Source organism: Amblyomma americanum, chromosome 5 (assembly GCF_052857255.1).
Source record: "Amblyomma americanum isolate KBUSLIRL-KWMA chromosome 5, ASM5285725v1, whole genome shotgun sequence".
Classification (NCBI taxonomy): Eukaryota; Metazoa; Arthropoda; class Arachnida; order Ixodida; family Ixodidae; genus Amblyomma; species Amblyomma americanum.
The window spans coordinates 121,304,992-121,377,080 of NC_135501.1; the positions used below are offsets into that span (position 1 = coordinate 121,304,992).

At 44.6% G+C, this 72,089-nt stretch overlaps 1 protein-coding gene across 2 annotated transcripts; it reads right to left on the reverse strand.

The window, feature by feature from the left end:
• Positions 1-16,342: 16,342 nt before the first annotated feature.
• On the reverse strand, positions 16,343-33,900 carry LOC144134987 (lysosomal aspartic protease-like). 2 transcript variants are annotated; one of them, XM_077667771.1, is made up of 8 exons: positions 33,720-33,895; positions 31,934-32,027; positions 30,718-30,838; positions 26,546-26,706; positions 24,606-24,868; positions 22,619-22,763; positions 20,653-20,751; positions 16,349-16,569 (listed from the first exon to the last, which is right to left on the reverse strand). In XM_077667771.1, exons 1-8 carry the CDS (start codon positions 33,788-33,790, stop codon positions 16,396-16,398), a joined length of 1,128 nt encoding a protein of 375 aa, XP_077523897.1. In that variant the 5' UTR covers positions 33,791-33,895; the 3' UTR covers positions 16,349-16,395. The 2 variants fall into 2 exon arrangements, with proteins under 2 accessions (XP_077523898.1, XP_077523897.1); XM_077667772.1 differs by lacking the exon at positions 26,546-26,706 and having other exon boundaries at positions 16,343-16,569; positions 24,606-24,861; positions 33,720-33,900.
• Between the last annotated feature and the right edge of the window lie 38,189 nt (positions 33,901-72,089).

Here is a 72,089-nt window from a genome sequence, read left to right on the forward strand (position 1 = left end):
CATGAGTGCCAAATCCGGGAAAATCCCCAGGGAAGCCACGTAGGAGGGAGCTGGGCCAGGTTAGTCACATAACCTTGTGGCCTTATCACAACCCAGCCAGCGGATTGTGACAGCTACGCACCACGGCAGGTGGCAGTTAACTGTATTATTCGTCGCAGGAGGTGCGTCGGGAAGAGAAACATAGGTCAGAAATCTCTACTGTGGCAGCACCTGCCTTCGGATGACACTGGCGCATCGCTTAACTGCGGTTCCACTGCGACAGGGGTAGCATAAACACACCCAGTGATCTATGAATTGTAAGCATAGATTGAACAATTCAGCATATTTGGGCGTTATTCCGTTAAGGCTTTCGTGTCATACCCTTAGGCTGCAGGTTGTGTGTCCCCTTCAATTTCTTTTATTTTATGATTGCGTTTTTTTCACGAGAAGCAGCACATCAGCATGCCTTTCACAGATCCCGTGTTTTGGTGCTTCGTAATCATTAGGTAAAAACTGTGAAAACCCTCTACTTGTTTCTATGCTAGCTTTTCATTTTCATGGAAATGCCATACAAGCAGACGCGCACGCTAAATGCATCATGCACATCCTATACAAGCAGATAGTGCAATAGCCAACCTCATCACATGCGTGGCCACCTGCAACTAAGACCCGGTGAGGAGGACACCACCTCAGTGTAAGGCCTCACACTGAAGCAGACAGAACAGGGCAGAATCATCCTACAAAAGGTGGTGAAGATCACCCAACACATTTTCTTGTACTCTAGTACGGACAGGAACTCAAAATTGGGGCACACAACTCTGAGGAATAGTTTTTAGGCGCCAAATGATCAGACCAGCCCAAGGATTTACGTATCGCCCCCGTGACCTCAGACTCCTCTGACGCTGATTTTGGTTTGAAGAACATTTGAACTTGTCAAATCATATCAACAGCACAAAAACAGATTTGCGAGATCCATCACTGTTATTAGAAAGTAAAGAATTATCTCCAAAATTGAAAAAATAACACCAAGAGTATATTCTACCACATTCACCGCTGCAATTATGTTGATGTGTTTGCTGAATGACGAAGAAAACCAATATAGATGAGATTTATTTCATCACCTTCATCAGCCTGACTACACCCACTGCAAGGCAAAGGCCTATTCCATGTTTCTGTAACGCTGTCATTTGCCAGCTGCGACAACCTTATACCTGCAAACCTCTTAATATCATCCGCCCAGCTAACCATCTGCCACCCCTGGCTGCGCTTGCCTTCTCTTGGAATCCGCTGCATTACCCTTAACGACCAGCGCTTATCTTCCCTTACAGGAACCCAAGTTACGCATTATTGATAACGCATCATACACGAGTTATTCCGCTCCGGTCTTAAAGAGGAACAATTTATTTACGATTGGAGACCTCATTAAAAGCAAAAAGCAATTACCATATTACACGGAATCAAGCTTAATGAAAGAAATGTTTTTCGAGGATACCTTCCGAAAGAGAGTGAAAGAGAGAAACTGAAGAACTGAAAGGCAGGGAGGTTAGGCAATGCAGAGTAGGCTGCCTTAGACTTCAAGGCGGGAAAACATGTAAAAAAAGGATAGAAAGCGGCATGCGTCTTTCACTCTCCATCGACCAATATGAGAAGGAGACAGACGGCGCACATTTAAAGCATAAAGTTTATACTAGGGAACTCAGCCCCGAGTCCTGTAAGAATTTCAGGAGCGCTTTCACCGCTGTCCTTCGTGTACAAGTATTTGCCCAAGGTCCCAGTACCTTTGTTGTCTGTAAGAGGACAACAGTCCAAGCGGCAGAGTATAGCAGCGAGGAAGGCACGCTCTCGCTCAAAACGAGGGCAGTCACAGAGCAAGTGCCCGATCGTTTCATCGCAACCACGCAGCTCACTAGCTGGAGAGTCTGCCATTGTGATGAGATGGGAATAGGCGTTTGTGAACGCTACTTTCAGCAACAGGCGGCGTAATATCACACATACACAGACACGCGCACACGCACACACGCACACACGCACGCACACACGCACACGCACACACGCACAACGCACACACACACACATGCAAGCACGCACTCACACACACACGCACACACACACACACACACACACACACACGCAAACACGCACACACGCACACGCACGAACGCACAAGCACGCACACACACACACGCACGAACGCACACGCACACACACACAAACACACGCACGCACGCACACACGATTACACGCACGCATGCACACGCACACACACACCCAAGCACACACGCACACACAAGCACACAGACACGCGCACACACGCACACACACACGCACACACACGCACGCACACACACGCACACACGCACACGCACACACACACACACACGCGCACACGCACACACACACACGGACACACGCACACACGTACACACACACAAACGCACACACACGCGCGCACACACGCACAGTCTACGCAAAAGCGCCTCCCCGGGCAAGATAATGTGCCTCCTATCGGGATGGTGTTTATAAGCCAAGCCAAGTATCAAGCTTGTCGCAGCAGCTCCTGTTTGCTGATGTCACTTAGCGTCGGCTTTTGTTTGTGTGGCGACTTCATTCTCGTTCTGGGCCCGTCACGTGTCCTTCCGTTGTCATAGACTTCTTGGTGACAACGCGTTTTCTCTGGGATTGTCTCTCTCCCGATACTTATAGCCAGTTCAGTCATTACTTTTGATCTTGAAAACATTGATCAGTGTTATCCTGGTACACCTTTTTTAAGCCGAACCACAGTCCACATACCGCTAATGTATTAACTGTTTACCTTTAGTGTATGTTTAATGTAATGTATTTATTGTCTATTTTTAGCATATTTTAAGCGCATTAATGAATATTTTAGTATATTTATAATGTATTATTGTATATTTTAGTCTATTTTATGTATTTAATGTATGTTTACTATATTTTTAATGTGTAATAAATAATCTAAGCGGACAGAAAATGTAATTTTGATGCAATTCTCAGGATGTTCAAGATTCCTAGCATACGTAGAAAGCATTCGTATTGCAATTTAGGCATAGCGACTGAAAATGCAAAATTATTTGGAAATTAATAAGTGCGTTCGAAATGCATTTTTAGCGCAGCCTTTATTTGATATGGGACTATGTGTCATACGATCACTTGATGACGTCTTGTTTTTCTTGATACGCTGGAATTTTTTGTACTATTTGCGAGTACATACACACACGCACGCATGCAAGCACACACACACACACGCACGCACGCAAGCACATACACACACACACACACAAACACACATACACACAAAGCAACGGCTTTTATTTTAATGGAACTGATAATGCGTTTGTTTAAAAGCATTCATTAGCACAACATAATAGCGCAGGCAGTTTTAGTTTTTCACAATTTGCCTTAGCGTGTATAGAGTATGCTTTGTTTCCGATACATGATAAACTGTGAGCTTTCGCCTATATAGATGTTATCCTTGCCATATTCGGATATGTTAATTTCCTCCTATCATTAAGATTTGACGGCAATGAATTAAAAAACCACTCGTGTCAAAATTTGACTATCGCGATCAAAAAAGCGTCGTTATTGAAGCACGAAAAGCAAGTTCAGTTTCTGTTCGCTCAGAATATATGATTGTTATTGCATTTGGGAATCGAATTTCTTTAATTGAGAGTGTTTTTTGCGGTGCGGAACGAACGAACACAACTGGACCTTCAGTAGGACTGAAGAATAGGATGAATGCGCACTTTTTGGCACAGTAGCTTGCAGTAACGACCAAGGCAAGACGACATGCTACTGTTCTTCATCCCTCGTTACTTCGCACTTATTGACCAACGATTCTGACAAGTAGCTGGATGACATGTTTTCCCGTAACGCATGAAAACAGGATATTGTAAGACTGGACACGGCCTTTAGAATCTTCAGAGGCTGGCGCTCAACGAAGAAGACGACGAGAAGCTCCGAACTCTGTGAAGCGCGAGCGCCGAACACACCGAAGCTCGAGCGCCGAGCGCTCGGTCGCTCGTGCGTGCTCTGGACTGAACGCGGTCTCTGATCTGTGCCTGGACGGTTCCGCTGGTTGTTCGTGACGCTGTGCTAATTACTGTGCTGTTCTCTTACTACTGTGGTGTGCTGTGGTGTGCTCTGTGTGCTGTATTAGTAGTGAGCTGGGTTCTTATTACAAGTGGTGGAGGTGCCAACAATCCCTCGCCCTGGAGCTTCGCACCCGCGCACTGACTACCACCTCTGCAATGCCTGAGACCGTCACCCAAACCGTTTCACCGCTTCTGTCGTCCGTCTTCTGTTCCGGCGCCGCGCAGCAGCGTGACCCGACCATCTTGAGCGGCACAGATGACACGGATGTGGAGGATTGGTTGGCCTCCTATCAACGCGTAAGCGCCTACAACAAGTGGGACGATAGCGTCAAGCTTACCAACGTTATCTTTTATCTGAGCGATGTAGCCAATCTCTGGTTTCGAAACCACGAGGCTGACATCTCAAGCTGGGCAGCTCTAAAATCCAGTCTGACAGAAGTCTTTGGCCGTCCCACAGTGCGAAAGCTTCGCGCCGAGCAACGCTTGCGAAGTCGGGCCCAGCAAACCGGTGAAAGCTTAACCAGTTATATAGAAGATGTCGTCGACCTCTGTAATCGTGTCAACCCTTCTATGAGCGAGGCCGACAAGATCATACAATTACGAAAGGCATTGAGGATTATGCCTTCCAGATGCTAGTCGCCAAAGATACCCAGACTGTCTCCGGTGTCATCGGCTACTGCCAAAGCTTCGATGAGCTGCCCAAACAGCGCTTTTCTACTCGGCGCGCAGGCTTTCAGGAGGCCACAATTTGCAGCTTGGCTCTCCCTGGGGACGGTGCTCTGGACCAACAGTCGCTCCTCCAGAGCATCCAGCAGTTTGTACGTGAGGAAGTCGCACGCCAGCTATCTTTGTCTACCTGCCCGCCTACGCCTGCGCCGTCGCTCACTCCCAACCTACAGCGTGTTATTGAGGAGCAGGTCGCTGAAGTCCTGCCACCTCCTTCTCAGCCACCCCTAATCGCAGCTCCTCTGACGTACGCCGATGCCGTGGTGCGGTCGCGGCCCTCACCTGCTGCCCCTGTCTACAGGCCACCTACCCGGCAGTTAGAACCCCAGCGTATTGCAACCCCACCTTACCGTCCGGTTGCCCGCCCCCGATCACAGCCGCAGCCACTCAACCCCTGGCGCACACTAGACAACCGCCGTATTTGCTACGCCTGTGGCGTCGCTGGTCACGTGGCTCGTTTGTGTCGCAGTCGTGACCACCGTTCCTACGATTATAGGCGTGAGCCTACGTACGACCTTCCGCCGTCGTCCTCGCCTGTGTCACACTTGCCGCCTCCTGATTCTTCTTCTCCTAGTTATCACCCCCGCTCCCACCGCTCGCCGTCACCTGGCCGTCGTTCCCGTTCTCTAATGCTCCGTCGCCAACCCGCCAACCACGCGGAAAACTAACCACCACAGTTCCGGAGGCAAGAACTGCGTCACCAGCGGCTCACTCAAGACCTATTTCTGCGCCTGCCAATATTATTACCGTTTTCGTTGAAGGAGTCGCCGTCGAAGCACTTGTTGACACTGGCGCAGCCGTTTCGGTTCTGTCACCCCCTCTGTCGCAGACTCAAAAAAGTGACGACGCCCCTTACTCCCGCTTCTCTCCGGACGGTCAGCGCTCAGGACATTCGACCGTAAGCCGCCTGCACCGCCCGCCTGCTCATCGGGAACGTTCTTTACACAATCGAGTTCATCGTCCTCGCCCGCTCCTCTCACGGCGTTTTCCTTGGCTGGGACTTCCTCTCCTCACATCACGCCGTTATTGACTGCGCCCGTGCTCAGCTTGACTTGTCGCCCCCTGTAGGGACGCCCCCTTGGACGTAACCGTTGCTGCTGCTACTGTGGTCGTCTCAGAGGACACAGACCTTCCACCTTTCTCTTCAGTGCTGGTGCCTCTTTCTTGTGCTGCTCTCTCAGATGCAACAGTGACTTATACCCCCTCTTTACGATGCGCTGACCAGAAGTCTGTTTTGCTGCCTCATGCTGTGCTGACGATTGTTCATGGCTCCAGCGCTATTTATGAGCCCAACCCGTTCTCATGCCGTACCACTTTACTCCGTGGCCAATCGCTTGGTAGCGTTGCCGTTCTCGATCCCGCCTGCGCATACCCCCTCGTCGATAGCGCGGCCTGCCTTCACGTCAGCGCCATTACGCCTGTTCCCATCACGAATCAGTCGTCTGTAGATATTTTTCACCGTTCCGTCGACGCCGCCCTGACTTCTACCCAACGAGACCAGCTTGTAGCCGTTCTGCAGCGTTTTCAAGCTTCTTTTGGCTATCAGCAACCTTCCTTGGGCCGCACCACCACCGTTACCAACTGTATTGACACTGGAACCCATGCCCCTTTGCGCCAACGTCCGTACCGCGTGAAAGCCGCTGAGCGCAGCATTATTGACGCCCAGGTGACCGACATGCTCTAGCGTCACGTGATAGAACCGTCGCACAGCCCGTGGGTATCGCCAGTTGTTCTGGTCAAGAAAAAAGACGGTTCTATCCGTTTCTGCGTGGACTACTGTCGTCTGAATAAGATTACACGTAAGGACGTTTAACCTCTCCCCCGTATCGACGATGCCCTAGACTGCCTGCAGGGCTCTGAGTTGTTTTCTTCATTAGACTTGCGCTCCGGTTACTGGCAGGTGCCGATGGCGGAGGCCGATCGCCCAAAAAATGTATTCGTCACACCCGACGGGCTCTATGAATTTATTGTCATGCCCTTCAGCCTCTGCAATGCACCCGCCACATTCGAGCGCATGATGGATACCATAATCCGAGGGCTCAAATGGCACACATGCCTTTGTTATCTAGACGAAGTTGTAATCTTTTCCCCGGACTTTCCGTCTCAGCTCCAGCGCCTCGAGACTTCTTCGCTGCCTGGCCGCCACTGGCCTCGAACATAATTTGAGAAAGTGCCGCTTCGGAGCTCGGCAGCTCACCATTCTCGGTCATGTCGTGTCGAAGGATGGCGTTCTCCCGGACCCGGCCAAGTAGCGAGCTATGGCCGAATTTCCAAAGCCCACTTCTGTAAAAGATCTCCGCCGCTTCCTCGGCCTCTGCTGCTACTTCCGACACTTTCTCCGCAATTTTGCCACTATCGTCGACCCCCTGAACAAGCTCCTTTTCACCCACGACCTTTCAGCCTGGTCGCCAGCCTATGATGAAGCGTTTACGACACTCCGCCGCCTCCTGACTACTCCACCAATTTTGTATCACTTCGACCCTCGTTCTCCGACGGAATTCCACACCGATGCCAGCGGCGTCGGCCTCGGTGCAGTACTCGCTCAACGCAAGCAAGTCTTTGACGAATACGTTGTCGCTTACGCTAGCCGGACCCTCACAAAAGCTGAAGCCAACTATTCTGTCAGCGAGACGGAGTGTTTAGACATACTTTGGGCGATCGTCAAATTTCGCCCCTACATGTACGGGCGCCCTTTTGACGTTGTCACCGATCACCACGCGCTCTGCAGGCTGTCCTCTTTGAATGATCCCTCTGGTCGACTGGCGCGATGGGCTCTGCGACTCCAAGAGTACGACATTCGCGTTATCTATCGTTCCGGCCGCAAACATGCCGATGCTGTTGCCCTCTCACGTTCCCCTGTACCATCTGAGGCAGCGCCTTGTATATCCGCCCTGCCTTCTTTGAAGTTTGAGTTCGCTGATATGGCTTCCAAGCAACGCAAAGACCCGTGAATCACTTGCCTTTTTGATCTCCTATCTGGCCAATCGTCTCGACCTCCTTCCCGGGCTCTCCGTCGTCAGTCCCACCATTTCGCCATCCGAGACGAGCTCCTTTACCGCCGCAACTATCACCCGGATGATCGTAAGTGGCTTCTCGTCATTCCGACACATCTGCACTCCGTCATTCGCTCATCCTACCATGATGATCCCCAGTGTGCCCATGCCGGATTCTTGAAGACTTTCACCCGTCTACGACAGTGGTAATACTGGCGTGGGATAGCCAGTTACGTCCGCCAGTTCGTTCAGTCCTGCACCGCGTGCCAGCGACGAAAACATCCACCTCACCGTCCCGCCGCTTCTATGCAGCCGCTGCCTTGCCCAGTACAGCCCTTGGAGCGTGTTGGCATCGACCTCTACGGCCCTCTTTCCAGCACATCAACCGGGAACCGCTGGATCATCGTTGCCATCGACCACCTTACACATTATGCTGAAACATCGCCTTTAGCATCCGCTACAGCCCACGACATTGCATCCTTCATTCTCCATAGCATCATTCTTCGCCATGATGCTCCCAAAGAGCTGCTCAGTGACAGAGGTCCGGCCTTCCTCTCAGAAGTTGTAGAAGCTCTCCTTCAGGAATGCAACGTTGTTCACCGCACCAACTCCCCCTACCATCCCCAGACAAATGGCATGGTTGAGCGTTTTAATCGCACCCTCGGCGACATGCTGGCCATGTATGTTGCTTCCGACCATTGGAACTGGGACCGCGTTCTTCCTTTTGTCACATACGCTTATAACTCCGCTGCTCAAGCCACCACCGGATTCTATCCGTACTTTCTCCTGCAGGGCCGTGAGCCTTCTTGCACAATGGACACCATTCTACCTTACCGCCGTGATTCTTTTGAATTTACAACTCTTTCTCAAGCCGCAACTCACGCCGAAGAATGCAGACAGCTTGCCCTGCCCTTCACTTCTCACGCCAAGCAGCAGCAGAAAACACCCGTGATCCCCCTGCACTTCCTCCCGCTTACCTTCCTGACTCTTTGGTCGGGCTCTGGGCAGCCTCCTCAGGTCCCGGCCTTTCCTCCAAAATTTTTAGCAAGTACCAGGGACCCTACCGTATTCTTCAGCAGACATCCCCCGTCAATTACCTCAACGAACCCCTTACGCCATCCCCTGATCATCGCCGCCGAGATCGCGAAATTGTCCACACGATCCGCCTCAAACCTTTCTACGACCCCGCCGTCGTCACATCCCCCTAGTTTGCCAGGATGGCGCCATTTTGCCCGGGGGAATTGTAAGACTGGACACGGGCTTTAGAATCTTCAGAGGCGTGCACTCAACGAAGACGACGAGAAGCGCCGAACTCTGCGAAGCTCGAGCGCCGAACGGTCGGTCGCTCGTGCGTGCTCTGGAGTGAACGCGGTCTCTGATCTGTGCCTGGACGGTTCCGCTGGTTGTTCGTGACGCTGTGCTTATTACTGTGCTGTGCTCTTATTACTGTGCGGTACGGTGGTGTGCTGTGTCTGCTGTATTAGTAGTGCGCTGTGTTCTTATTAAAATAGGTTGTGTTATTTAACTCTACTCGTATTTGTACTGTTCCAACTGATAAAAAATGCACTTTTTTATCAGAAAGCATCTATTATACCTCCATGGCCCTGTGATCAAGCGTTATGCTGATAGTTAAAGTCAGCCCCCCCCCCCCCCCCCCCGCCATTATTAGTACAGGTATTCCGGCCTATGTTACACGAATGTGTGTTTCTACCCATGAAAGATTTATAACCGTGTTCCTTGGACAACCTAAACTGACAGTTGTATTAGTGGTGGTGTATTCGGATGCGTTAGAAAAGCAACAACTTCCTACTGGCTGTTGCACCACTTGCCTAAAGCAATTGGAGTTATGGGAATGGTGGCCTTGATATACGTATACATATGAGCTTTTCTCGGGGTTTCTGTCTCTGCCCTGACTCATTTATCAACAATGGAAGGAGACTGGTACCCTATATATCCTGTTATATTATACAGCCGATTATTCTAAACTATGCCCAGGAGTGCAGCTTTCTGTAGAACTTCGATTTAATTTCCTCGAACTTATTGGACAGCCCTCGACAATTTCACTCTGTAATCTTTTACCGAATACTGCTGCGGTTTCTATCCATGATGCATGTTGCTTTAAATAATGGTGTGTCAGCTGCCGAAGGGTGTCTAGTTGTTGCATGGTTATATTGCATCGTTAGTGCCAGTTTTAATTTTGCACATGCACTGAATGTTGCGCAGTACTGCATTCAATCACTTGATCTTGCCTGGCTGATCTTGCGCGGCGTCGGTCTCCTATGCTCGCTTTCTTGTGGCGGAGCTGTTCAGTTTGCGCTCCCAGCACTTCAATTTATTTTCCAATGTCATTATGTTGGCTTGTAAAGCACTCTAAATGCAAAAATTTATCGACAACACACACTGGCTTCATTCGCTTTGTGATCTGCTCAGTTTTGAGTCCAGAGCATGTTCCATAAGTGGCTTCACGTCTTTAGTTGTCTCGTCGTAGATCTCTTGTGAGAGGACAGCAAACTTGTGCTGCGCTGTTAACGGCATCGTTGAGTTCATTTGCTCTTCCCTTATTAATGAACTTTTGGTTTTTCGTCTGACAAATAAACAAAGTAATGTGAACATTTGACTTGCATTTCCTGCATTTTTATTTCAGCTCACCTTTTCTGGTTATGCAATGTGGGTTGGCTCTATTAGGACCAAACATTTGCAGATATCCCTCTCTGTAGCATCTGTAATAGTACACCGGTCTATGCTTGTATGTCTGGGGCATGCAATGCATCCGTTAAAAAAAATCTTCCTAGAATAGTCTCTGGCCCTTGAAATATAACGAGAAAAGTGTAGTTCCCCATGCGATGTGCGGCCAAGACTGCAGGTTTTGCCGATTATTGATTTCTTTGCCACAGTCACCGGGGAGTCAGTTTGGCCTACGTCGTACAAGATAGACCTCTGAATTTTTTGACCCAATGCAAAGTCACTTTGAACTAGTCAATATTGTTTGGGTGGAAGAGAGATATGTGCTCCCGAGCACATTTTCTGTGCCAGACGCAATGTGTGCAGTGACGCGATCAGATGACCCGTGACTCACGGACTCTCGGTATCCTCTTGTACAGTCTTGGTCAAAAGTCCAAGGCGAAAGGCTCTTCGCTTCAGCGACATAACAGCGCCATTACGGCACTATTGAAGACCGAATGACCTTGAATTGCTAGCAGAAAGCCTCTTATTGCAGAATAGGACCTTCCTGCTTGACGTATGTATTGAAATGATCCGCTGAACGGAGCATTCTAGATTCATTTCGCTGCAGCTGAACGTTTTGGCGTTAAGACATTTGAACAAGATAGTGCCTAGTGGTGTGTCAATTACCCACTGGATGGTTGTTTTGGGTACTTAGGTAATATTGAATAAAACTATTGGCCTGATGTGAACACGAAATGATTGCTTGTGGGGTGGACAAGGCTAGGTGGCAACTAGCATGTCTGGGGAGGGCCTTTCGTTGTTTGCTGTGAACACGAAATCATTGCTTTTGGGATAAAGAAAGCTAGGTGGCAACTAGGCTGTCTGGGGTGGGCCTTTCGTTTTTTGCCGGTGACGCTTCGACTGGAGGCCCTGAAACCTTTACCGGTGTTGGTATCCGCTGTAATGAATTAGCAGCTGCTTTTTGCACCTCCAGAGCCTGCGATGCTCCTGAGGTCACATAGGCAGGCGTTGCACATGTGCGGGCATCGATGTCCCTCTGCGACAAGGTTCTGGCCTTAGGCATTGACTCGTGGCCAGCGCGGATGACCGAAGGACCCAGTTCAGCATTCATCGTGGCCCTCGCAGATGTCGGGCGATGACCCGGGGGTTCATTATCTTGTTTCCACTTGGCTCCTCGTCACCGCAAAGGCCCAGCGCGTCTCCAGCAGGCCTAACAGCCGAGCTACGTCTTTTGGCAGCTCTTTCCCGTTAGCTCAAGTCCTGTGCTGTATTCTTCCATGGACTGCTTGGCTGGTTTTAAGGGTCTTCTTTAGAACCTCTATACCCGTTTACTGGCACGGGCAGCAGTGAAGACTCAAATTCTTGGAGAACCTAGAGGCGCCGTGGCGAATCACGAAATGTCTTCTTCCTTCTCCCTTCCTCATTTCTCCGATTCTTTTATAAATACTCCTACAAATGACGTATCCCGCGACGCCTAATGCTTTAAAGCGCAGAGACATATTGTTACGTGACGGCATGCCGATGAGTGAGATGTGATGACAGGTGGTTACAGGATAATTTATTGGCGGACGGCCTGGCGCGAGCACTTCTTTCCCAGCCACTGCGCAATTCGTCGCCTTCTAGTCCGTCACACTACCAGGGGCCTCCGGGATATCGTCCCGATCGTGAACGAGAGGATAGGAACTGATGATGAAATTCTGTAGATGACGAAGGGCTCTAAAAATGGTGGAATATAGAACGAGGAGAAGGGCTTGCCAACACATTGGATGACCCGATCTTCAAATGACCCCAGTCTATGAAGCATCCGGACCCCAGGGTGCCAGCAACCGACGGCCGAGGTCCTTGGACGCACCGAACGGTAAAGGCAAAGTTCGGTGCCCTCACGTGTGGGCAGCGCCTCGGGTCGATCGGGCCATTCTGCTCGCGGCAACGTCCTCAGTTCCTGGTCTTACGTGGTCTGGGCGGTGGACGGAGCTGGAGTGAGCGGCGAGGTCGGTTGAGATCTGTCAGACTGTGGTACAGCCGGGCGGAGCGGACCAGGTACACATGGCTGATGACCACGGCAGGCGCCGGATCCTACGGCAAGTCACAAGGAAGTTCTTGAGTGTATGCTAAACACTTTGTGAAAAAAGGGCAGCTCCACCATTTCATCCTGCTAGTGGCACTTGGAGGACGGCTCACAATAGATAGCGGTGCGAACGAGCATGCAGTGAAAGAGGGTGATAACGCGGCGATCTGGCGCCAAGAGGAAAAACGCGAAATGCGAGCACTTGAAAAAATGCGACAACAAAGGCTTCAGTAAGGCGAAGAGATAACAGCTGCATTGCTAACTGCACTCTCTATACCTTTGCTGACGTGTGCCTCTTGCTCTTTTTTGCAGAAAAAGTCCTTGTGTAGGAGATTTTCACAATATTTTCCAATCGTTTTGCGTGATAAGAACAAGTTGAAAAAAAAACATGGCACGTGTGTTACTCGGTAGGTCTTTGAAGAAGCGGCACCGAGCGTACGACCTCCGGCTTGGTTGTGGTGCTGATCATTGAGAACAGTCGGAAAGGAAAGCGGAGGCACAAGTCTAGAAATAGTTTTAAAATATGAACAACGACCGAGAACTGCTGTGTTGTACGTCCTGAACTGACCATTGAAACCATTTGTGTTTTTTAGTATGCACGTGAAAGTAAATTTTTATTACCAAAATTTCAATAGAATTGTTTTATGGATTTCTGGCCTTTAACAGACCAACCCATTTCATCAATATCACTGCCAAGGGAAGAACATTCGCCATTTGTGTCGATGTGGTGACCAAGGAAGTGAAAAGAAAGGACAGCGAGCTCACTTTTAGCTTTGCTGATGATGATGCCATCTGTGGAAAGACGGTCAAATGAATGGCGTTGTTGCTGCACGTGCTCTTTGATAGAAATTGTAGCCACAAGAAGATAGTTTACGTTAGCAAATACGAATGACAGATAACGAACGGCGTCGTTGTGAATGATACTTACTGCGCAGCACATCGGAGGCCAAATGGCACCCGCAGGAATTCGAACAGTGCAAAAGGTGTTGCGATGGCTGTTTTCGATATATCTTCCTCTATAATCGGAGTTTGGTGGTATTCGGGCACGGGCCGGTGCTCGAGAAAACTTTGTCGCCATACACTCTGCGGTGAAATCCTGGATATGTGACAGTGCGTAGCGGTCTGGGATAGTGAGGGCTCTCAGAACGCGGTAGTTGCCACATGGCCGCCAGTCACCGGTCTTTTTGGGGACCATATGAAGCGTAGAGTAAACTGCTTGAAGATGTTAGAATAATTCCAAGTTCGAGCATGTGACCAAATTCAGCACGACCAATGTTGAGCTTGTCAGTTGCAAAGTGAAGTGAGTGGAAAAATGCTGGTGGTTTGGTATGGACCAGATGGTGGCGTACCTCATGCCAAGCAGGTACAGCCCAATACGGTGAGGCCCATGAGGGTAGGGCACTCTCATAAGAAAGGGGTGCAAGAAGGGCGGATTGGCAACCGCGGAACATGAAGGCGTCGCCTCTTTAACTGCCTGAGTGGTCTCTTCGAGAAGACGACGACGCTAGAGGTCCACCAGAAGACCTTATTTGGGGACGATGTCGGCCTGAAAATAGACGCGGGGGCATCGGCAACGGCGAAAAGCCGTCCGAAGACTCGACTGAGGCCCATGTACACAGTCCTAGACCGCTACTGGCAGAAAGGAAGGCAGGAAATTTTGCTACATCTTGCTACAATACATGCACTTTAGAAAAGCATGCAGGTGAAGCAACCCCTCCATAGGTATAACTAGTTGAAATAGCCAAAATTTGTCGTGCCACAGCAGCGAGAGCAATGGCATTTTCGAAATTCTAAAAACTGATATGGCTGTTACTAACGGCCGGCTACAATCCTCTAAATGCAATCAGGTACCTATTGTTAACAGTTAAAAGTTAACTGTTAGAGTTTATTTAATCACTTAGCTGGTAATATGATTCGCCTGTTTCTTGACGTCCGCCAACGCTGGCATTGCTATCTCGGAAAAATGTTGTGTTTAGCTCACAAACCTAAATTTTAAACACGAGTGATCACCTTCCCTGAAACACCGGTTGTTTCAGCGAACTCTTTCGAAAATTTACAAAAGTACGCTTTCTGGGGTGAAAAGATGTCTTTTTCGACAAAGTATACCAGGGTTGGCGGACACCAGAAAACCGGTGAATCGTCTTAAGTAGCAAGCTGATTAACTAATATTTAATAGTAACATTCGAACTAATAGAGTTAGGTGCCTAGTTACAATTAGAGATTTGTAGGTAGTCTTAAGTAGTATCCATATCAGTTTTAGAATTAAGAAAACGCGATTACCTTGGCGCTGTGGCTCGACAAAAATTTTCCTTTTTCGACTAGTTAAGCGCACTGGAGGGGATGGCTTGCCTGCATACTTTCGAAAGCGCATGTATTTTCGCACGGCGTAGCAACTGATATCATCGCAATTCAATTTCTCCGCAACAAATTCTTTCCAGAAAAGTCGCAGGGCAGATGGAGTCTCCCCGTTCCTCACCGTCCGGCTATGGGTCGATGTTCTCCCCAATTTTTATATCTTCCACACTCTATAATTAAAATTGCTGTAAGCTAGTTATACGAAAGTGGTGTCAGTAAAGGCACCTATTTTTCTAAGTCTGAAACGCCTCGGTAGTCTGAACCGCTTCGTTGTATTATATAATTATTTTCAAAAAGATAACTGGATACTGACGTAAAGCTTTCAATGTTTCTTTGCTCATTTATGTTTCTTTGTTTATTTTTCAAAGCTGCGGGCACGCGGCTTTATCACTCTGGGATGCAAGACGCGACCAGATTTATTTAGATCAATCGCGCCCATCGGAGCCAAATCTACGTTGCTCCAGACTGTCGAGGTTTTTTTTGCTTGCCGTATCTGGAATGTTTAGTGCCGGTTTTAAATTGAGCGCCGCTGAGTGCGGCAGGCAGTCTGTTCGACGACCGCCGAGCACGCTTGCTGCTACGCAACCGCCGAGTCATTCTTTGCGGGAGAAAATCAGCCCAAATAGAGTTTCTTTTGAAAGCTCTTTTCGCTGTCTTCCTCCTCGCTGGACTGCCGTCACCACTCCTTGACAATATGTTGTGCTTGGCGGATATGTTTCTCCTTATGCGCGGCGAAAGCTGTTAGGGTGCGAAGTCTAAGGAATGTTCTCTTAAATATGACAGTGTATATAGTTCACGCTTGACAGGTATTAGTGGCTTCAGCTTTTTGATCCTGGAGCAAATATTTGAACAGCGGCACAATTCTTATTATAGCTGTCATATCCTGCCTTTTTTTTCAGCGAACTATCCTTGCAAACTTCATTCCACCTAGGTGGACTGGAAGCCTCTTGTCAAGATATTATGGTCGTTAATGGTTGATCTTACAATTTCTGGCCAATAAGTAAAATGCACCATCACGACTCGCAGGTTGTCATGCCAGAACAAGAAAAAGTTCTTTTCTTTGGAATTGATCGACCTCAAGCACAACGGCAATTTACCTCCAATTCATTGAAGAGTGGGGCAAACAAAACGCTTTAAAACGGTCAAAGTAAAGCAAAAGTTTGTTTGTGTGAATTGTTCTAGAAAAGATTTCATTGCATGATTCTTTCTTACGGCGTGCACGTTCTCAAATTTTAAATAAAAAGTGTTTCGGTAAAAAGCTGCATAGTGCCGAAATATGATTGGTAGCTGAAGAAGGCAAAAATATCAGGAGGCAGAAGAAAATTCGCAGCCAATTAATTATGCATCAAAAGAATTTACCGAAAACCGAGAATAAAGGAATGGAGTCTTTAAATTGTCAAGAAAGATTTATTTCAATTGTTTACCGCATACCTCAGTCATTCTTGACTCTGCTCTTCAACGTAGTCCTTCGCGTTTTCTGTCAGCGCGAATAGGCGAAACCAACTCTGCCCAACCCGTCCGACTCACTGGTCGGGGCTACGAGCACAGTGTAGACGTTCCTTAGGAACGGATGTCCCAGATGCCATGTTACGCCTGCCTTCTGGGATGCCTCTGCGAAGCCACTGTAGCAGCGATTGCCGGTGGATGTCTCCACCTTAAAAGGAGAGAAACCCGGTATTTATGAAGCACATTGTGTGGTTTAAGTTCCTCCGAATAAAAGGGGGGACCACAGCACTGCTATTGTATCTCAAGATATGTACCCAATATATAAAACAAGAAGGGTTTGAGGAGCATTTGATATAAATAGTGGTGCCAATTCTTTGCTCTTGAGATATTTATTCCGGAACCTTGAAAAGAAATGGCTTGGGGATAGCAATGATCTCCGTCGCTTTGTAACATGTCTCTGGTTTACTGTTTTACACTGTTTTAACATGTGTAAACGTAGTACTGAGCTTCTTTTATCTGTGGGCCTTTCCACTGAAAAAAAACAGCCGGGCGCATATCGAGCCCACGCTTTTGGCCTTAGTAGTTGTGCCTTCCTGGCTCGTTCACTCAGCCTGCGGAAGTAAGGATCGCGTCGTTGAAATATCGTGCAGTCTGGTGTAACTAGCACACTACCTAAAACATGCAAGGCACTTAAAACGCACTTGTGAAAACAGTTCCAAAGGATCCAAGAGTTGTCTCCATCAGCGAGTGCCCCAACTCTAATTAGAGCGAAATAGTAATCTGGAGGTTCAGAGCCTAGCAAAGTCGTCGCTTTCTTGTACGGTCGGGATCACGAGCCACCTGGCCGCGAAGAACACAGTCTGCCACTTAGAGGTATTGCCTTCCTTCGAGTTTTAGGCCAGATATGCTATCTGCGACTTGGAGCCCCGTAGACTACCTTCTCTGAGAAGGCAAGAAGGCAAGAGCAGCATGGGGCGGCAGAAGGCTGGGTGGGCGAATGACATGGGCGGATAACTCTGCAAAAGCGCATGAATATTCTATTACTAACCAGAGTTGAACTGATCGTACGCAAATACTTTTTTTTCTGCGTTTGGCGCACTACTCGGTTTTAAGGATTACCAGAATGCATTGCAGACGCGTGGTCTGTGCTTGCGGAGCGAAACGTAAACACGATAACGGAAAATATGCAAGCGTTTCTGCCTAGAAAAATTATCTATGAAAATCTTCATAACATACTGACAACGCCTGCGAGACTTCCGAAGAGAACGTCAATAGCAATGCAATTAAGCGTTCTTCAAGCCAAATATTATTGTGTGCTTGCATTTCGTCTCACTCAGATTGCGTTGTTTGCAACTCATAGTAGGGCGGAAGGTTTCTATACCTTTCTGATGTTTTTTACAGAGAGATGTCATCTGTCTCAATCAGGCAAATTTTAAAAATTATCAATCACGCAAGGTAAACGTATGTCGCTCCTGACCAAGGCGAAAGAGAGCTAGTGTTAATTGTTTACAGGACCTAGAACAGAGGTGGATATCCTACTCGACTTACCAGAGAGTTGGAGGTTACATATACAGGGTGCAAGCGCACAGGAGGACGTACGATTAGGTAGCAACCTTTTTGATAAACTTGAGCTGGCTTGCAAAAGAAATGTAGAATATGAAATGTTTACTTCCGCGTTTGCCCCTGGGAAACTGCGTTGGGATGATTTTGTCCAACCGCACAGTTCCCGCTTACCTTCGAAGTGTGTACATTAATCCGTTTAATACGTTTTCGAAGTGTTATACATTTTCCCCTAGGACAAGTTGTGATGTAGGTGAAAACAGGAAATCGATTCTTTCTTCTAGTCATTGGAGCTTTCCTTCGATACAGAAGTGACAGGGCATCGGCACTCATCCGTTGGTCGAATGTACCCACACCCTTGAGGATATGAGGACACCAAAATACTTCAGAGTGATTCAGTCATGCGCTTTTTGGTCTTTTGTATATACTGCATGTCCCAATAATTATTTGTCAGTTTATAGCAAGCACTTGTTCTGTCTTTCTACGTATCCGTCCAAATGTTTTCGGTGCCTCAATAACATGAACCCTTACCTACTCGTCCAGTTTTCTACCCTTTTGTGATTCAGCCAGCAGTCCTGCTCCCTATGCGCGCGAGGCCAGCAGAATTTGTAGCACAATGGTTTAAGATAGATCTCCTTTAGTTGACGTTTGCACGAAGGCAAGCAGATTTCAGAACTGACGTAGCTGGAAGTCACTGTTAAGGTCGTTTGTGCTGCCAATTTTGATAACAATATAAATGATAAATGATAACAATATTTTTGCCTCTTTGAGCTAGAAAGGGCAATGAAAGTGAATGGATCCCATATTTGCGGCGTTCTGTTTCATCCAGAGTGCCTCAAGTTTTTCTGATAGCTTAGCATGCTGGGCTTAGATTGCGATCGAACCTGACCGTGCCTTTTGGCTCTGGACAACACACCTGTTCATATCTGTAGTGGCCGCTCAGGGTTGGAGTAGAGTATATTTTTTCCTCGATAGCACTCCCTGTCACAAAGAAACTACTCTCCCCTGAAGACTTCTTCAACCACTAAAGTTACAATAACTGCAACAGAAAACTAGCGCCCATGGCTCTCGGAGCTCTTTTGTGTCACTGCGGCAGCTGAAGAGCGAACACTGCGTTGTACGACGCTTGAATAGCAGAGTTTTTGTTGCTACATATTTTTCAGGTCCAAAACTTAAGTGTGCTCTTCCGTTGAGCAGTTGGACGAGCAGAAAGTCAACAAGGTGGACCGCAAATTCATGCAGTCTAAGAGGCGCTGCGAGGTGGATTATTTGTGGAAGAGAAAAACGGGTGTGTGTTTCGTCTTGTGTGCGCGCCAATAAGTGCAGTGGAGAATAATATTAACAATATTAGAATTGGTTTTCGGGGAGAGTCAATGGGGCAGTATCTGTCTCATATATCGTTGGACACCTGAACCGCACCGGAAGGGGAAGGTTAAAGGAGGAAGTGAAAGAAGAAAGGACGAGAGTGGTACCGTAGTGGAGGACTCCGGAATTATTTAGACAACATGGGGATCTTTAACGTGCACTTACATCGACGATCATGTTTTTTGTGTTTCAACTTTTAAAAACTTTCTAACCGCTCCACCGAACCGCAAACTTCATTTTATTACGTTTTGAGACATGGAGCGCTTCCAAACTTCGTCGTTCCTTAAAACTGGAATGCGGTAGTAGAGGTACAGCGAAATAATTACATTTAGTTTACTGGGTGTTTAACGTCGCAAAGCGACTAAGGCTATGAGGGACGCTGTAGTGAAGGGCTCCGGATATTTTGACCACCTGGGGTTCTTTAACGTGCGCAGGCATCGCACAGTACATGAGCCTCTAGAATTTTGCCTCGATCGAAAATCGACCGTCGCGTCCAGAATCGAACCCGTGTCTTTCGGGTCAGCAGCCGAGTACCATAAGCACTGAGAGACCGCGACGGCTCACAAGCAAAATAAATAAAATGAATTAATTTTTTTCACGCCTTTTATTTAGAGTATTTATTTATTTCCTTCTGTGTGAATCACCACGGACGAATAAATAGTCGGTGCAAATAGTGCAAAATTTAAAGGATATCCCGCCTCTTGAAGCAGCACTGTGGAGGAATTGAAGATGGCGTTTATACCTTCATTACTCTATTCTAATCGAAAAGTTGCTTTCTTCAGGGGAAAATAGCTCTAGCGTGCTAGAAAATGCGAAAAAATAAAGTTTAGTTATCAGCGGCACTCTGCCTTCAAGGAAAAAAAAACGCACTGACGTCATGCTTAATCTGAGCCCAAAGCGCTGTGCATATTTGGGTGGCTTCTTGGAAGACCTGGTTCCTCCTGACTAAGCCTGTAGCACTAAAAGGATGCGGACAATTTAGAAGTAGTTAACAAGCGCGCTAACCTTCAACTCGTTGCAAGTTAGAGTTCGTGTTACCTCGGCCTCTACGTGTCTTTCGAGCGGAACGAGTTTCGTCGCTGAGGCTAAACCACACTGCCAGCCAGTTCCAGTCCTTGAGAACGGAGTACTTTTCAGCATCAACGTGACAGCTTCAAATAATATCCCCGAAAATATTGTCTTAATGTTTCTTTTTCTCAGCTATAAAGACTTTTTGCGGCTCAAGAATCCGAAAAATCAACTGTCAGCAAACAAAAAATTCAATAAAATTGCTTCCAGTGTCCTACTGAAAGTGGCACTGCCAATCAAGGCTGTTGATCACAGGGAGAAGTATAGAAAAACCATGAAATTTGCATCGCTCACTTACCTCCACTACGTATTCTTTAGAGCGGAGGTTGAACTCTCGTCCAGCGACAGCGAACTTTATGTCGGGAAGGCGGCTGACGTTTCGGCAGTTCACTTCGTACTGAAACAGAGGGACAAAGAACGACACCGTGTTTAGACGCAGCAATATTTGTAGATTTCACAAACGCATTGAACAGTGCATTTCATATGGAACCAATGTAAGGTAATGAGACATTTCAGGCCTTAAGTATAGGTTAATTCTTGAAACAGACCTGTACAGAGCACGCAAGTAAGAGTAGATGCATAGTGATGGTTTTCCGTCCTTTTTGCAGAAGAAAATGAAACTTTTCCTACGCTGCTTGCCAGCAGTGCGGGGTGTGAATCTGAGCCACAGCTGCATCTCGACTCTCAAAGTACTGTCCTCATAAGCGAGGATGTGGGTGAAGCCAGCGGGGATTCACCCCAAAAGGGCATGAAGAATGCAAAGGTGCGTTTGTTGTCAGTAGAGTCAAGGCCACATTTTACCCTGCTGCTGGTTGAATGACAGAGCCGCCGATATAAGTTCCTCGAACAAAGGCTTATAACAGATTTTATTTTCAATTCCAAATTAGTTTATTTATATTTCAAAGGTTCAGGCTTGAAGAAGGAGATGACTCTTTCAATAGCTGCAGTCTAAACAAGTCTGGTGTGGCTCACCATGAAAACGTATCGGTCCTGCCTTTGCATTTTTCTCAGGTAGTCGTCGGCCGGTGAGTTACCTATTGTGACTTAAAGCATTCAGTATTCATTATAAAATTAATTAGCGCATCCTTACCTGCTATCTCTCCAGCATCAGCTCTCACAACCTGCCCTAAGTAGACGTATTCCTTTACCACTGCGAACCCTTTGTTACCAATTGTGATCTGCTGTTCCGTTGCGATGCTGTTAAACATACTTTGGTTTCTGCCTTACAATTTTTAGACCTACAGTTTTGCTCTCTCCCTGTCTAACTCAGTGGCCATGCTTTGCAGTTCATCTCCTATGTAACTTAACAAGGCAATGGCATCACCGAATCGCAGCTAACTTAGGTATGCTCCATTAACTCTTTTGGTCCATTGTTCCCAATACAGGCATCTGCGCACCTCCTGTAAAAAGTCAGTGAAATGCATGGGGGGTAACGTGTTTTCCTTCCTGGCACCCTTTCTTATTGATATTTTATTTACGGCTTTATGGAGCACTGTTGTAGCTGTGCAGTCATTTCATATATCTTGCAGTATTTCCACATCAGACTCTTCTATAATAATAATAGTCGGATTTGGGGGAAAAAAATGGCTCAGTATCTGTCTCACATATCGGCGGACACCTGTACCGTGCCGTAAGGGAATGGGATAAAGGAGGGAGTGAAAGAAGAAAGGAAGAAAGAGATGCCGTAGTGGAGGGCTCCGGAATAATTTCGACCACCTGGGGATCTTTAACGTGCACTGACATCGCACAGCACACGGGCGCCTTAGCGTTTTGCCTCCATAAAAACGCAGCCACCGCGGTCGGGTTCGAACCCGGGAACTCCGGATCAGCAGCCGAGCGCCCTAACCAATGAGCCACCGCGGCGGGTACTCTTCTATGGCAGTCATGCGGGCATTGTGGACTCTTCTATACACTGATTCCACAATGCCCGCATGACTGCTGAGGTTTCCTGTTAGTCATATGCTGTCTTCTAATATATACATATGTTTCTAGATATGTCTATTTAGTTTCGGAATACACACTACTTGGAACTTGCGCTAGATTCGTCGGCTTTCCATCTTTTTGTCTCGGCGGAGAGTAGGGAGAGTAGGGGAACCGCCGCTCTCTGTTGCGTGCTGCTCTCTGACGCAGCTAAAGCCTCCATGCTTTGTGCCAATTCATCTTCAGTACTGCTTGTGGAACTTTCTTTCTGAGCCGAGTATAAGGCGCTCCATGAATGGTATTCCTAGAAGGCCATCATATTCTCCAATGCTGTTAGAACCTACCTCTCCTTGGGCGTTCTTTTGAGCACCCAAAACGCTGTTGATGCGCTCGATTTCACGAGCTGGTCCTCCTATGAACGTGTCCGCAGGAGCAATCCTTGCTGGGCAGCCGCCGAAGCAGAAATGTTCCGTGTCTCCTACCTGGATACTTTCGAATAGTTGGAGGATAAGTGAGGATCAGAAAGTTCATTGAGAAACCTACTTTACACATATTAATTCTGTTGTTCGTCAAATAGTTTTGCCGCCTTGCTGAAAAGCGATAGTTTACAAAGATTTTTTTTAATAGCTTCTGTATAGAAAACTGGCTTAATGACTTAATAGGCATAGTTTTTACAGAGACGGGAATACGTGTATCCTACAAGGTCTTAGCTGTTAATGAAAGGAGCTGTAGCTTCGTACAAGGAAGTAAAGATTTAATTTATTCAGTAGGGGTGAAAGTACTGAAATTTTACGCCGGGTTCGTCGCACGGACGCGTTTTGTTTTAAGATATCGTCTACAGTGGTTATTTTTAAGCAGTTCGTCTCTTTCTTAGGAATTGCTCTAAGCGCATTCTCTGCCCTTAATGGGTCATCTCTCTGGAGTAAGTGTCGGTACCGTTATACTTGTTCGTCCTCCCAAATAGAGCACAGGTGGTCCTGGGGCTGAACGCCTGCATGAGTCATGGACTACGCGCTCGATTATATGTTATAATGCGTTGTAATATGTTAGTGTTGACCCTTGTAGTTTACGCATTCACGATGGCAACGTATAGAGGGAAACTTCATGGAGCGGAGGAAAACTTGATGCTGATGGCCTACACATCCTGGCTGTTATGTGAACATGCACGAGCAGGGCGCCAAGCTTTAGGGCTGGCAGGGTGACCAGCAGGGCTCGAAGGCAGGCACAGGAAAGAACTGAAGAGGCAGCCTCGGGTGACGTCAGTTTGTTCAAAGGAAGTAGAAATTTAACTCATGGAGTCCATGCCGTGGCACGGCCATAAGCACGATGTTGAAACACATTAAACCCACGCTGTTGCATTCTTCACCGAATGAAGGGAGGAAAGTTATTACTTTATTTCGTGACATCCTCAACGCAAGACTCGTAGGAGGTACTTTCTCGACAGGAAAGGACGTTTACTGCGCCATCCGCATAAACACACTATCTATCACCAGAAAAATTTCCTTTCTATGGGAAACAACGACCACCTTTTCGTTGAATCGATGGGTGGTTCCCTCTTCGCACAGGGTTTGGCGGTCAAAACTTTTGAGGCTCGAATGTGCTTAGAGGCGTAAAGGGGATCTGATCGTAGGCGAGAGCGGCAACCTTGAGTCATCACCTGCTAAAACTGCAAACATCATAAACGTGCTTTGCATGGGCGCAAGTACATAAATGTGTGTCGAGCAATCCCTGACTTTTTTACATAACACAGTCCGCATGTTCCTAAGGGACAATATGCAGGCTCTTAGCAGTGATATTCATTTCCTCTTGTTTTGCAACATGATGGGCACCCCAGCGAATTTCATATTGTCCTTATTTTACGAGATAGTAACGGCGACCATGTTTCTCTTGCATTTTCTCTATGTCTCTCTGATTCTTTAAACTGAAATTCTTTCTTTAGAGGGACATATAAAAGCGTCAAGACAGGCGCTAACTCACAGCTTTTGATTAGAAAAGAACACGCACACATATATTCACTCATAAACTCATCCATCATATCAGAATCTTCACAGCATCTCTCTTGCCTCGCTTAGGTGTCGCGCTGAAAAAGAATTTCCCTTGGAACAAACATGAACCAATTAGCCGCCAACCAAACTCTACTGAACTATCACTCTGATAAAGGGCTACCTGTTTTCCTCAATATGTCTGGCTACATTTGTCCTTAATTTAATTTCATACAGCAGGTCACCTTTCACTGCATTCTTACAAGTGTCCATTATGCGCACGTTTGAGGAACCCGCTGCGTTTGCAGATAGGAAATTGTAGTCACCAACTGGTTTGGAAAGAACTCACCCTTGAAGATGAAACTGCCAGTACCTTCCTTCAACCTCCGAGAACACAAGCGACCCTCTGTAGTGCCTCTCGTTGGCACCTCCGAACATCGCCTCACCGTCCTCGCGAGGCTTGCTGCTGAGGTAGAATCCCAGCCATGGTTTGGCAATAAGGCCCTCCTTGATGAAATGGTCGAACAGCGACAGTTCATCGTGATCGAGTCCGAGGACGCCGTCGTATGGCACGCCATGGTAGCCATCTGGCCCATTTCGGAAATCTGTTATCTTAAGGAGCACAAAAAAATTAAAAACATTGGCAGTGAAAATTCAATCTATTTTATCCAGATATCACACATGAAAACGTCACGACTTCCACAAAAATTTTCTTCGAATCAGCATCTGCCTTGCACTGATAAATAGAAATTAATATATCAAGAAGAAGATGTCTGAGAACACATTTTTGTAGTGATAGCTACATTACGGTAGCATTTCGAGCCTTCAGCCTGGCGTCGCCATGGCAAGGGCGGTGCCGCCACGCTGTCACGTGGTTGGTCACGTGGTTCGTCATTTGGTGGGTGACTACGTCACGTGACCAAGTTCCACTCGGCCAGCTGTAGCTATCGCGTCACCCCAGGTTTAACCAGAGCTGAACCACCGCCATTTTTTTTCAAGCTTATAACTGTTTCTATAAAAAATATGTTTAATTAATAAAACCGGCTCGGCACGTATTACGTGTCCTTGTCGCAATAACTGCGAAGCTCGGGGCACATACGGCCTAATCAGCTGCAGCATCTTATGGCGCCTGTGCAAGTTGTCCTAATCAGTATGGACACTGGAAGAATCTAGTAGCAACAATATGCAACACATACGGCCAAGAAAAGTAAGTAGTCGCATACAAGCCCTGCCAAGCAGGTCGGCGTGTCGTCCAGTCACCTGTAAATTGTGCATTTCCTAATTGAAGCACAGGAACTGAATTCAGTGAAACACACAATGTTCTACCGCGGCGCCCGCGTTTTTATGGAGGAAAAACGCTAAGGCGCCCGTGTGATGTGCGATGTCAGTGGACGTTAAAGATCCCCAGGTGGTCCAAAATTATTCCGGAGCCCTCCACTACGGCACCTCATTCTTCCTTTCTTTCACTGCCCCCTTTATGCCTTCCCTTACGGCGCGGTTCAGGTGTCCAACGATATATGAGACAGATACTGCGCCATTTCCTTTCCACAAAAAAACAATTATTATTATTAATCATGCGCGAGGTAAATTTTCTGTATTGGCCATCAGATTTTGGTACATTTATCTCGCCCTGGTTAAGGGCTAGTTTAAGCTTCATTTACTGACGTCTACCGTCTAGTTGGGAATAACGTTTTTTGTACTTACTTTAATAATATTAATAATTGTTTTTTGGGGAAAGGAAATGGCGCAGTATCTGTATCATATATCGCGTGACCCCTGAACCGCACCGTAAGGGAAGGGATAAATGAGGGAGTGAAAGAAGAAAGGAAGGAAGAGGTGCCGTAGTGGAGGGCTCCGGAATAATTTAATCCAGCTGCCTTCTCTAGGCAGCAGCCCTAGAAACATGCATGACGTGTTTGCCAGTCGCGAGGAACCGTTTGCACTACTTGCAGTAGTTGGCGGAATGTCGCGTAGCTTTTACACTTCGCTGTCTTCCAAGCTAGAGCTTCGAAGGGCTAGACATTAGCATGGATCTACCTTTTGGTTGTTTAGAGGCCGTAATTCGCACAATGTAGGTAAGCCGTACCAAACGCCTTAGCGCCAATTCTGTCAGACACGAGGTGCGATGTGATACTTTGATACAAAAATTTATCGCTCCTTTTAACATGCAAAGCAGCAGAATGTACACAGTGTAACATTACTACCACATTTGTTTTCAATATAACATCCACACACTTGCAAACAGAATGCGCTCAAGATTCTTCGTTTTATGCTCGGTTCAGAACGTACATGGCAGATGAGAAATTCCTCTGTGATTGGACCATCTCCTAGCTGCTGCCTGTCGCCACCCATGTAGCCGTAGAGGGTGCTCTCTCCGAACATGGTTTCGACGGCGTAATATATAGTTGTGAAGCTCGAAGACTGGCTCGGGTCATACGTGGCACGTGTTCCTACGTAAAGAAATAACGTTACCATATTCTAGACAAATTATGATGTGAAGAGTGGTCCCAGTTAATGTTTATTTTTTTTAAGGTAAATGAAGAGGCAAACACTGTGCGACTCTCACATCTGTTATTAAGAACGTATTTTAGGTCATCAAAAGATTTATCACCCGCATCCCAACTGTGAATGGGTCGCGTAAGTTCATTTTTTTACTCAAGTTAAAAATGTCAATTCACCAAACCGTGTATGAAATCCACCGCCTTGATTGAACAAATACAAAACCAATACGCAACACAGGCCAAACTTCACTGAAACGCTTCTTCAAAATACAGGCTCTCTTTAGCTAATCAAACTCCTGGTTCTTACATTTTTCACCACGAAATGAAACAATTGCAGCGTATTTGGAACTATTAAAGAACTAGAAAGGACGCAGACACTGTAGAGACGCACAAGATGACGCTTCACTCTCAATTGACTTTGTTTAAGTGCAGACCACTTCACGCGCAATATGGAGTTCTCGCGTTGAGAAAACTTCAGTCCGCGCGCTGCGACGCAACCGCTAGCGAACTCGGGAAAACGCCCTCTTCCCGTGGACGTTGTCTACGCGACAATCCGGTACAGCGAATAACCAGACAAATCGAAAAGCGCAACGACTATCAGTCACCGCACACATTGAGAACATGATCGTGTCTCTGGCAGCGTTGTCCGTCATTCGTGTTAAGTGTGCGGGCGGCTGAATATCCCACGAACGGGCTGCTGTACTAATGCCCGGTTCCGAGAGGATGAAAGATTTCTATCTCCGAGTGAAAGCTTCAATTCTCCTAAGCACTTCAGGAAGGACAAGTGCATACCGCTACTAAAAAACAGTACCATTCTTGGGCGTGTAAAAATTAGGAGCCCGAATGAAGTTTTGCAGGCATACCATTGTCACTTATAATAGGTAGTCTGAAATAAAAGCATGAAAGAAAGAGGTTTCAAGAAGATGAAGAGGAGTGCGATAAGGATTACGTTGATTAACCGAAGACTAAAGAAGATGAAGAAGAAGTATTCAGGGAGGAGGGAAGAGATGATTGGTGCAGAAGAGAAGAAGGAGAAGACGGCGACAATGATTACGTGGACTAACGCCAAGGCTAGAAAAGCTCGAGGGAGAGCGAGGCACGGGGGAAAGAACAGAGAATGGAGGCTGCGGCGGGTCAGGGACGCTTCGGCTGGAAGAGAGCGACGCCAGCTACTGCTCCGGTGAGGTCGCGTTCTACGGCTTCGCATTGTGGATTTTCCTGCCGTTCCTGGGCCCGTTCGCTGGAGTCAACGGAGGACGGTACCACTTGCTGCGGCCAGGGGTGTCTCCAGCGCTGTTGCCACCCTTTCGGGTGGTGCCCCCAACGCCAACATCAGCGGCATCATCTCCACGGGCGCTGGGTCCAGGAGCTTGTACGACGCCGCCAAAGACGCCGCCAGCGACGCCAGCCTGAGCTCGTCGAATGCCAATCTCGACGCCGACTACTGGACCCATACAACGCCGCAGCCGCATCGAACCAACCGTGCGCACGAACGCCTAACGCTAATAGTAGAATGCTAGTAGTAGACGCTGGTAGCAGTTTGCCCGGGTTGTGTGTATTTGTAGTCTCTGTGTTTGATGTTGGTTTCTTAGTTTTGTGTGCTAGTGTTTGTGTCATGTAGGGTGTATTAAATGTGCGTTTGCGTGGGTACACCCGTCACCTAGTCCATTCTTTCGGTCCGAGCGTTCTCCGGGGAGATCTGTGACATCAGAAAGCAGATACATGTGTTAATAACGCTTCATTTAACATATTGAAAAAAAATGTATATATTGTTAAGATATTTAAAGCACTTATAGCAAAATGACGAAACCACAGTATAACGGGAGTCTTTCCTTTACTGTTGGGGTTTTTGCCTTTTCCACGGGAATTCTTATTTGTACACATGCCTGGTTTTATTCCTGCAGGGTATATGTGTGATCTGTACTAGAATAAGGTTAGCTGATAATGTACCGTTGTTCTTGTCTCTACTATGTCTGCATGTTTTCCCTTGGTGTTATTGTTCCAAATATGTACCACTTCTCTCAGCTCTCCGCTCTACTGAATCATGCAGCATATTGTGCTGCTTCAAAACTGCTATGAATAGTGAGTGCTTATTTCCCATGTGATGCAGAAGGACGTAATGCACGTGTGGCCTGCTTACGGATCTATATTTCTTAATGATCATCATTACAACTCAGCGTCAGAAAATTTGTCCCGAGTCAACGGCACCGCCGCCCCTGTCCCATGCAGCAACTGAGAATTCGCATCTCCATGGACTAACTACGACGCATAGCCTATGTCACCGCATCGTTCCCGTCATCTTCCTCCAGCCCAATTAACTTAGCTGCGGTTCAAATACATATACCACTGCTTTGCGTTTGACCCTGTCCTGCGCTCGCGGGAATCGTCCCTATCGCTGCAAACTTCCCAACTTTATCCGTCCGCCTAACTCTCAGCCACCCTCAGACCCTTTTTGTGCTTTCTTGTGTAATCCATTCCATTACCCCAATAAACCCTGGATGTCTTCCCGGAGCTTTGCATTCCCTACCTATGTAGTTTTCTTCTTTTTTTTCAGCCACAATATATTTTACTCGCGTTTGCTCCTTGAACCTCTCTTTTCTCTTCCTGTCGCTTAATGTTTCCCTGTTCGTTTGAAATGAAATTGGTTTCGAGGAAAGGAAATGGTGCAGTAACTGTTTCACATCTCGGTGGACACCCGAACCGCTCCGTAAGGGAAGGGAGAAAGGAGTAGTGAACGAAGAAAGGAAGAAAGAGGTGCCGCAGTGGAGAGCTCCGAAATAATTTCGACCACCTGGTGATCTTGAACGTGCACTAACATCGCACATTATACGGGAGCCTTTTCGTTTCGCCTCCATCAAAACGCGGCCGGCGTGGTCGGCTTAGAAAAAGGTTACCCCGGCTCAGTAGTCGAGCGGCCTCACCACTGAGCGACCGGGACGGGTTCTGTTCAATTCACTGAATTTAATTTCAAGAGATTTCGTTATCCTCCATGTTTATATTTGATACTCGAGCACTGACCAGGTGCAGCTATTATATAGTTGAGTCTTGAGAGACACTTCTATGCACCTCTTCCCAGCGGCACTTATCATGGGTGGACGGATCTAAAGGGGCCATTGGCAGAGAGTAGCGAGCGCGCCTTCTGGAATGTATACACTCTGTGATAATGGTAACCAAGTGGACCCAGGCCAAATCGGCCGCGTCTACGGGAAGTTCCATTTGTTTGAGCCACCCGGGAGTACCTTCCCCATTTAACGATGTACAGGCAGAAGCAGTATGACTGGGAACACGAGAGCACGTGGCTTCCGTGCTTCATGTAGCACTGCCGCGGTTATCCGGCGAGATTTGGTGGCACCAGGCGCATGCATGGAAATAGCAGCGAACGGTGCTTATTGGGCATGTGCCCTCTGCTAAAAATTATCATAGTCTTTCGGTGGCTCTGCTTCACAAAGCACGGATGCCACGCGCTTTCGTGTCCCGTCTCCCTTTGCTTCTACCTCTTCCATCTTTCGTCGCGTAATGCAGTTAGGCTTAAGTGCTTTGTGGAAGGTGTGCTTTCATATAACAGTCACTTCCACGGCTAGTATTGAAATGTGTAGCTGTTTGCTTTTTTTATTATTATTCAAGTTCTTCACTTCATGAAGAAATTTTTTTCTCAGTTGCGCAGCCTAATAAGCCAATCAAGGCTCCTCGCTTAGCTGCACGTGCAATGTACTTTGTGAATATTTTCTCACGTCACAAAATTTCATAACCAAGTTGCTAGAATTCTCTATTTTATTGTGTTATAATGTTGTTCATCCAATTTCACACAACATAGCGGTAAGGTTTTTTCCTTTGTTGACAACACTTGACTTACCACTTACACATTCTGCTACAAGAACTCGTAACAGGGTGTGCTGCTGCGACTCAGTCATCATCACATGACGACCTCTGAATTGTAGATATATGAAAACAACTACTTACGGCAAGCTTCGCTGGTCTCTTTGCATTCAATAGAGGGCACCCATGTCAAAGCAGCCGTGTCAAAAACGACCTTGAATGGTTGCCATGGAGTGCCGACTCTGAGCAGGCCGTAGTATTGAATCTAGAACAAGCAAGCGTGCATTTTGTCCGGTTGTTATGTGTGGCCACACAAACCATTCGAAGTAAACGAACGGGGACTTGTGTTCCACTCAGCAGTTTGGGCAAGGTGCTATCTCTTGATGAAATATGAATTAGACCTATAAGGCAGAATTTCTGCTTTCTTTACATGTAATGTCACAACCAGAAGCGTGAGCTCACATATAACGAAACATAAGCTTAGAAAATGGAATAAATGAACGACGACAGTACCAGAGTGTCTTATATAACGTTGTAAAAAATATAACTGAATTTTGTTGGTAATGTAGATACTGCATAAATGATCCAATAAATTTTGACTTGCTGTGTACAAATCAGCTTTCTTCGTTTTTTTTTAAATCTCTGCCGTGCTAAAAAACAATTCAGCAGTTTTTACCGCTAGCGCTGGTGTTTTCTGCCTCTCGTCGTCGTCCACATTTCAAGGGCTGCAGCATTTCTCAAGAAAAGTTTGGTTCAATATTTTCTCCGCCATACTCTCAGCTTGAGCATGTACTTTACTTTGAAGGATATATTACAAGACTTGGCCAAAGATGAAAAGTGGTTGTTAATAAATCTTCGGCTTTCAGTGCCGAATGACGAGGAAGCAAAATTCGATGCCCTCCTTACACAACGCCACCATGAAGAAGCGCTGCCCCTCTTCTAAACCGTTAATAATATCAACACTAAGCTGACGTCGCTACAATTGCGGAGGCATTTAATTCCTGCACGATACTTGACACGTGTGCGGCTACAGAAGGAAACAGGAATTACTGCCAATTACTTGCCGTTGCTTTCTAAAATTTGATCCTCAGTAGTTTTTGAAGGCACACTCCACTCCAAGTGTTCATCGTGTGGCGCCATGGAAGAGCTTTTCCGTATTTACTCTCTTCTGGCAAATAACATGCGAAGCACCGTCTTGTCAACGCCTTTCTACACGTCAACGCTATGATTTGTGGAACCTTAAATAAAAGCGCAAAATTAGCAATAGCTAGGATTGAAAAATTAACACGAAAATATTTTTAATCTCCTCTATTCCGGCGTTAAGGACAGCATAATTGACAAAACACTGGACCTTACTCACGTTGTTGTGGTTCTTGAGCGGTACAGAGAATGTTGTTAATCGAGCTGTTGCGTTCAAACCTGACACGAAACGCTTCTCTTGAAGACTCGAGCATCTAAAATAATCAAGAAGGAAACAGAACCAAGTGCTGGCAATGCCAAATATCTTTGTGATACAAAACTAAGAATGGGAGTATTTCGGGCAGCTGAACGGGTAAGCAAATGAAGTATGGTCAAGCAAATACTTTAATTCCTGCTAGTTGACTCCTAAAGTAAAGAATTCTACATGTAAACAAGGCCGGTGTCTTTTTGATTATAAAAGGGTTACCATGCGCGAATAAAGCTTGGCTGTATGTGAAGCTGTTGCCATCATCTTTTGCGCCTTCTCTGCCCATGTTATCTTTTGTGCCATCTTCATAATCCCTTAATATGAAGTATCAAGAGACACACGCAACAGCGCAAAGTTCATGTCAGTAACTGTGCGAGACGCTTAGTTTACTTCTCTGAAGCAGCTGCTTCGTATTAAAAAGACCACAGTGATGAAGTCTGAACAGTGGTAAGATTTAACTTTTTGTAGCGATAGCTACATTACGGTAGCATTTTTGGCCTTCAGCGTGGCGGCGCGCCACCCTGTGGCGCCGCAACGCTGTCCCGTGGTTGGTCACGTGTTGCGGAGCAGCTCCCGGCGGCGCGGCGCCCTGACTGATCACGTGGTTCGTGACGTGGTTGGTCACGTTACCAAGTTCCACTCGGCCAGCTGTAGCTATCGCGTCACTCCAGGTTTAACCATAGCTAAACCTCCGCCAATTTTTGTCATCCCAGCAAAGTGAAAAATACGCATACCATTTGAGCACTGCCACGCTTCTTCTCCTATTCAAAAGAAGTATGCAGATAGCAAAAGCATCATTTCACTGCTGAAGAAGGGCCTAATGGCTCCATTAACAGAGCTGATTCCATGTAATGCCATTATCATATTCATGGTTAATATGATTTCTCCTGGAAAAAGCAAGCGGCTCGTTTACAGGCCTAAGTTCTTATTGGCACAACCGAAGCTTCCAGCAGTGATTAGAACCGGTAAGTATATAATTCGGCAGCTATCATTCAGCTTCTATGCAGTGCACTTGATGTAATATCTCTAACTGCAAGATTCAGCTTTGCAGCGCACAAAACATGACGCATTTGTCTGAAGCTTTACAGCTCAATACGTTCCAGCAGCCATTCTATAACCGTTCTTCTTTTGGTTTTGAGATTTTCTGCTATTTATTTGGAGTGGTGTATTCACCTCAATCCAGCAAATATTTTGTCCGCAGCTCAATCATTAAATATGAGAACCCATCTGCGCCTCTTACTTTGTGCTCAGGAATGCGGTTTCGATCGTTCATTAACTTAGTCGTGCAGTTTGTTGCGTGCAAAAAATAAATTTTCCCTTCATTAAATCGACACAGCACGCACACTACGCAAGCAGTAAGAAACGCACAGCCAAAGGGATGGTTAGGCTTACTAGACTCACGCTTACTAGCCTGAGTCACTGTTTGACGCCGAAGTCGGAAGACGCATAAATAGAAAAAATAACTGATCATTAGCCCGTATGAAGTTTAGAAAAAGCAACATTTAGGCATGCATTACAGATCTGTGGTGTGGTTTCACCGCTCACAAGAGCATTAAACTTAATTATGCTTGCTGATTGCCTTTTACCGTTAAGGAGGAACTGCAGTGTGGAGCCTCGATCACGTTGGTATTTAGTATTTCACCTCGCAGGCAGTATGACAAAGTGCGTGGGTAAAAAATGTGAGGCGGGCATACAGTACCTGGTCTGGCTTATAGCCCAGAGTAGAAGTCCAGCTGCAAATACGAAACGAATACGTGAAGTGCCCGCCATTGCGACTCCGCCGCTCAACACGTCCAGTCTCTTCGGCTGTGTTAGAACGTACACGCTATCGATGCCGCAGGCCGAACTAGACGGCGCCAGTCTGGCATCTTGTTATCTTGGTTATTGAGACCACCTTACGCTGCGTCGCGTCAGCGCCAATTCGCCGTGTTTGCGTGTGTGCGGGGCACGAGGCACAGAAGTGACGCACTATAGTACTTCAGTCGTCAAGCATGTGTCACCGACAAGCCGGAAACCAATTGCACCTATGGGAAGCAAAACAACTAAAATCTGACACGTCTACTTGCGAATGGCGTAGCGCCTTGAACCTGTACCTTTGCGCGCCTAGAATCAGCTTACATCGGTGATTTGTTTCGAATGCCACTTTCTCATCGTTTGCAGAGAAATTGTCCTCTTTGTCTTGCAGCCTCTCCTTATACACTTCAGTGCTCGAAACTTTACTGTTTGTTTTTTCCGAAATACAATATCATTGGGGACGAAGTGCTTCATTTTGTACAATTTAAATTGAGCGGTACACAAAACATGTGAAGGAAGCTGAACATAGTGAAAAGACGGAATATTTCAAGCTCAAAAACAGAAATGGTGCGAACAAAATGCTCCATAATTTTATTGTACACGCGGAAGCAAAGATTTGAGCATTATATTTCTACCAAAATAAATTTTTACTTATTTGAAAGAAAGGATTTGAGTAGCCATGAGTGATTGTTTTGTAGGGACAGCGATGTGGCCACGTGGCAGCGGCAGTGGTATCAAGAGAGAGAGAGAAAGAGTAACAGAAAGGCAGGGAGGTTAACTAGGCAACGCCAGTAGAATCAAAGAGTGCGCACTACTGGTTAATGCTGGAACGAGCGCTTAATGTGAGTGCAAAAACTGAGCGGAATTCAAAAAATACCAAAGAATAAGGAACCAAACACGAAAGTGGCTAAGTGAGAGGCAGGTAATACTATTCTGAGTTCCATAGATGCTCGCCACTAAGTGATGGGGGGGGGGGGGGGGGGGGGGGGGGCTAATAAATGATAACCATCTAAAAGGGCACTTCTTAAAAACGTTCCGTTTCTGTTTAATCCCTTAAGTAAACAACCTTAAATATAAAGGTGCAATGCCAGCATAGGCAAAGAATGTACGGTCGTTTGCGTGGGAACTACGTATTCGTATCGAACGTCTATTTTTAACTCGCGTTTTATAAATTTCTTCAGAATATAAAAGTAGGCACGTTTGCTTCGGATTGAAAAGGTCATATTTTCGGCGTCTTCGCTGCTCTGTTAGGCTTTAATAGTAAATAGACAACTACGGGAATTCCGGTGCACTCCCTCAGAATTTATGGGTTTGTTAAATAGCTGCAGGGGAAAATGACTAGCGCGGTTCAGGACAGATAAAACGCTCCATCTGTATGCTAACAAGTTTAAGGCGCTGTTAGTTTAAATGATCTTTTGAGAAAATACTTTCATCAAAGCCATAGATATAACACTTTTAAGAAGTATATTTTATTTTAAATTAGAAATGAACACTATTCGTAAATATTTCAGTCCTCAAAAAAAGAAAAGGTGCACTTCACCTAGGGCAAACACAGAAATAGGGTTTTCATTTAATTAATCTAATCATAAGAGATAAAATTTTGCAGTTTTATAAGCATTTTCTCGCCACCTCATTTTGTTGTTAAGACGATGATAGATACAAACCTGCATCCAGAAAACTGCCTTTTTAATGAGCTCGAAATGCGTAAACAAGTCTACATTATGTGCAATAATGATTGTCATCTTGATGCTAATTCTATTACTGGCTGCAAGCTTAACCCTTCTCACTAAAACGTTATTCCTGATCGATGCACTCAAGACCCCAGCTAGCATTGAAATTATTGTCGTCTTTGAGAGTGCCACAAATAGAACACTCAAATCCGGAACAGTTAATGTGCATCGATGCTCAGGCACCCGTATGCGACCATCGAGGCTCATATTTCACTTACGTGTGGCTAAACTAGACTGAATGACCGCACTCGGGAAGGAGTGCAAGGTCTAGTAAAACCAGAGTGATTGACGGACGGAGCTTGCAAAACCAAACAGTTTATTCTTACTCTGCGACAGTACAAATAATGTACATCATGGCAATTTATTCAGCATCTGAGCCGGTGCCTTCTTCGCAGGGTGCGTGCAGCTGGCGTATGCTGGTGTCTCGAGGATATTTCAATGGACAGCATTCATAGATATAATTGTCATCGGTAATGCCAATGTGACTCACACTCGACATCGGAGTGTTCCAGGCGTCAAATTAAGCGCTCATGGGCACCTACAGTTCTGTACTCTCGATGTTCTTCATGGGAGCAGCGAGTTGTACATACTACCACAGGACAACCTACTCTGCTCGCCCGCAAAGATTTTAACCAGGAGCGCTAAGTTGAACAGATCTTCGTCTTTGCTGCTCTCCTTCCTTTATATATCTTCGTCGTCACCTGTTTCCAGCGTGAAGTAATTGGGGGGCACGTGATTGCAGACGCAATGGGCGGACAGTTCTGACGCAGTCAACATGAAACTACCCAACGCCTCACCGAGACAAAGCCCAGCAATATAATAATGATGCTACAACTATTGCGAAATTCATCGTGCACAATCTGTCGGATGCATACCTAGCAATCTGCGAACATTATGGATGTATATACTGGTCAGGTCTATCTGTTTCCTTGGCTAGCAGTAATTCATTTATTCATTACTTAGTGACAGCGGTAGTAAGCCTCGATTTTGCACCGGTTCACTAGGTGACATTGCGCACACAGCGCGAATACGCATGCGCAAAAATGTCAGGCACGCCCACCGTACCTGCTCCGGAAAGAGCGCGCAGTATCTGCACAGCCGCGAATGCACCACGAGAGAGTAACCCGCTCGCCATCTTCTCAATGCCCTTGAACCCTTGGAGTCTCCTCGGCACTCCAAGAACGGAGCGCTAGCGACAACAGCCGCCAGGCTGGCAGCACGTAATCTGGGCGACTGAAACCACTAAGCGTGGCGTCAGCGCCAAGTCAACTCTGTATATGTGCGGTGCGACACGAGGCACTGTGCAGAGGAACGACTTTACGCCTCCGATGTCTTGCAGCTGCGAGCCGAAAAGCAAATACGCACAAGAGAACTAAAACAATTTAACGCTGCCTTCCACGATGTAGCATATTAGGCAGGGTATAGCTTTATCGTAGCTTGCAAAAGGTTAGTTTTTACTGTAGTAAAACTAAAAGCCGCTGTTCACTGATTTCTGGCGTACGTTAATACGTCCCCAAAGCCCCTGACAGTGACGGCAAGAGGCAGCTCAATTACTGATCATTCGCAAGCGGTTGCTTGGGAAAGCAACTTTTTTCTCACAAGACCCACGAATGTCAACATCTGCGATCGCAGGACAGTGGCGCATTGCTTAACCATGACACCACTGAGCCTGAGTTCTCCCAAGGATCTATGAATTTAAAGTAAATAATCGCCAATTCCGCATATGGTCAGAGTGGCATGTCTTGGCAATGTATGTCCTTACATGACCTTTACCTGACCTTCATTGCAATTACCAATTCCTTTCCATGCACACGTCACTAGTCATGTGACACATCTTATATAAGCCAAGAACGCCAAACAATTCAAAATCGTGCCAAGCCATGTAAGTCGAGCTATTTTTTTATGATTCCTTTGCATGGCCTGCTTTTATTGTCTCTGCCGACATTTTTCTCTTTGCCTTGGCAATTCGTGGCCTACTGTGCTCAAAACTTAGTAATGGTTTATTTTTCAATAGTTAGCTTGGAGCGAGCGTACGCACTGGACGCTATAGAGCTTACATCCAGAGGTGAAGGCGACGAGAGATGGCACAGAAATCTAAGCGTGAAGAATAACCATTACATTGTCTCAAAATTAGCCCAAGTAGTGGAAACCCCGTTAGAAGACATAAAAAGAGGGCGGTTTTTCTTTTTTACTGTGTCCGAAGGCCAAAAAAGTGAGGTTATTACTTTAGTTGCTGTACAAAGTTACTCATTTCGACTGGCCTTTTCTAGTTGGCTGAGGTATGGGCAGTTAAGCGTGTTAATTTATTTATTCACCTCATTTTCAGCCCTCTCAATAAAGAAGGAGGAAAAACACTCAAACATAACTCTACTGAAAGCATATTGTAGCGTGCGGCCCGAAGGAGAATCTCCGGACCAGAGACGGAAAACAGCGGCGGCCCCTAAGTGATCCGAGCGCGCGAGCGAGAGAGAACAAACTTCTGCCTCTACTCATGCACACGCTTCTTCTGCTACAGTGCCACGTATCACTGCTCTCCTCTTCTGCAGCACTGTGGATTCGGCTACGAGAGAAGCGTCAGCGAAAGGGTAGGACTCAGCTCCACTGAACCACCGGTAAGTCAGGCAGCCGGTCGTGGTAAGGCTTCATGCGAATAATGTGCACGACTTCAGTACGCTGCGACGTGCGCGATGAGCAAGCTGTTGGGGCCGGAGCAACTGCACGCGTCACATCACTCATGCAGTGCACTACTTTGTAATGGCCGAAGTATCTGCTCACCAATTTTTCAGATACGTACCACTGTGATGCGTAGAAGCGCATGCATTAGCCTGGCAAATCTCCCACCGTGGGTATGTGCCATCGTATTTGAGGCAACATCAGCAACAACAATTAGATTCAGCAAAAGTTGGTTCTCTCTCGCTCGCGCGCTCGGACCACTTAGGGACCACCGCAGTTTTCCATGTCTGCTATGGAGATTCTCGTTCGTGTTGCACATCACAGTTTGATGGAACAGTGTTGTGCCCGTTTCCCGATCGCCGTACTCCGTATAGCATCCCTACGGACCTCACACCTGTTCATTAGCGACCAAGCCGTCGTATCCGCGCAGAGTCGCCTGAATTTGGGCCACTTCCCCCGCCCAATAGATCGACGCAGCCTCGGCCGCCCACTCCAACTGTCATGGCCACTGACACCAGGCCCCCGGCACCGATCCAGACGAGTCAGTCGACTCCAACTGCAGTGGCCACTGACACTCGGCCTCTGGCGCCGATTCTTTGAAACCCACCGCGAAAACGGCCATCTTTTCATGGCGACGTGCTCGAAGACGCTGAGGATTGCCTGGAGACCTTCGAGCGGGTCGCCCGCTACAACGGCTGGAGCGATGAGAGGAAAGTCAATAATGAATACTTTGCTCTGGAAGAGTCTGCCCGGACGTGGTTTTAAAACCTCGAGACTACCGTTCCCACCTGGGAGACGTTTTGCCTGAATCCCCTAGCCCCTTTCTCCAACGCCAACTTCTGGGAGAAGGCTGAAGCTGCACTCCTGCACTACTGAAGAAGCACTCCCGAACTCAGCGCACGAACGAAATTGTGCGCATGTATATCGAAGACATGGCCCGTCGTTTCAAGCGCGCTGACCCCAAGATGACGAAGGAGAAGCTTCGCCATCTTACGCGTGGGGTTAAGCAAGAGCTGTTCGCGGGCCCTAAGATGACGAAGGAGAAGCTTCGCCATCTTATGCGTGGGGTTAAGCAAGAGCTGTTCGCGGGCCTCGTGCGCAGCCCACCTCGGACTGTGACGTAATTCCTTACGGAGGCTACCACCATAGAGATGACGCTCCATCAACGGGCCTTTCAGTATAATCTGGACATCAACAGCATGTTGCCCGAATCCTTTTCGTCGTGCCTCGGCGGCAGTGCAGACAGCTTGCGCGAGCTAATTCGCTCAGTTGTCCGGCAGGAACTCCGTCAGATCCCTCTGCCCCAGTTTGCGCCTGCGCCACTGGCAGCATTGGCCGAAGACGTCAGGGACGAGGTGCGGCAGCTTACGTAGGCACCACCTGTCCCCGAAGCGCTGCCCAGGTTCGATGGCAGACCAACCCACGCATCCGTTGGACGTTGCACGGCTGGCTACGGTCCCTTTACTCCTACGCCTGCCGTGGCCGACATCGGCACAAGTCAAGCAACCGCACCTGGCTACGGTATTACTCCGACATCACCCGGGATTAGCAAAGCTCCATATTATGCAACCGCACTTGCTACAGCTGGATAACGCCCCCAGAGCTCGGATTTGTGTCGTACACCAGACCGTAGCCATGTCTGCTACTACTGAGGGGAGCCCGGTCATCACTACCGAACCTGTCCGCACCGCCAAGCGGGTCTTCGCGGTTTCCTTCTCGGCGCACCTTGTCCTCAGAACCGTGGACGACCGGATGAGATTGCGGAGCATCTCTGGGCGCGCCAGAACCGTGTCTACTCGGGAACGCACGAGTCCCATTCGTTTCCGCCTCTCCGCTATCATGCCTCCAGCCCAGGCCTCCAGAGTAGCTCTGCTGTCAGTCGCTCGCCCAGTCCGCGTCTGGAGAACTAACACCAGCGACCCCTGCAGGCAAGGCCGCTGACGTCGAGACGTGCAGGATCCCGCGTCGCGAAACCCTCGAGGTGACGATTTCTGGAAAGACAGAGGCAGTGACATTAACCGATACGCTTCATCCGATCTGAGTTTGAAACTGATAGAACTGAGACTACGTGCTACTCGATACCGGTGCTGATTATTTTGTTATGAGCCGTGCCTTTGCTGGAGAACTTAAAAAGGTTCTGACACCGTGGACGTGGACCCATATCCGCACCACCTAATTTGACCTTTGCACAAATGCACGGCTAGAGTTGGAATTCGTGGTTTCACGTACGTTGGGTAATTTGTCCTGCTCTCCGATTGTTCCAGGGACTTGTTTCTGGGGATCGACTTCCTGCAGACGAACAGTGCTCTTAATGACTACGCGTGTCATGTTCTCGACCAAAGAGGCCGTGGCCCACTGACTCCCGAGATCCTTCAAGCAACGCTCTGCGCATTGTCGAGAATGCGCCGCCGCGGTGCAGTGCCCTGGTTCTCGTGCGGAACGACCTATTTCACGACTACGAGGGCCTGGCGGACGGCCTACTCCACTGCTGCTTGAGCGGGGACTTGTAGTTGCCCGAGGTCTCGTCCGACTACGCGACGGCCGAACCCACGTCCTCCTTACTAACTTTGGCAACGCATATAAGCACCTCTTCAAAGGCACAGCTATTGTCTTCTTCCACGACGTTGCTGAGGTGCCAGGTTCGTGCACTGTGGAAGGAACCACTCAAGACTATGCTAGCCCACACCGCACTCTTCAGTCAAACAAAAGAAATCCGCCCTGCAATCGGTTCAGAACGATCTTCTGTCGAACCTCTTTGTAGACTTTGCGGACTGTTTCGCTACTTGCTCGAAGGTCGGCCGAACTCCACTCGCCAAACTATGCATCATCACTGATGGGGCTACGCGACCTGTCTGCCAGCGTCCACACAGTGTTTCCCCGATGGAGCGACAAGCCATTCAGAATAAGGTTGCAGAAATGCTTACAGACGATGTCACTCAGCCGTCCACCATCCCATAGTCATCACCTGTGGTTGTTAAAAAAAGTGATGACACTCTTGGTTTCTGTGTTTACTACAGGAAACTTCATAACTTGACAAAAAGGACGTATACCCGCCTTCCAGGATAGATGACGCACTCGATCGATTGCGGAATGCCCGATACTTCTCGTCATTAGAACTTAAAAGAAGGTACTAGAAAATCGAAGTGGGCGAGAGAGAACCAACTTCTTCTGCCACTACTTATTCATGCGCTTTTACTTCTTGTACAGCGGCACGTATCAATATAATTAACGCAGAGTCCTAGTATATGTTTTTCATATATATTTACTCGATTATAACGATAAAATAACCACTCAGACTAAACAGTAAATACTTAGGCAACTTTTGGACTGAGCATTTGGGGGTATAAATGAATAAATATAAATGAGTAACATTAGTATACACGTGCCAAAGTGAGGTACACATATTGTTATTGTGATGAGTGTAAATTGTGTTAAAGTGAATTTGATGGTTACAAATGAGGTAAATGAGGTAACAAATTAGGTAACTAGTAGTGCACTTTTTAAGGCTATCTATTGTTGTTTAGTTTCAGAATATCATTGTTCATAAGATGTTAGTACAAAAAAGGACCTCACCGTGGTCCTTTTGTCGTGTCGGTCTTGATGGGGAATAAGGCAAGTATTTCCGGTAATTAAAATTATATCCTTTTGTACGAATTGTTGCACAATATCTTAAGGGAGCTGATATTCTCGGCGTAATTTGTATTCAGTAACGCTGCTATCTCTTGATTGTAAATATGAATCTACGGTTTTCAATGCACCTCATCTGCATTCAATTGTCTACTTAGTTGACAGAAAGGCAACAGGTATAGAGGTAAGGCAGAGAGGATGAAGCAAGATTTTTGTAAGCGATCAAGTTGTGCGGTGCAAAACTAGGCGCCCATTTATTGAGCACAGCTGCTGAAAATTCCTTTTATTTTACAGTGGTAATGTGGTAATGATATTTTGTATTGGGGATTACTAATCTTGCGAAAACTTTTTTGCACTTGAATTAACAGAGCAGGCACATTTTTCCGGGCTCATAAAGAAATTGAGGTTTTATTTATATTTGGATTTTAAAAATTATCTGATGTACATCGCTTTTGCAACAATTTGTTATCACCACTTCCATTCCGCTGTGAAGGCGACAATAAGTATCTTTCATCCTAAAGGAAATTACCGCCTTCAAAGGACGCAGCCGTCATAAGAAATATAACAAGACATATTCGTTTAGCTGGGATTTTGTGATTTAAAACAAAAGAAAGCTTTAAAAGTTGCGGCGAATTCGTACCTAGGTTGGGGCTTTTGAACACCTTATTATAATTCTCTTTTGATGAAAGTGCGTAGCCGACAGCTACAGATAGAAAATAATACCATCGCTGGAGTCCAATGCATAAAAAAGAACACGCAAAGCATATCAGATTGACCAGAAATTGACTTTCAGACACCCACAGGGGCCACCATGTTACCAGCTCTTTTGAATTTGTCTGAACTAAACAGGTGCACTCGCGGAGTGTTAAGACGACCGTGTGAAATCGGACTTTATCTAGACTGGAACACGGGAAGTACTATGGCTTACTTTTCAATTGATGCCGCACAGTGCACGTAGCGCCAATTGCGGTTATATTTGCAATCTGAATCTGGAAGCTGCCTTCTTATCTTCCTCATCCCTATACCTTATTATTTGACGCCTCCTGCTACCTTAGTCCACTCTTGGAATACAGTCCATTATCTTCACGCACCATCGATTATCTCGCCTTCGCCTTAAATGCCTTTCAATGGCCATTTCTCCTTCTGTAGTTTGACTAGAACGACATTCACTCGCGTTTGTTCCGAGACAGATTCTGCTCTTTTCTGGCATCGTACTCCAGCGTTTTACTTTGCTTAGTTCTGGGCGCTGTATTCAAATCAAGTTAAACTCTTTTGGGTTGACTCAACGTTCTGCTCCATAGGTTAGTACTCACACGATACATCTTGCATATTTTTGCTTTCGAGGCATATTGTTAACCTGCTATTCGTCAGTTATGAACGTGTGCCTACTGTACTCCGCCTTTCTCTTATTTTAATTATTAATGTCTCGTGGTCTGGATTGGAGTTCATTAACTGCCCTATCTAGATGAATTCCCTTATCATTTGCGATGCTTCAATGGTTTTCAAACGCTGTTGTTTCCTTTTGAGACAATTGCTAACTTCTTCTTCTTTCTTCATTAACTCTTACACACCGTTGCAGCTTTGCCGCTCTAGGATTTCGATAATGCATTTCTGTTCGGCCCCTGAGGTGCCTCGCAAAGCAAGGTCGTCCGTAAACGGGAGAATGCTGAGGTATTCTTCAGTATTTTTCCCAACCTTTTACTGCTCCAGTTCACTCATTTCTGCTAGTAAACATGCAGTGAATATTAGTGGATTGATAGCGTCTTTTTGCCTCACGCCCTTAATGATGGCTATTTTATCGCTTTTCCACTCAGGCCCTACGGTAGCTGTGCGAGTGCTATAGGGTTTTCCTTGTACCAGCGAACACGCCATATGACAAGTTTTTCAAGATGAAGGATTCAAACACCCCGGAGGAATTCAAATAGTTTAGAAACCGACTAAACAAAGAATTAAGATTGCATCCGTAATTCTATTATCAAACTGAATTTTACAGCTGCTCGAATAAACCTGGTATTTTCTGACAAAAGCCAAATAATGTTATAAACCACTGTAAGTCAACTCCACATGTGGAAAAGCTATTTTTTTGAGGCAAAGAAATGTCAGACAGTGCTCTTGCTGATAAATACAGTGAATTTTTTTGAACTAGTCTTTTTCACATATTTTCTTGAGCCATTTATGAAGCCCTAACTACAGTCAATTTTCCTTTCTCTAACAAACAGCTCACGTGTCAATGTGACGGCATTTAAGTTCGGCCAGTCGAGCACGTTCACAATATTCTTTATGTCTAACCTACATTTTTAATTTTCATCTGGCGGCCGCTACCTTTCCCAGTAAGATGCAGGTTGCCTGACGTTCGTTCCTGTTGAGGAGCAATGTGAACAAAATAATACGACGCCTGTCTGCATTATCTGTGCTATCCAAATGGCTGGAAAAACTAATACATATGTAACTGTCCAATTTTTTTTATAAGCATAATATTATTTCTACAGCCCAATAAGGTTCAGCAAACGCAGACGTGCAGAAATAGCACCACTTAAAAATAAATCATCCTAACGCACTTTGACAACAAGTATTGAGTACTTGGCCTTTATACTGATTTCACTAAGCATTTCATTGCATTCATGATTTATTACTACTTGAAATGCTACAACTTAAAGGGATTCTGAAAATATTTATGTATGCATATTCTAGTGCAAAATATCGGCTCAGATGGTCTTTTTAGGGCTGTCATCATCATAATCATCAGCCTGACTACACCCATTGCAGGGCAAAGGACTCTCCCATGTCTCTCCAATTAACCCTCTCCTTTGCCAGCTGCGCCTACCGTAAGCCCGCAAATTTCTGCCTTTCATCCGCGCACCTAACCTTCTGCCGCCCCCAGCTATGCTTACTTTCTCTTGGAATCCACTTCGTTACCGTTAAGGACGAGCGGTTATCTTGTCTTCGCATTACATGCCCTTGGTCAAGCCCATTGTTTCCTCTTGTTGCTGATTAGTATGTCATTAACCCGCGCGGGTTTCCTCACCCACTCTGCCCGTTTTCGGTCTTTTAACGTTAAACCTATCAGTTTTCTTTCCATAACTAGCTGCGCTGTCCATAACTTGTTCTGAACTCTTTTCATTAGCCTGCACGTTTCTGAACCGTAGACGACTCCTGGTAAGATACAACTGTTGTATACTTTTCTCTTGAGGGTTGTTGGTAAACTGCCATTCATTATCGGAGAGAACCTGCCATATGCGATCCGCGCCATTCTTCGTCTAGTTATTTCTCTCTCATTATCCGGATCAGCGGTCACTACCTACCCTAAGTAGACATATTTTTTTACCACTTCTAGCGCTTCGCTAACAATTGTCAACGGCTGTTTCCTTTGCTAGACTGCTGAACACTTGTTGGTTTTCTGCTGTTGGTTTTCTGCACGCTAATTTTAGACCCACCGTTCTGCTCTGCCTCTCTAACTCATTGATCTTGATTTGCAGTTCACCTCCTGAGTGACTCATTAATGCTATGTTATCAGTGAATCGCAGAATAATTAGGTAATCTCCATCAACTCTTATTCCTAACTGTTCCCAGTTCAGACCTTGAAATACCTCCTATAACAAAGCGCTGAACAGCATTGGCGAAACCGCGGATCCCTGCTGACACCCTTGCCTATTGCAATTTTTTCCCTGATTTTTATGGAGGACTATGGTAGCAGTGCATTTGCTGTAGAAATGTAGAACTATTTTTGCATAGGGCTCTTCTACACCCTGATTCCTCAATGCCTGCATATTTGCCGAGGTTTCCATTGAGTCAAATGCTTCCTCGCAATCAATGTGGGTAATCCAATAAAATTTGATAGCTCTACATAGACCTTCGCTCACCAAGTCTGCCCACTGATGTGATCGGGTAGGGGACGGGCGCTTGGCAAGGTGTCTCTCTAATTGGTTGCGAGCTACTGCAAACAGTGATTTCTAAAAATTATTTCTGACTTGTAGGATCCCCGCAGAGCTTTTAAATTTGATTCGAAAACCCGCAAAGACCACTTCTACAGATCTGTTGCGCTAGAATGTGCCTATCGAAATCATTTGAGGGTCCTTGTAAGGGATTTGAAGCCATTGCCTTAATTAACCTCACAAAATTCTAACTTTATAATCGCTGGCAACATGTCCCAATAGAGAATTTTTGCTCATATTCAAAAAAAGCGTTGGCGTGTTCCTCCGGGTAACATTCTTGGCCTGTTTCTTTTTATTCTGTACATAGATGCCCTAGTAAATGTCCATAGAGATGAAAAATACATGGTGTATGCTAATGATGCTAGAATATTTTTTCATCACCAGAATAAAACCTTTCAAAATAACCTCAACTCAGCTCTAAAAACTCTTCACGAATGTTCAATAGTATAGAACCAACAAATGTATACAAACAAGAGAAAAGCCGTAAATTTTAGGCGAAAATCTAAACAAATCAGCTCCAGTCATAACAGACTTCATCATGTGAGCGCAACAGTAGAAAGAGTAAATATTGCGAAAATAATTTGAGGCATCTTCACGTAAGGTACACTTTAGGACACGCTTAATAAATCGGTCTCATGCCAATTATTTTCTCTTGTTTGTATGGCAGCGTGGTCTATAGGTATATTGCATTTCAAAATGAAGCTTCTTGTTGACAGCACCCTCTTTTCTCCTTGCCTATGTTATTTGATTCTCGTGTACAACAATACATACAAGCCTCAAAAGAATATATTTAGTAGAAAAATGTTAGGGCACTGTTTAATGTAGCATTTAATTTTCATTCTTCAAACAAATTATAGAAAACAAATGTCATAAGTGTGTTAAGTCTTTAGAATTGAAGGTGAGGCTGCCTTAAAGCGGGTGGCATAAATAAATGGGAACTTGATTCGTGAATTATCGTACCCTGATAGAAACACGGACTCATACGCCATTCATTAAACAGAACAGTGGAAGGTGGTTAATGCTTGGGCCAATTAATCCACACAAAAAGTAGCATCCACGGTCCCAACACCTTTAAAGTTGCTCCTTATATCTTACGTTGGCTTACAAAACACATTCTGCGCGACCAATGCGCGAAAATTACACGAATCCTTGCTAGACGAGAAACTGGGCCCCATTACCTCTCATTTATATATGTTTACCTCTGTTTTAATGTTTTCTATGAATGTGGGTTATATTGTACATCTTAAATTTTGCACGTTTAGTACTATAATTACATGCAATGTGAGAGTGGCTATCGGCTTCAGTCACGTTGCTTTTTCAAAAGCGCCTTTCACCCGCAGTCTCCTTCATGACTGATGGAAATAAAAAGTTATTATCGTTTATACAACTTAACAGGGTTTTCTTTTCAAATTAAGAACTATGTAAATAGAACGCTATGTGAAAGCAAACACAACTTCTTCGCAAGGTGTCGATGCTCTAATGACGAGGTACACTACATATTGCCAGCCTTAACGGTCTATAAGTGAGAACATGACCTGCAAAAAAAATGACGTCGCTGGTACCTGTGCGTATCGTGATAGTCTCAGTTATAAAAGCGATCGCTATCATTTAATGCGGGCTGTCGCTTCGAAGATTGTGGCGTCGACATGTATTTTTTCAGAGGTGGCCAGCAGCGCGCCACCATGTTGTTAACGCAGCTCGTTAATTTCAAGTAGCGTGCATACGCCGTTAAGGCCTGGCCAGCTGCTCAGATTTCTGCGCATCTGTATTCATTTCTCTCAGCCTCATTGCGTGCATCCAATTAAACTGTATATTCTCGAAGTTTCTGCTTCTGCTTACCATTCGAGGCACTCGCCAGTGGATGGTGAGCGAGCGGTTTCCACTGTTAAATCTTGTGTATTTTGATGAGCCGACGAAGCGCGTCTGTTAGAGAAGAGCGCTGAGTACTTCAAATACGCCCATGTTGTAGACAAACTGTTCCATTGCGGTAAAAAAGACGCTACTGCACAGCTCTCCGATGAGCGAAAGATCCATCGAGCGAACGAAACAATTCTCGATTTATTGCTACGTGTAGTGGAATATGGTGAAGTCACAGCACGCACCGAACGCATTCGTAATAAATGCAAGCATAGGCAAGTATGATAATAAAAATTTACAAACAGCATGGAATACAATTAGATCAGAAATGTCGTTTGTATGTGGCATCCTGTTCTAGAAGTCAAAGCGGATTTCGAAAATTTTATTTCCAGAGCTTATGCGAGCTTACCGGAATCAGCCATTTTTCATTTTTATCCTTAAGACTGCTTGTTGAAAGTATAACTATAGAAGTTCAATAAATTCCGATTCCGGAAAATACATTATTTGCGCATTATATCTCCACGAAGTCAGCTGTTATTCATTCCACACGATGCAACATGTCTATTCGCTCCTACTTCCAGCCGCTTCACAGAACATACTGCGGCGAGGAAAATCGCTTTTGTATCCTGTAATATTTGTTCGTTTATTGTACAATAATGGCCGAACGAAACGGGAACGGTATCAAGGAAATGCGATCACAAGGAGACAAAAATATAAGCTGCAGACAAGAAGTGCGGACATGGTACGTTAACATCTAGAAACCGGTCTCCGCGTCCTTGAAATGAAACTCAGCTCACCTAGCAGACAGTCCTCCTAAGCCAAAACCTTCTCGTTTTGGTGCTTTGAACAGATGTCTGATTTGAAGCTGACGCTACTTTTTGGGCAAAATAAGAAGGACTACATGGGGTGATGCACTGAGGCATTAAGCCTGCATCCTTAAAGACTACGAGCTGCAAGAAAAGTCTGTCGAGGGCGATGCAGTACGGGGATGCCTTCGACAACTTAAAGGTACAGTTAAGATGACGAATGCGGTGTCGGGCTAGAATCAAGTGAGTTGTATGCACAGGGTCGGTTTGATGCCGCCACTTCGCTCCTGAAAGGATGCCGCCGCTGGCGAAAACTCCAGACGCTACGCGACCCTTGTATTCTGCTCCTTGCCACTCCAAGTACGTGGAGAAATAAACGCAAAGTGAATACCGACTCGATCTCTTCCGTTAATAAGGCGGATGCGCTGTCTGTCTTTTATAAATTCATGTCTGAGCAGAGCTCTATTCTCAATAGGAATTCTCCAGATGCTCTAGCTAAGAGGGCCTCCTTCTACACTCTATTAGCCACCATGAAGAACCATTAATACTCGTGTACTCTTGATTACATTTGTAGTGAAAACGCCAGAGACCATAGGACATGCTAATATATCCCTCGTAGTTTAAGGTTTTATATATTTGATAATTCGTGCTCCCAGAAGGTTTGCTTCATGCATGGGTGTGAACGCATTCTAAAATAATTGTCAAATTCAGATGATGCTGTGACGCCGTCTACGTATACCCGCGCCATTCAAATGCGTTGTACGTACGCAGGCTTGAAATGTGGTCTCATGGGAAGCTGCGGACGAGAGTGGCATTAGGCTAGGAAGGCGTGCCCACCCGTCAAAGTTCAAACATTGTGTTGGCCTTAATATTGTATGCCTGTAACATGAGGCTACCGCTAGTCTCCTCGGTGAAGCTGACCATAAATATGGCAAGCTCAAACATTATAAGATCTCCGTGAGTCGGATACGCTGAGTGGTGCTCTGCGCTGCGTCATGGATAGCTAGGGGTCATGATGGGCTCTTTTTTTGCTTTTTTGATACCAGGGCAATAACACTTTCTGTAAAATGCCCATCTGACCATTTTTTATGTCAGAGGCTGTAGGAGGTCTCACAAATAGCAGTTCGATATACGAACACGCAGAGAAACCTGGAATGATACCAGTGCAACGTGGAGAAAAGAAAGAGAAACATGGGTTCAAGCTTACGAGGAAGCCTATCAGCACACGTTTCAGTGGGGTGAGGCGATAACGGTTGTGGGGTCGGCAGAAACGGTTTAACTTTAGACCGGACTACGGTGCATTTCCACTTTTTTTATTTTTGCACTGTCTACCAAGGCGTCTGCTGAATTACGTAAGTCTCACGATAACAGGACAAAATTCTACATGTGTGCTTCATGGAAGGCCTATCATGGAGCGATTTCATGCGTTCTGTCCCCCACATGAGAGTGCGATAAGCACTGAACGCGGTGAGGGGAGTTACTGAGGTCACTTAGTTCTCATATTTTCTGCAAGTGCAGAATTTCATCGCATTAACGGCCAAGAACTTTTATATTGCACCTTGTGAACGCAGTGATACTGTTTTTAGAAGGATTCGCTTTTACTTTCTATTGCCGGAAAATTTAAGCGAACGTAATTCGAAAATCGTGGCGCACTTGATAGAAAAAGATAGAAAACAAGAACTCGAACTTATCTGAGAACTCCCTGCTTTTCTTAGTGAGTATAATTGTCAGCGTACAAAAATTGCAGCTCCGAGTGCTATTTGAAGTTACTCCTCAGTCAACAAAGCTGGTTCATTCAGTGCTTTTTCACAGAGAGCTACAGCGAAGGAGATTTGTCTTTAATTAGTGGAAATGTGCCCATGTATCTTGGTTCCTTCATTACCTCATTAAGCTTATTCCTCTTGTAGAGCGTATACTGCAACTTCGTTCCTTTTTTGATTAAGGAATGCTGACAGCGGTTCAAACGGCATTGCGAAAAAACGAAAACAAATGACATCGAATATCTCTGCTCCAACGGGAAAGTGCTGATGAAGCGCCGTTGACAACGTCACGCAGAATGGCCTTATATATTCCCTGTAGAGCTGAAAAGTCAAACATGTCAACGTGCAGGGCGAGAAGACATTCGAGAGAAAGCAGGTGCCAGTTTTTTTTCTATAAACTTAGTTTTAGTGAAAGAAGGGATCGATAGATAAGAGCGGAGTGGATTTCGTTAAAAATAATCTTTCTTGCTTGGCATGTTTCACTGTATGAGAGGAACCTTAATTACTATCTGCAAGAGTTTCAATACTTGGTGTAAATATTCTGAGTTACAGTATTTTGAACACAATGTATGAGCTGAAAAACATTCAGTTTTGATGACAAATGTTTACCCGATGAAAGGGTTGTTTGTTGAGCTTTCAACAAATATTTTCAGTCGGTACTCAATAAGGACAATCGGATCCTTCCCAACTTCTTTATATAGCTGCCTCCTATATCTAGTGTTGTTATCTCGGTGAGCGGTGTTTTTAATTCGCCCTTGAACCTTGATGTTAAAATATCGCCAGGACCCGATAATATAACAAATGCCTTTTCGAAGCGGTATGCGGAATGGTGTGCGAAGTATTTGTGGGTTATATTCACCAGATCATTAGGCGAAGGATCTCTATCGAACGACTGGAGGACGGCCGGAATCAAACTTTTTCATAAAACGGGCAAGAAGTACACATAGATAATCACCGACCTGTATCACTGACATCCACATCATGCAAAAGTTTAGAGCAGATAATTCATAAGCATATTTTAGGTTTCTTATAGGAGCACAATGTCCTTACAAGTGTCCACCATGGTTTCAGGAGCGTATTTTATACAATTACTCAATTAGTTGAGACTGTGCACGACTTCGCGCCGTCGAATAATAAATCCGAGCAAATAGACTCGATATTCACCCATTTTCTAAAAGCATTCAATGCGGTATCGAGTAACAAAATAAAGGAAAAATGAAGGTGTCATATAAAAAGCGTCCAGATACTTTCATGAATCGCAGCCCACCTATCGAACAGAAGCCAGTTCGTCACCTTAAACAATACTCCTTCTACCCATGCCCTGGTTGTGTCTGGCGTCCGCCTGGATTCATTTTGGGATTATTTTTATTATTTTTTTAGCACATTGTGGCAGGACATTCAGTCCGCGTGAAGCTTCATGCAGATTATTGTGTATTGTACGGAGAACTCTGTTCAGTTGACGATCACGTACGGCTTAGTAATGACGACGTAAATGTCATTACTTGGTGCGACCAATGAGAAATGTAGATTAATTTCGGGAAAACAGTCCTCATGAGAATTACACGCAAAAAAAGTCCTCTTCAATTCATGTACGGCACTAACAAGATATCACAATTGGAAGTTAAAGTGTAAAAATATTTGTACCTCTGGATAATTTGCCACCTTTCGTGGACAAAACACATGGATACCGCTACAGCAAATTCCTTCCATGAACTGTGTTTCTTGAAGCGCTCACTAAAATCTTCCATGCCTAGCGTTCGGTTTTTAGTATGCTGTTCTCTTATCTGTCTGTTGCTGGAATATGCCGTAATTATCTGGGACCACATCACCTTAACCAACATTAACAATCTTGATCGAATACAGCATAAAGTAGTTAGGTTTCATTACAATTCATACGGCAGTACATCTGTCAACGAGCTCTTGAAGCAAAGTTGACTACCCCCCGTTACGGCGTGGAATCGTCTCTGACGATTAAAATTTCTTTTAAGATGGTGTATGACCATTATAAATTTAATGCTTCCCGATTTTACTTACTCCTCAGGTTATAACACGAGACGAATGCACGGTTTAAAGATAACCCCTTTGAACGCGAAAAATATTTGTTTTAAATATTATTTTTCCTTAAGGACTCTTACAGATTGTAGTAACCTAAATAACGAGATTGTTACCAAGAATTTTTAATTATGCTTGGAAAATGCTTGAAAATGTTATGAATTTGAATGTTTGTATGCCTGTATATTAGATGTATTCCCACCCTGCTATGATCTTGTACTAGATCGCAGTATCTCTAAAAAAATAAATCAAAATACTTTTGTTCCTTTTTCTCTAGGGAAGATATGATACGGGGTACCATGATGCTTCGATATGCATCTATATTGATGAAAGGCCCCGAAATACTGAATCTTACCCTAAAGCGCGATTTAAAAGTGCTGTAAATAAGGAAATTATGCACTGGAGATATAAATTTGCGGTAATGCTGATTCGAGCCAAACATGGGCTGGAGAGGAATGCTGAGAGAAGTCGCAACATTCAGTAACTCAGGCCAGTGTGTGTCCCCCTTGCGAATGGGAGCGCCCCGGGAGAGCTCTAGAGAGCACCTGTGCTAATAGTACTGAATTAGCCTGGTGATATAACGGGTCACGAGCTTTGGGGGGTGGGTGGAGGGGTGTAGCCGTGGGTCAGACTTATAACTGTGTGTCACTCAGGCGACAGTGCGTTACGCCCGCTCACTCATATATCCACTTACGGCCGGTGTCCAACATGGCAAGTGCATAGAAAACCGAGCACGAGGGAGAGTGGGATGGAAGTAGAGGTGGAGAGCGCGTATGACGGCGATGAGAAGTTGCCGCATGTGTCATTCACAGCTCCCAAATCAGATTGACAAGGACGGTAAAGGAAGGCTGGAATGCGTTTTCATTTAGTGAGAATTTATTTTTGGCTGACGAAACAACGTAATACAGAGTTGCAACGTCCAGTCAATAGGATGACTACTTCGCTTCGCAGGGTGATTGTCAGTGGGCGTATGCGAATCCAAGTTTGTGCCGGCCGCCGCTGGCCCCTTAATGCCGTTTCAACCACTGTATAGATATGCCTCATCAACACGTGCCCGAGGTACCGGGTGACATAACCTGGTTTTGGTTCCTCTATGAAACCGCAGTTGCAGCGATGGCCTATAGGACTTTGTTGCATGAAAAAAAGAGCGCGAAAAGGAAGAATTGTGGGCTGAAAATTTTCATTTCAGTATAAGCTTCGTGAAGTTAGTGAAAAAGAAAGACACTGTAGAGGAACATTTGCAAAGTTACAAGGTGTTTAATGAGTTTCACGTGCAGTTCATTTATTTCACTTAATGGCTTACATAATTCATTATTTTTCATCGTGGCTTTCACAGTTATTGAGTGTTGCGGGCTTGCAGGTGGCATGAAAGATTGTTGACTAGCACATTGTACGATGTGAAACTTGCATTACTAGTGCATTAACATCTACCCTTAGAGCCTCCTGATCAACGCTTGTATTATCCTACGAAAAACAACGGTAGGCGGGCTGAGTAGAATTACCTGTACTTACAAGCCATGTGGTTAAAATAATTCTTGGCAAATAACTGCACTTGTGTTTGCATCCAAAAGTCTATGTACGTATTTTATGATCAATGGAGATTAAGTCAACAGAATAATAAACGTCCCGAGAGAACCATGTGAAAAAATTCGGTGGCAACGTACAGATCAAGGACACCAAGCCATTGTATACATACTAGTAAGAAGAGAATGACTACTAGAGAATAAAATTATGTACACAAAACAACCATAGAAACATAAGAACGTTCTACCCGCGCGATTGCTGAAACACCAGAAGAATAATCAAGGAGTGTACCTCAAGTCAGCTTTAGCTGTTTCGTTCTTGCATAGGAGGCTGATAAAAGAGTAAAATAAAAAAGGCATTTCTGCATGACCTGCATTCTTCTCCATCTGAATAACAAGGTGGGGGGGGGGAATTTTTGTGATTTCAAACAAAGGAAAACGGAAATTTGTAACTTTGGTAATAAGTTCTCGCAGAGCATATGTCGTCCGAACTACCTGCTTCAAAAACGTGGCATTTCTATACATTGTTTCACTGCTTGTTAAGCTTCAAAACAACATTTTGATATCTCTTATACAGGTTTGGTAAACGGTTGCTAATAGATTGTTCTGAGCCGATTCTATTGTTTTACATCAATAACATTTGTTCTCCTGAGATGAAAAGATTTGCATCATAGTTAACGCTTTCTTCTCCAGCTTCTATAAGGATTTGTAAACAGTTCATATCGCTGAAGACTTAATCGAAGGCATATGGATGTAACCGTGAAGAAGAACGCTAACACATAACTAAATTCTAAGGCAATTTTGTGAAGAAGGCTCCAATTTATTCCGTCAGCTTAATATTTGTGCCACAAGCAGGTCTAATTATTCCACTTTATCCTCGCCCAGGATGTCTTGAAGTTTCAGTTGAAAAGTATTGGGCAAATGTTAACTAACAAAACAACTGAATTGAAACTGCACAAAGTAGTAAGGCTGGAGTGTTATCGAATGGAGACAAAGCAATAAATCTTCTTCCCAGATATTTTGGAGAGTTGCACGTCGGTATTAACTTCAGTCGTCACCGGCGAGATACACAAAATAATAAACAAGTGATGTTTTGCAGCTCACTCAAATAATGCTTTACACTGTTCACTTTCTACAACACGTCTTCACTCTATTTTTATTTTAAATGTCCTATCGTAAATCATATAACTTGCAGGAAGCAGTCAACATCGAAAGGCAGCTTCTGTGGTTTCTCGGAGTAAACACCTCGATATGAATCTTTTACTGTAGGTTCTTCCCTCGTTTCTCATTACTTTAACAAAGCTTGAGAGGCAGTACTTTATTTTATACCCTGTAGATACGAAGTATACCATCCACTAGCATCTTTGAAGCGGTCTGTAAGCGTCCTTGTTTTCGTGGCATCGTCGCAGACAGATTGCGTAAGGGAGAAGATTACACTATATTCATTTGAAGCTATTATGCTGTCCTCTGTTCATTTTTGTTGCCTTTTTTTAGTTGTATTCCTGTTTACTCAATATGTATACATATTTTTTGCCTAATACGCAAGTACTACTGCGCCTAATGTCAATTTTTTGTGTAATTTTTGTACACATTCGATGATTCAACGTACTGCATGAACAACCAACAAACACGCTGTGCTTATGTTGGACATGAAAAACTCATGTGTTAAACAAAAATAAAAAATTGATTTAATTTCAGTTGATGAGCTGCTCACCCTAGTTGCAAAATGCATTGAGTTTGGTAGTTTTGTGAGCCTGACAAACTGCCAACAAACCACCGAGATTCAATTACTTCGGAGTTGGCTGAAGAGCTTTAGGCGCGACTATGAGGGAACACTTTTTGGCTACTCATATGGTGCTCTGGTTAGTGATTTGTGTGTTGCTTTCTTCGTTTATGTAGCCTGTACATATATATATATATATATATATATATATATATATATATATATATATATATATATATATATATATATATATATATATATATAATATAGCATATATTTTAACCTGCATGCGCAAGATGCATAGATGAATAAGTTATACCTGGTTTTACTAGCCCTCTAATTTAAATTGCTTGAAATCTACAATTCATTTCGCAGTGATGCTATAGCAAAGTACACTAATTATTTTATTTATAACCACAAGCATCATGAAGGCACTCATTTCAAAGGAGTATCTTGAACAAAGAGCTTTTGAAAGCCGATAGTCTGGGCTCCGGAACAGATCGTGATTACCGTAATTCGACAAGTGGGCTTACCCGTCCCATATGCTCCTCCGGCCTGAACACGAAGTCTCGTGTTCCAACAGTAAACGGAATGTCCGGAAGATCCCGGACAACTTCGCAGTTCAACTCCCACTATAGAAGGAAAAAAAAAACAATACATTAGACCAATACTTCTTTTCAGTCAATGAAATATTGATATAAGGAAATATTCAGAGCACATTGCGGACTACAACAGGTGGCACAAAAGATATGCGCGTTGTCCAAATTTTCAATGTATAAAAAACAAAGGTCATGCCGCATGCTTCAGTGAGATGGACAACGCCTTGAATAAAGGATGCTGGTCTTACTTTTTTACTATCTATTTATTTATTTATTTTACCCTCAGGGCAAAGCATTACAGAGGGGAGTGAGTAATACATAATAACACTGAAAATACAAACAACAGCAGAGAACAAAAATTATCACAACATAGATAAGTTAGAACAAGTGATCAACACAATATATTATTCAATAGAAGCAGTAACTGCAGACTTAAACAATACAGGGTCAGGAATTGTGGCAACTGAGGAAGGAAGATGGTTCCAGTCATATGACGTAGTAAATATATCAGCTGCATTTTTGCGCTCTGCAAGTGCGGTCACGTAGCCACCACTTTTTCGAACCTGCCTTGTGTGTAATGGGCTATAAGAAATGAGTGTGTATGTATTGAATCGCCTATGAAATTTACTGTGAATATATGAAAGGTTTCACCAAGAAACTCTTCTCGTCACGCCTAACGGGAGCGCTATCTGAACGGCAGCATCAAGCTCTAATAGCTGGTTATTGCATATCAAAATTTCTGCAAGATAGGTTCATTCATGTCACATTTCCGTAAATTAAATTACGTGCCTTTTTTTCTGCGAAAAGAGCAGGTCATTTCGAGATGAAATCTCACTAGAAAGGCAATTTCTTTCTTCAGGGAGTTATAGGGTATTAGGATTCCCGCAGGACATTGCAATAAGGAAGTCACATTACATTCTAACCAGTTCTATTAAATCTAAAAGTCAACCAATTCTGCATAATTTCAAACGGATGAAATGTGCTTCCCAACTTTCCTGCTCGAATCTGAGTCCACTAAAATGTTGCTTATCTTCGATTTCTTAGCCGTTCTGCTTATTTTTCTAGGCCTGGAGGAATACATACTAGCAGAGTTAAGCAACTTCGGCTATTGATTTTGGGACATATCACTGGCCCCAAATGTACGCACACGTTTTTGATCGTCACCTCTAACAGACAGTCACGAGTATTGCCGTTCTTCGCAAAAGTATAAGCATCACTCACTTCAAATCTCTTCTGTATTAAACGCAGGCAGTCTAATAGAAGCAAATTTTGCTTACAGAAACACGATATTTTTATATCGTGCAGTCACCGTGCATCCCATGCATCCCACGTGCACTTCCCTCAGTTTTCCTCTTTAATTATTCAACGTACGCATTTCTCCCACGGTGGTGGTGTCGCTTACATACACGAAGGATTAGCCTCACAATGAACTTTCGGTAACTGCTCCGCTTGTGTGACTGACTTAAATGGAAGCATGTCTACTAGTGTCTCAAAAAGGTATTTTCCTTAAGCCCCGATAGCATTAGGAGAGAAATACAGACGAAAACTGTGCAGCAGCGGCGCCGGTGTGAATCTATTTGCCTGTCGACCGTAGCAGGTTGCGGTTAGCGGGATTTACCTCCCTCGACGTGTCTCCTACGCCTCTCTTTCTCTCCCTCCTCTGTCTTCACCCCTTGGAGTGGAGAGGAGAGAGACGCCAGACCAACTATTGGCTAAATAGAAATGAAAGTGACTAAGGCTTACTCAGCGGAAAATAAATGAATTGATAGGTGACGCATAGAAAAGGAATAAAAATACTCGGAATAAGAATAGAATCAGAATTCGAATGAATTAAGAATTTTGATGCAATAAAAGTTGGAGCAGATTGACGAGTAAAAGAAAACTGCTATCGCATTTCCTGCGCATCGCTCCAATTGATTGCCACTAATTTTTTTCTTATTTGCCTTCGGCCGCTTCTTCGTGCATTCCGCTTCACTATCTCGTTAACACTTCATGTGAATACAAATTTACTCTGCTGATTATTAAATTCTTCTAAGCTTCACAGTAGCAATGAGTAACGTGAAATCCACCGTTTTCCATCGCTCATAAGAGCCGGATGTTTTTTTGCAGGAATCCGATAGGACCGCACACTACTTATGAGATGTTTGAGGCAGAATGACCCTGCGCCTAGCCGCTAAATGACTGACTCGGTGAGCGTCAACAAAATTTGAAGGACTTCAAACCCCCGCCTTCACTGGGACTATGCCGATGACGGCGAGCGATCTCCGGGGCATGCTGTCATTTGAAACAATAGGAAAGAGCAGAGGGACCAAATTTTCATCATAATTTTCATGTCCAGCATTTTCTTTCCGCTAATCGCTCTGCACTTTTGTATTAAATTCTATTTTGGCGTCGGCTTTTCACGTCATGATGTGAACGGACTATGCCTTCATGCCGATGGTAGTGGTTTGGGCAAGTTTTCGATGACATATAAAGAGATATAAGAGCACAGGAACAGGAAGACGCAGGAGTGTCTTTCGTGCCACGCTGTGAAACCCTTCCAGTGAAATTCATGCCTGTGCGGCTGTTAGCCTTATAAAATAAAGGTTAATCTAGTGTAGCCTCCTTAGCTATTAGCGCGAGCCATAAAGCATGCTTTTGGGAGATGCGCTGTAGTCAGTGAGACCGTACCTCTTCGTTCTGATTTCTTTGTGCGTACAGCTTTTTGTTGGTGGATTGAGTCTCCTCCTTTGGTCCTTCAATGAAGGGGTGACTTGGCGATGGCCTGCCGGTGCAACCTACGAAACAGTAAATATCAGCGGCACCAATCTGTATTTTGGTGACAGAAACAAGTTGAAGTCACTGTGTTCTGTAGCCCCACATTTCGTATGATGCTGCGATGGATTCAACTTAACATTCAGAGAAAACGTCTTTTCTCACTGGTAATTACAAAATAGAAGTACTTGAATCGAATAGTTGTGACATATATATAGCTGCACACATTGGCACGAACTGCACTTTCTTTCAGGCAGCGCAAGGGGCATTTGATCGATAAACTTCGGAAGTGGAGACCTTTCTCAAGCTCAATTCAGTAATACTGATATTTGAGCGAGTTGCTACAGCACCTCGGAAGAAAAATAGCGCAAAAACTAAGGGCATGTGCTCGGTTCGATAGAGTTCATCGGAAATACGTGACACGCAGAACGAGCTCCATAGCACAACCGCGAATGAAAAAATATATTCGAAAAGGAAGGTTGAGTGTATAATTGCATAATTATTGCGACAAAGCCGTTCAAAACCTACCGAAACAAGAATTTGGAGGTAGCCGCGCGAAACGTTTTTTGAAATAGATCGATTATATTTGCGTCCACGTAACGTCATTCGTAACATTCCATCCAACGGACGGACGGACGGACGGACGGACGGACGGACGGACGGACGGACGGACGGACGGACGGACGGACGGACGGATGGATGGATGGATGGATGGATGGATGGATGGATGGATGGATGGATGGATGGATGGATGGATGGATGGATGGATGGATGGATGGATGGATGGATGGATGGATGGATGGATGGATGGATGGATGGATGGATGGATGGATGGATGGATGGATGGATGGATGGATGGATGGATGGATGGATGGATGGATGGATGGATGGATGGATGGATGGATGGATGGATGGATGGATGGATGGATGGATGGATGGATGGATGGATGGATGGATGGATGGATGGATGGATGGATGGATGGATGGATGGATGGATGGATGGATGGATGGATGGATGGATGGATGGATGGATGGATGGATGGATGGATGGATGGATGGATGGATGGATGGATGGATGGATGGATGGATGGATGGATGGATGGATGGATGGATGGATGGATAAGAGGGTGGATGGATGGGCAGAAGGAAGTAAAGAAGGAAAGAAGGAAGATAGGTGCGTCCCCTTTGAAATGGTGTCGTGGCAGTTGCACCATGCTAGGCTTTTTCACGGCTAGACGCTTCCTGATGGAGCATTGGCGAAATTATAATATTGCAAAGAAAGTTCTTGCTAATTTAGTTAATGTGAGCAAGGATACCAATATGGATACCAATATTCATTTTTATCCTCGACTTCAGAATGTTTCTGCACTCTAAGGAATGTGGGAAACAGAAGACGACGCCTTCGGAAGCTTGAACAAAGCAATCAGAAATGAGTACCCTTCAACTAAAAGATACAAGCAAAAACACTTGTACAGCTTAACTCAGCTATTTGCGATTCAAAGCAACCACTCTCTTATTTCAGTGCGTCCGATGCAAAGGCACTCCGAGGCAGGAGTGTCGACAACAACTTCCACGTATCCACACTGGAAATCGAGTACGGTCCGCCGGGGCCTCTACAACCGCATTTCTATAGATACTCAGAACAAAAGATGCCGTTTACGGATAGCTCAGCTGATGTTAAAGAAGCCAGTGCAGTCGAGATGAGTTCTTATCTCTCCCCCGCGCAGTTCATCAAAACCCAACTTAGTTGTCTGGATAATAATGAATTTTATTATCCATTATCCATGAAATTTAACTTTTATGCCGTTGTAATGGTGGAACTCATTTGATATTAGAGTGCTGTAGCACTTCTCGGTGCTCCAAATAACATTTATTTGATTGATTGACTTGCAATAAGACAAAACGCACAATTGCGAGACCTATGCGCTCAATAGGAGTGTTCGTTTTCATATACTCTTATATCCCCTGACTATGCATATATACACAATTCCTCTTCATCGATTTCCGTTTGTAGCCTAAACAAGAAAGAGAGGGGCACTTTTTGTCGGAGAGAAGAGGTCCTACTTCACCTACCACAGCGCCTTGCAACATAAAGTGTGAACTCACCCTCCAAGCAAGATCTCACAGAACTTTCCCCTCACTTCGAAGAATGTCAGTTTCTCCCTTTAATGGCCTTCGTTGTTGGCCCCAAAGAGAGCCTCGCCCGATCCACTGGAAACTTTGCTCGAATAGAATGCAGGCCAAGGCATGGCGATAAAATTCTTCCCTGCTAGCTTGCTGAACATTGTGCTCTTATTAATGCCGAGTCCGAAAATACCGTCGAAGGGAACACCGCGGTATCCATCGGCGTCACCCCGGTAATCTTGTACCTAGGGGGAGAGAGAAGATTCGTTCAGTCAAGTCAAGCTGGGTGTACCCACCTCCAAACAAAACATATTGAAGGATTGTTTATCTCCTGCTCACTTTCTCTTTGTTCAGTGGTACAAAGTAATCTCATATATATTTCTAATATTATAACTACCCATCGTAGCGCCAAATACACGCACTCACCAACCTAGTATGTAATATATTGTGGCTGAAGCTGAGAAAAGCCTGTCAGAGTAAATTCTGTACAGCTGTTCTTCTGGACATGTCCTCGGCTAGTTTTTGTGGGGAGCCGAAAACTAGCACAGCAATGCATACTGGTCGACTGATTGTCACGTCTTTGCTGATTTTTTACTATGTGCAGTGAGAATGATGTGCACTTCATTCATTCAATCATTCTTTCATTCATATTTTTATTCATACAGTGGAGTGCACAGGAGGCCAAAATAGAAGCCGTTCTACGACGGCTTGAGGGGTCCCTGGCAACCAAATACAGTGGCAACGGAAAGCATAAACACATCCAGAAGAAAAGATTAAAGTCTTATGCTACTTGCATGTGAGCATGCGCAAACAGAAAGATTATACAGCGATTATACAGAGAGATTATATACACAGAGATTATACAGATTATAGAGAATATACAGATTATACAAAGAGGATCTATGAAGTACATACATGTATGCGCGAAAAAGAAGAACAGAAACATCCATGATGACAATCAGTTTGTAAAAAGCTGTTTAAACTCAGACAGGGTTAATTGCACAAGATCAGTGCCTTGTCTATTGTAATCATTTAGAAGCCTCGGTGAAGTATTCTGGAGGATTTGTGTACCATAATTGGTGCGAAATTTTGGAGTTTTCCAGTATTCTGTTTTTCTGGTGGGATATGGCAGATAATTTTGCGTCAATCCTGCGACGTCCAAAAGGAGAGATACCGAGTGTTTGCGCTAAAATAGAACATGCGGGACAGTATATAACAGTATAAATCATGTGCGCGGTGCACGTTGAACTTTTTAAAGAGAGGAGCAGACGATTTTGTATATTTTAGATTTGCAATTATGCGTAAGATTCTTTTTTGTAGTTTTAACAGCCTGTTTAAATTTGTCGTGGTAGTGGTGCCCCATACTAAAAAGCAGTAATGTAGACAGGACACAAAGAGAGCATTATATATTATTAGTTTTACTGATTGTAGAAGGCAGTAACGGTAGTGATTTAGCATTCCAGCGACCGAGCTTAGCTTCTCCAAAAAATATTTACATGATCATCCCATTGTATATTCTCTGAAAAATAAACACCCAACACCTTAACACATTTAAAAACATCTATTTTACAATTACTAAAGGTGATATCATGCCGAAAGCTAATGCGTCTGACCTTTGGACCAAAATTACTGCCTTTGTTTTTTGGTGTTTATTTTCAGATCGTTATTGCTCGTCCAGGTATCAAGATTTTTTAACACACTATTCGCTTTCATTATTAAATCAGTTTCACAAGGTGATGGGATAAAGATACTTGTGTCATCCGCATTTATGACTAGCTTAATGCCGGGACAAATGTGAGTTACGTCATTTATATACAAACTAAAATTAATGGCCCGAGAATGCTCCCTAGCGGGACGCCCGCAATGATTTGTTGTTCACTAGATATGAAGTCAATTACTGAGACAAACCTGTGTCCTGTTTGAAAGATAGTTATTTATTAACTTCAAGAGGAGACCGCGGATTCCATAATGGTTTAATTTATCAAACAAAATTGAGTGTCTGATGTAGTCGAGTGCTTGGGTGAAGTCCACAAAGATACCAGCAACAAGCTGTTTATCCTCAAACTTCTATAATATGTATTCGTTTTGATTCATGAGAGCAAGTACAGTGGACATATTTTTTCGAAAACGGTATTCAGCTTTAGTTAAAACATTGTATTTTTTTTTGCAGAAACAAGTTATTCGCTTGAACAGAACCTTTTCCAAACCCTTTGAAAATACAGGAAGAATAGAAATAGGTCGATAGTTTGAAACGTCCAGACTATCGCCTTTATTGAATGTAGGCATGACACGTGCGACTTGCATTTTGTAAGGAAATATGCCGGAAGAAATACACAAGTTAAAAACGTATGACAGGGTTTGACCGATAATATCTACTACGTATTTAACCGGTCTAATCTGCACACCATCAGAGCCGCAGCTATGGGAGTTTTTAAGGTTTAAAAATGTATAATTTACTTTAGTTGCATCTGCTGGCTCTAAAAATAAATTGTTCTGATTTTCTGGTCCTGTTATAGAACACGTTCTATGTGTTACAGCGCTAAAGTCTCGGTGTACAAAATAGCCATTGAATATATCGACCATATTTTGTACATTCAACACCTGTCCATCATGAAACGTTTCTGTGGCAATCTTAGTCTTTTCATTTCGCCCCATTAGAGAATATAACTTTTTTTTTATTTACAGATACTGCAGGCCCTTCTCGGGCCCATGCAGGAGTGGTTACAAGGAGGGAATATAAAACAAAGGGAATACGTAAAGTACAAGGGAACAAAAATAACATTTCATCGCTATAGTGGCACAGGGTACTAATGACGTCAAAGCCAGGAGAAGAAACTAGCGGGTTGAAAAGGAAACACATGTAATTGCAAAGAAAATACAAATGGAAATTGGGCGACATAGGTTCATCACGGTGGTACTGACAGTGATTCAACTCTGTTAACATGCTCTATGAATGATTCGATTGAGTTGCAGTTTACAGCAGCCGGTGGTAGTTTATTCCAGCAAAAAATAGCCGATGGGAATAAAGAATATTTATGAGCATTAATGTGGCTTATGGGTTGATGAAGTGCTTTTTCATGGTTATTTCTTGAAGAGTGACGGAATGGTTCCTGGAGGTATGTTTCTCTTGAGATGTTCAAATGACCGTAATAAAGTAAGTACAGAAATTTAAGCCTTGATGTTATTCTGCGCTGTGCTAAGGTGTGAAGATCTGCTTTGTGAAGTAGGTTAGATACGCTAGAATGTCTAGAAAAATTTGAGTATATGAAGCGTACTACTAGGTTTTGAATACGTTCCAGCTTGCCTATGAAATATTTTTGGTGTGGGCTCCAAATAAGATCCGCGTATTCTAAGGTCGGTCTTACGAGTGTTTTATACGCATTAAGTTTCACGTTAGGAGGTGCGTTGCGTAATCTTCTTCTAAGGAAATACAGCTTACCTTGGGCCTTATGATATATGTTTTTAATGTGCTGTTCCCAGCATAGATTGCTGGATAGTGTCACTCCTAGGTATTTAATGTTATTAGTTCTCTCGACAGGAACATTAGTTATAGTGTATAAAAAATCTAGTGGCTTTTTTTTACTGAAAGTTATGCTCTTTGTTTTGGTGGCATTAAGTCTCATTCCCCACCTAGTGCACCAAGACTGAATAGACGATAGAGATTCATTTAGTTTAATTTGATCATTAATGGTGTCTATTTCCTTATATACCACGCAGTCGTCCGCAAAGAGCCGAATTTGTACCTCAGGGTCAACGCATAGATAAATATCATTGATATATATTAAAAACAATAAGGGGGCGAGGACTCAACCCTGTGGTACACCTGAGTAGACATCCAAATTATCAGATTCGGAACTTTTCAGTTTGACGCACTGTTTACGATTTTTCAAAAAGCACTCAACCCATGAAATGATAGTGTTTTCGATCCCTATAGCCTGCAGTTTTGTTATTAAATCTAGGTGAGGAACTAAATCAAATGCCTTAGAGAAGTCTAAAAAAATGGCGTCTAACTGACTCCTTACATTAAGGGCGCTTGCGATATCGTGCGTTATCTCTGCCAACTGTGTGGTTGTTGATAATTTCGACCTAAAGCCATGTTGCCTACTGTAGAGGAGGTTGTTAACCTCTAAGTGGTTATTAATTGCTTTGTAAATAATATGTTCGAGTATTTTACAAGTAGAGCTTGTTAGCGAGACCGGTCTGTAGTTGTTTAGTTCATTTTTGGGACCGCCTTTATGAATTGGAACTACTTTAGCCCTGAGCCAGTCATCCGGGACTGTTAGAGTTTGCAACGACAGAGTGAAAATTCGGAACAAATATTTGGAAACCCAGAAGGCGTATCTGTTCAGGAAATTATTTGAGATGTCATCAGGCCCCGGAGATTTCTTTACGTCTAGATTGCGCAGCAGGCAGAAAATGCCGTCTTCACTAACGTTTGAACGCGCCGAACAAGAAGAAAAAACCGCGAAAATCTTGTGTTTCTCTTGACTTCTTCAGTTCTTTGTTAAGAGAATTGCGAAAAGATTTAAAATTGGCTCTGCCTCTTCGCGGGTACGCATAAATGTTTTGAACAGACGGTCTTTCTTTTAAATTTTTCTCAGAAACGGGCGTGTTATCCATGGCTTTTGAAAACCATTTCCTGTGTGGAAGGTTTGTGAACAAAATATTTTTTGTAGACTGAAGTGAACGAGCACAGAAAAGCCTAATATGCAATGTTCACGTCATTCTCGCGAAAGACATTGTCCCAGCATAATTTACTAATTTCTAGGCGAAAACCATCAAGAGCTGCCTGGGAAATAACTTCACAGGTTGTAGCCACAACTTGAATAGAAATTCTGGAAATATTCATATCAATGCTGCAGCATATCGGTAAATGATCGTTGACAGAATACACGAGCACGCAAATTTTTGTGGAAGATAGATAACAGTTAGATATAAAAAGATCTAAAATGGTTTCGGAGTAAAGGGCGATTCGCGTTGTTGAGCTTATAAGATTTGCACAGCCAGTACACAGGAGCATATTTTGAAATTCAAGCTTCTGTCTGCTGGTGCAACCCATGTTAATGATAAAGTCACCACCAAGAATAATCGTGTATTGATTTTCATTAACAACTGCCAACAGAATTTCAAGAAAATCAATAAAATCACTCATACAACCACCGGGAGAGCGGTAAACTTCATCACATTAGTGCAACCCTACTACAATAAGTTACGGCACCCCAATTTATATTTGACCAATTATCATAACAGATACGTGACATTAGTCGGCTATTAATTGTTTCGCCCTTCACCGGCTCAATTTTTTGGGGCACAATGGGAAATCGTCTTGCCATTAGAATATTTTTGTTTGGTTTTCGTCGGCATGCGGGAAAGAGGTCGCCTTCAAATTGACCATGACGGCACAATGTTAGTATTGGGCGATTAGCCCGCCCTCTTCTCGGGTTGACGAGACACAAGCAGTTCGCTCTCAGCTTGCCAGTCTGCTTCTCAAGCTCTAGTTTGTTTATCAGATCGGATGTTGCACTGCGCTGCATTCACTATACTGCACGATGGCCATGATAGGAATGCAAAACATAAAACATAAACTTTAGTGCGAAAGAACTACCTAACAGCGTGAGACACTGAGGTTGGCTTCAGCCTTCCTAATGGAATAAGTATTCACGCTACTGGGTCTCGAAACCGCGGCGCGGGAACAGGTTAGCTTCGCTGGCCACTGCACGAGAGCACTACGCTATCCCTACAGCCGATCACGCCTCCTGGTAAACCGCAACGTATCTTGCGCTGTGCATTGCACATTGTAGTCTTCTTCAACTTCCATCTGCGCACAAAAATTTTCGCACGTCCCACTCAATTTAACTACATTAAAACTCTGTCTTTTTTAATAAATACCAATTGCAATTCATGATAGAGATATTGCGAGTTTCTAAGCTGCTTTGAAGACATCAGCTGGACTTTACTCTCGAGTTTAGTCTGTACTGGACAGGCTATTTTTGCATGAGTCCTATCCATGTAATGCAAGCTAGGCAGAATTTTGGAAGCTTCGACGGTGAAGAAGTGGGGTAGAAAGTAAACTGCTCAGCCTGATCATCTTCAAAGAATGTTGCAAGAAAAAAATACTATGTCCGAGAGGGCTGCCAAATTTTCGGCATGGACCACCGCTTGAGCTCTTTCTATCAGATAAGCTAAAATAAATGAATAAAATTTCATTGTAGTCAGAATTTCGTTTTACAGTGCTACCAAAAACGCGTCAGTCACAGTTACGACATATGTAAGAATCGGAAAGCGTGACTGAAGCGTACGTATCATCTCATGTTCCCGAATTGGGTGCAACCCCACTTTTATAGAACTCATTAGCCTGCGCTATGCGTAAAATCTGACGGTCTTCACAGCCTTCCAGCTCAGATTAAAAGTAAAGGAGGAGTACTTGTACTCAAAAGATCCTTCGCCGCTCTCTCTCGTTACACCTATTCTCACCTAAATTCTTTGAAGAAGGCAGTTATTTCGCTTTCCAAGAAGCTAGCGACTGCACATTCGTCGACAGAGGCTTCGGAGGGCTTTTAGCGAATCTATTGTTTCGAACCAAGTAGCAGCGCAGCATCTGCGTTCAGGAAAAAAGGTTAGAGACTACTGCTATTGCCTTGTAGGCGCTTCCTGAAAAGAAAAATAGAAACAGATTAAACGCTTCCACGTACCTCCCCGAATTAGATTTCATTTTGGGGTCCGTCTATAATACGCTGGATGTCCCATTTCCTTTGCCAAAAAACCATTCAACGCTGTTCAAAGTGCCCTTGTATGTGCGGGATAAGAGGCGATTCAATTTTGCCGTCTTTTTTGCGAAGAGTAAGGAGTTGAAACATTATGACAAATGCTATCATGAGACACTTTGCCACAGGAGTTTGAAGTGTTCACAATGCAGCCTTCCTTTTTTTTTTGGCCCAGCCTTTTAACACGGCTGACAGAGCTTCAGGTCTTACTCCTCCTGTCCCATTGTCTACCTCAGTAATTTGGTTTGTGTTTTACCCGAAGCGCAGCGAAATTTTACTTTGGCTCATTTGAGGGGGGGGGGGGGGGGGCAACTTTTTAAAATATGTGTGCCGGCACTGCTCTAAAATGCACGTGTTTCTTTATTTTGCATATCATGTAGAGAAAATACTCAAGAATTTTTTGTACCCTTAGCTAAAGTACTAGCGTTGGGTTTTATTCACACTATGGTACAGTGATATTCACACAAACAGCAACGGTTCGTAAAAGACAATAGATAACAGCAATTCGACAAGAACAATTGACAAAAACTTTTGGCTGGCGAAGAACGAATTATTTCAAATGAGTGTACAAAATTACTTTTAATTTTTAATAATTAGGAATTGCATTCCAGATTTGGGCACAATTAAATTTGCACCATTTCGCCCAGAAGTTTTGCGATGGGCTGGAGTTCTCATGCTTCTGGAGCAAGTCTGAAGAGGTCTAATGAAAATTGGTCATTAGACACTAGAACAATCTGTACTATTGCACCAGTTTTTAGAGCGCATTCAGAGTTCAAGGACAGTAATCTCAGTGAGTTGAAAAAACCCTTTGTTAAGTCAGTGCACCTTGAACACGTAGGAATCCTTGTCACTTCTTTATGCACGTCCAGAATTAGATCTAGATACGCCCTCTAAGTGCAACGCCAAGATTCTATACATTCGCAAAGCTGGCTGTGAACAAGTCCAAAAGATGTTAAGAATGACAGAGGGACCAAAGCGCTCAAAAGTCTTTCACGTTAAGTAAAAAGCAGATGCACATTTTGAGAGTACACTGAGCGTCTCTTCCTTGCAATGCATGTCTGTTTCGAAGACAATACCCAGACAATTCAACCATGAAACTTGTTTCAGCCTGCATCATGAATAAATATATCTTACAGATTAAAATTCCCCCAACTTTAGGCTTTTCGGCCTTTTTATCTATGAAGGATATTTGCAGCATCAGAAGAACAAGCGGTGTGCGGTAGGATTCGAGGTATGAGCTCCTGCTACGGCAGAATCGTTTCTGCTGTTTTCATTCAAGTTGTACTAAAAAGATTATAAATATAGTTGACATCGTTAAAACAGGTGTTAACAGCTGAGCAGTGTTCCTATTTGGCTGCGGGTAATTTTTGAAAGAATAGACGTGCTTCTTTATTGACAAGAATAAGTGCAACTGCCGCATAATTTTTTTCTCACCAGCTCTCTGCAAAATCGTCTGAGTACCTTGTAAATAGAAGGAGGTCGCTATTTTATCTGCGCTAGTAACGTTAAATATTTCTTGTGAACTAGAAGAGAGCTTTGCAGTGATCGACAGATCCTACCGCACATTTCGACCATGCTTTTCAGTCAAATTTTGGGACAGAAATTCAAATTAGTTTCTTCTCCAGTTGGTAGCGTCACCAAAAAAAGGTTCTTACGATTACCGTAGACGCAGATTGGTAACAAAACATGTAAGCATTACATGCTTGAAACAGCGCAGAAGGGGTGTATTTGCGAAAAGCGATGGCGATATAAGTGAGAAATTTGGTTTGGTGCTGTTTTGTAATCGAAATTAAACAACGGTGACGTTTTAGGCAGAAATCAGCTAAAAGAACAGGAAAATCAGCCTCTGTAGAGAAGGTCAAGTCAAATTCCACCCTTGATGTCTGAATGACCCTTTTGAAATTAGGTATTGTATAATAAGAGTATCCATCTTTCCCCCAAGTGCATTATGAGACCATGTCTATATAAGAACATAAAATCTCCGCTTTAACCGATCTCATAACGTTGTCCGAGTTAGGCCACGTACTTTATTTAAAATAGGGATGTCAGTGTTGAAATAACAATAAGTGTAGACTTTGGCCGCCCCTAAGCGTCAGCAGTGGAAAGCATTCTATAGTAATTCGCCGTTTGTCCAGACAATAAATGTTTTATTATTCAAAAAGAAAGAAATCCTTAAGTAACCAGTGCTCCTAGCGTTACCTATCTGAAAATTGTTGTATCAAGACTACCATGTTGTTGTAGTCATAATAATTTGTTTCTGCTTTCCCAACGGCTACCGCTGGTTACTAAGCCTAAGTGAATGAGTTGAAGCAGACAGGTTGATCTGATTACAATAACTTGCTATAAATTCTTTGCCATCACGAGGTATTTCATGACACGGTAAATGATCGTCTGATCTCTACGTGAGTCATAAAGAGCGTTTCTTAATAAAATGTTCGACATAATGTTGCTCATCACTGGTGTTATTGGGTCGAGTATCAGCACAGATACTTTGAAAGCTGTGTGAAAAGCTTGCAAGATTATGTGCAAAAACCGAATAGTTTTTCTATTAGCCCTTTTTTTCGGCATTCGAGGAATATACAGGCAATTTTTCCTTCCCCTCAGCATTTCTTTGAGTCTTTCTGTGACACATGGCCAGCTTTCTGTTTAATCTTAAATGGTATTCACCACGCGGTTTGCAATCGCAAAATCGGGATGGCACTCACGTGATGTGCGTTGTGCCGATAACCACCCTGAAACACTGCCGTGGTGTGCCAGTTTGCGGCGAACCATAGTATTGCTCCTGAAATGATATCCATTTTAGTCGTACTAGTGCACTAGCGCACCTAGCACGAGAAAACGCAATGATTTTAGTGGCACCAGCAAAACCTTGATGGTCCCCGCACTATCTGTCTCGCTGAATACCCTTGCAAAACTTTCAGCTGAAGCACTGGAGACGAATTAATATGCTGGGATCGTGACAGGCGGCTAAATGCAGTGACTTGTATTCTCGTGTGCACTCTACAATGCGCCAATAGAGCAGGCTGAAAAGTTGCGCTGGTTTCTGGCGTGTTGTTTCTCAGAAAGGTTTGCATACTACATTTTCGGTCCCGGGAGTATGAGTGGGTTTTCTCTGCAGTGTCCGGGGTAGGCGTCGTAAGGGACGGTTCGTAATCGAATTCGACTGCTTAAATATTTAAACGTGCGCTGCCATTGCACAACACAATGGTGTTTTCGCGTTTTGCCACCCCCGAAATCTGGCAGCGGCTGCCAGGGTCACAGCCTGCCTCTTGCATTATTCAGCAGCCTATCACCAAATTCACAGCATTAACGAGGCTGGTACTAAGGCTATGACAATTTCCAAGAGGTACGGAACAACTCCTACGCACAGATATTCAGGTGCATGGCACAACCTGGTCCATGTGACCGGGTGGTGCCCACTGCCACAACTTTCATTCAGGTGCTATGATTACGTTATTTATGCCCTTTGTCTACGGATAGCTTGCATGCTCTGCCTACAGTGGCGACAACTGTCCATGACGCCACTCAATTTTATTACGTTTGGGTTCACGCACGAGGCGGGACACTGCGCCATAAAGGACATAGATATTGCGCGCCGACTCTTGCATTATTTTCTCCTAATGTTACATTGAAGGTTTTGAGAAAAACAATTCCCTAAAGGTGTTTAGCGTGTATGATATATCGGACATCTGCTGCGACTGCTAGCGGGCAGTGCAGGCAGACGTATCAATAAGGAAACGTTGGAAAACGAAATCAGCGTATCTGAACTCTGTGAGGAAGCTTGAGATGAGTGTTTTACACTGAGAACGGGATAACGGCGTCGCCGATCTCAGTTCGGCCCAGGTGTGAAAAAATGGCCTTTTCGCTGTGTTATAACGATGTGTCAGTTGATAGTAGCGCATTTCTGTGTGTCTTTCCTTGTCCGTCGTCTGAGAAGTATGAGAAAACTTTGAAATATTTTCTTCACCTAGAAGCCACAATTTTGCGCATGTGATCATGAAGATGAATATGCATTTTTATGGTGCAAGGGCATCCGAGGCAAAGCGCGCTACGGCAGAAGGTGCTTTCGACTACTCAAGGTGGTGTCGAAGACCCATTTCCCCAGCAGGTCTCAAAAGGTGCTGAGAGGCCGGGGGGAAGCTTGTGCCCACTGCATCACCGGTCGTCACCTAGCTGCACTAGGGATCAAACCCCGCACATCTTGCATTTGAGGCGGATGTTCAAACCCCTATGCCAGCGCTGCGCTCAATATTGCACAAGTGCGCAAATATCTCTCCCATTATATATTTTTTCATTGTATTACATGCCTCATATTTTTTTTTGTTGACAGTGACAGTGCCTCATGCTCGTC

Excerpts from the sequence above, each read along its gene's own strand:
- LOC144134987 (XM_077667771.1), bottom strand. The coding sequence starts at position 33,790 with ATGGCGGGCACTTCACGTATTCGTTTCGTATTTGCAGCTGGACTTCTA. Across the intron at positions 22,764-24,605 it reads TGGCAGTTTCATCTTCAAGG|TATCCAGGTAGGAGACACGG; the intron begins GTGAGTTCTTTC and ends ACTATTCGAAAG. Across the intron at positions 20,752-22,618 it reads AAAAGAACGCCCAAGGAGAG|TACGAAGTGAACTGCCGAAA; the intron begins GTAGGTTCTAAC and ends CCTCTGTTTCAG.